General features: G+C 46.7%; 3 protein-coding genes across 11 annotated transcripts in view; 1 reads left to right on the top strand and 2 right to left on the bottom strand.

The window, feature by feature from the left end:
- The window catches only part of LOC119193903 (USP6 N-terminal-like protein), a 9,854-nt gene extending 356 nt beyond the window's left edge, over positions 1-9,498 (bottom strand). The window contains exons 1-15 of one of the 6 annotated variants that reach the window (XM_037447816.2): positions 8,343-8,955; positions 7,050-7,228; positions 5,769-5,842; positions 4,607-4,692; positions 4,485-4,524; positions 4,320-4,400; positions 3,689-3,796; positions 3,269-3,378; positions 3,033-3,081; positions 2,786-2,906; positions 2,577-2,671; positions 2,339-2,446; positions 1,524-1,623; positions 1,207-1,359; positions 1-1,133 (exon numbers count right to left, since the gene is read on the bottom strand). The exon at positions 1-1,133 is cut by the window's left edge and continues 356 nt beyond it. In XM_037447816.2, coding sequence (XP_037303713.2) covers positions 814-1,133; positions 1,207-1,359; positions 1,524-1,623; positions 2,339-2,446; positions 2,577-2,671; positions 2,786-2,906; positions 3,033-3,081; positions 3,269-3,378; positions 3,689-3,796; positions 4,320-4,400; positions 4,485-4,524; positions 4,607-4,692; positions 5,769-5,842; positions 7,050-7,059 — 1,455 coding nt within the window. In that variant the 5' untranslated portion in view covers positions 7,060-7,228; positions 8,343-8,955 and the 3' untranslated portion in view covers positions 1-813. The other 5 variants (XM_037447824.2, XM_037447833.2, XM_062561948.1 and 2 more) reach the window with 5 other exon arrangements.
- Positions 9,499-9,797: 299 nt separating this feature from the next.
- Positions 9,798-16,420, bottom strand: si:ch211-71n6.4 (para-nitrobenzyl esterase). 2 transcript variants are annotated; one of them, XM_037491279.2, is made up of 10 exons: positions 16,332-16,420; positions 14,987-15,260; positions 14,277-14,691; positions 13,952-14,059; positions 13,654-13,850; positions 13,120-13,319; positions 12,953-13,011; positions 12,439-12,606; positions 11,670-11,897; positions 9,798-11,190 (listed from the first exon to the last, which is right to left on the bottom strand). In XM_037491279.2, the coding sequence occupies exons 2-10, from the start codon at positions 15,251-15,253 to the stop codon at positions 11,048-11,050; spliced, it is 1,785 nt and encodes a 594-aa protein (XP_037347176.2). In that variant the 5' UTR covers positions 15,254-15,260; positions 16,332-16,420; the 3' UTR covers positions 9,798-11,047. The 2 variants fall into 2 exon arrangements, with proteins under 2 accessions (XP_037347176.2, XP_037347196.2); XM_037491299.2 differs by lacking the exons at positions 9,798-11,190; positions 11,670-11,897 and adding an exon at positions 11,904-12,120.
- A 22,110-nt stretch (positions 16,421-38,530) lies between these two features.
- large2 (LARGE xylosyl- and glucuronyltransferase 2) lies at positions 38,531-64,031 on the top strand. 3 transcript variants are annotated; one of them, XM_062561945.1, is made up of 16 exons: positions 38,531-38,894; positions 49,827-49,865; positions 55,539-55,745; positions 56,755-57,044; positions 57,123-57,205; positions 57,667-57,790; positions 58,016-58,187; positions 59,476-59,580; positions 59,665-59,777; positions 60,833-60,958; positions 61,846-62,001; positions 62,250-62,413; positions 62,664-62,942; positions 63,051-63,197; positions 63,268-63,463; positions 63,644-64,031. In XM_062561945.1, the coding sequence occupies exons 3-16, from the start codon at positions 55,646-55,648 to the stop codon at positions 63,839-63,841; spliced, it is 2,253 nt and encodes a 750-aa protein (XP_062417929.1). In that variant the 5' UTR covers positions 38,531-38,894; positions 49,827-49,865; positions 55,539-55,645; the 3' UTR covers positions 63,842-64,031. The 3 variants fall into 3 exon arrangements, with proteins under 3 accessions (XP_062417929.1, XP_062417931.1, XP_062417930.1); XM_062561947.1 differs by lacking the exon at positions 49,827-49,865; XM_062561946.1 differs by lacking the exon at positions 38,531-38,894 and having other exon boundaries at positions 48,325-49,865.
- Positions 64,032-70,150: the final 6,119 nt, after the last annotated feature.

Raw genomic sequence — 70,150 nt, 5'->3', positions numbered from 1 at the left:
GAGACATCGTTACCGAAAACAAAAACGGATTCAGCAACATTTTCATCTACAAAAACTACAAAGTTTTACTGTAAACGGTGAGGCATCAACTTCCTTCTCTGCAGTAAAAACACTAATTCAGACCCTTTGTTTAGTTGGACGTGAGGTGTCTTCAGTCTGTCCCTCTTCATCGTCCCTCCTCCTCAAACATGCCACGCTCTTATTGTGAAAGCAGTACATCAGATCAGATTATTACTTTAAGGGATTTGGTTTGGGATCCTTTCCCTTCTAAGTTCATCTGGGCTGATCAACGGACAAATTCAAAGATTAGGAAAAGGTGGACTAGATCCTTCACTGGTTTGTACACTTCCTGTTAATGAGCTCCGTTAAATCGGGTCCAAAACCCTCGTGAAAGGACCACAGATTTCTGAGGTCAGTAAAATAATCTTCACGGCTTCCTGTGGAGAAGAAGAGTCGTTTATGCATCATTTTGTGAGCCGTGCAAATGTTGCAAATGCATTTTGGTAAAAAACATTGGGAGATTTAAGAGATGACATTTTGCCTTAACAAATAAAAGTAAAAAAAGGAATCATGAGGAGACGCTCCCTCCACGATGGAGACAGCGCACTGGTTTGATCCCAGTTTAAGTGAGACCACGTGAGTCCAACCAGGACCTGATGAGACCAGTTGGACACTTTAAATCATAGAAACCAAAATGGGTGTTTGTTATGAAACCAGCAACATATTCTGGATGAATTATTGCTTGTGTCTGATGAACCATACTGAGACAAATACTGGTCATAAACCACCTGACCCCCAATGAGTCCTTCACGATCAGCCGTCCTCGGGTCGCGCCTCCGCGGACGGACTCACGGACGGGCCCGAGGCCGCGGGGGCCGCTTCTCTCCCCGGGGGCCAGTAAGGCGGAGGCCCCGTCTTAGGGGAACCGTCGAAGGTCGCCGGGGTCGGGTCCGGAGACGGCAGCGGGGCCTCGTCCCCCGTGTCGATGTCCTGGGGCTCCTTGGAGGGGCTCTGGTCCGGGGGTGTGGAGATGATGCAGGGGCTCAGTCCGGCTCTGGAGGAGGACCGCCTTCCTTCGGGGGGGGGGGGCAGCTCCTGTCCCAGAGGCTCCCGAGGCAGCTCGTCAGGCTTCCCTGAGAGCAGAGCACCAACACGCTGATATGGCTTCTCGACAATCAGAATGAACGGAGCGGGGTGGGCGGCTACCTGGGGGAGGAAGGTCCAGCTTCAGCTTCCTCAGCTCAGCCATGGAGGCCTGAAGCTGCTCGATGACGACATCGTCGCTGTAGAACAAAGTGTGAGCAATGCGCTCCTGGAGGAACTCTCTGAGGTCCTCTAGAGACATCTTCAACAGCCGCTCTGCACTCGCACAAGTTAAAGCTTTGTTAGCATAGCATAGCATAGCATAGCACGGATCTAATCCTCGGAAAAGCCGAGTCAGCACGTGGAAGTCGTTACATCATAAGAAGCTGGAGGTCGCTCTAGATGTTCAGACTATCTCAGACTGACGGCCACGTTCTTACTCTTGTGCATCTTCAGGATGGTGTACGACATGGCGGTGAGGAGCCTCTCCCCCTCCAGGATGAAGATGTCCCACAGGCGGAGCGTCAGCGTGAACGGCGTCTGCAGGAACACAAACATCGCACCGTTATTCGCTAGCGCCTAGCGCCTCTCCTTCTGGAAAGTCGGGGGGGTTTTGGGTTCTTTCCCCTCGGAGCGCTGACAGCGGCGCGATGCTGCCAGACCGCCGCCACAGGATTGTGGGCTTCACAGCTCCCATAGATCATGTATCACCGGGAGAGTTTTATGCTGAAATCATGTCAAATCTTTAAAAAAAATGGCAAGATGGCAAATTCCAGTGAGTCGTGCTTAAGACGTTGTTGTGATTTGAGGGTTAATTGTCAAGATCCAAAAAACGAGGTTTAGAGTGGAGACAAACAGATGAAGCATAAAAAGAAGACAATTCTCTTCTCTATCACATTAATGGTACGAGGGAGGAAGTGAACTAAAGTGTAACTTTAGATATTCAAATGAGACACAATGTAACCTTTGACCTTAGCAGAAAGCTACAGACACAAACTGACAAAGTAGGAATATCTGAACCAGGATGTGTTTTACTAATCGGGTTAAGAGTCATGGTTTGGGATGATTCAGACTGGGATTAGCGTATGCTAATTTTTAGCATCAGCTGTTCACACATGGCTTCCACATTAACTGGACCCTCCTCACACACTGGTTATGACACAGTGGTTTGGTGTTAGCTACGCTAACCCGTCCGCACCGTTAGCGCCACATAAGGAAGGAAAACGACCAACTGTGACGTCACTGCTTTACTAACTGGAGGTGTGACACAACCAAGGATGAAGATCAGCTTCCTCACTCTGTCAATGAAACACTGGAGGAACCATTTAGTGCAGTAAATCCCTGCAGACATCTGCTCTCTGTCCTAAAGAGACAGAGACACACACACAGAGAGCATCAATCAATCATCTGTTAGCCATTAAACTCTCAGCGAATCAAATCGCCTCTAGTCTCCTGCAGCCGGGATGGGTCTCTGCGGCGAAGACACTTCTCACCAGATGTTTCTTCAGCTTGGGGATGAGTTTGGAGACGATCTGATCGTGATGCAGCTGGAATCGCTGAAGTTTGGGGAAACCGGGAACAAAGAATCCTTCCGGAGAGACAAGAGAGCAGAGAGGCCTCTTAATCCCACTTAATACCAGCGGCCTGAAGCCACCGCTTCGTCCTCGAAGCATGCGGGGGGGGGGGGGGGGCGGCGTCTTACCGTGCATGCCGTGCCTCTTATTGGTCAGCAGCTGCGACAGCGCCCAGAAGGCGTCCTCCTCGTTCATGTACATGAGAAACAGGGCGGCGATCTGACTCATCCCCTGGCAGTAGCTCACCTCCTGCAGGCAAGAAACACAGAGGATGGCATGTCCAGTCCCTGGACCAGCGAAACCAAAGCTCCATGAAGCTGCATCCTCTGACTCCTCTGGTCCCACAGACTGGTGTTTTGGTGTTTTTCTACTTACTGTGTTGTAGACTGAGTACGCAGAGAGAACATTGAACAGAGACTGCTGCCTGTAGAGAAGGGAGGAAGACGAGGAGGTATGAGACTTATTCACATGTTAAACGGAGTATAGTTCAACAAACCAACATTCAAAAAGAGAAGAGATAACAGCAAGAACACAAGAACTAAAGAACAGAGAAGAGCCGAACAAAGAGAAAGAACATAGACCATAGGACACAGAACACAAAAGAGACTTACTTGACTCCAAAGCGATCCATGAACATGACGTGGTTCCTGAAGGTCCGGTTGATGTCCAAGTCGATCTGTTTGATCTCAGTCGAGTAAAGACGGGCCTGATCCTTCATCCTCTGTGCGGGAAAACACAAAGAGAAGGACGGGTCGACTAGGACGGGATTGAGATGAAATGTGTTTGGATCACACACGAAAAGGACCAGGGATGATTCCTGATATCTGCAGCTACAAATATCTAAAAGACTAGGTGAGATTTGATAGATCCAGGTACCAGGTGACTCTCACCGTTACCATGGAAACAGAATACAGATTACTAGCTTCTACTTTTCGTGTTACCATGGTTTAATCCCCGATAATGTGAGTCTGTTCTCAGTAAAAAACAGATTACTTATCGTCCTACAAGCCTCACTTCATGAGAGCACACACCTCGTACTTGCCCTCGTTCTCCCTCTTTGCTCGCTCCACGTCCAGAACCAGAGCCCAGGCCCGGCCTCGCAGCTGCTGCGGGATGCCCTTGTAGACCCGTTTCACCATCTGACAGCAGAGGGGTGGTGTCACATCACAACAGATTGAACTTGGGGGTGATGATGGTGCATGGAGTAGTGTGATGCTCCATGAGCCATGTTGAAGTCCATGAGCAAGACACCTGACCCCTAATGGCTCCCCAGGTAAAATGTAACGCATGGGTTAAAATGCAATGTAAGTTGCTTTGGATAAAAGCGTCAGTTAAATGACATGTGGTGTAACTTTCTTTACTGTTGGCTTAAAGTCACAAAGCTGTTTACCTCCATGAGAACGTTCTGAAAAGAATTTTGCTAATAACATTTCCAAAAGTATTTTTCTCAGGGCAAGTACGGGATGATTACTGTTCAAAAGGCAGGAAGTAGCCTCCGGTTCTCTACTTGTCAAAGCTACATTCCGCCTATTGTCCATCAGGGGGCGACTCCACTGGGTGTATAGAAGTCTATACGCAGGTAGCCCCGCCCCTGATTTATGGGGAAACCAGGACCTGCTTTTCTTGTCATTACCCTGGTTGAAGATGGGTTCTGAGTCTCACCCTGTCACTGTTCTTGTATTTGTCCCACTTCTTGGCCATCTTCAGCCACTTCTCAGCCCTCTCCACCTCCAGCTGCTTCCTCTGGGTGGAGACAGGAGCAGGTCTCAAAACGGTTTGCCAGTCTGGTACGACTTTAGGTGACATCTTCATGACTTCCTCTTTTACCTGTTCCTCGTGTGCAGTCGGGGCCGGTAGTTTGTCCTCACTGGAGACAAACGAAATACAAAAGATGATCAGTGAAGCAAACAGTGGTCTCCAGAGGGAGAAGGAACCACGTAGTGACTTACTGCATGAAGCCGAAGCGGTCCATGACTTTGTAGATGCTGTAGTTTGCATCTTCCCAGGGGTCGATCTCCACCCCGCCCTTCCTTCCCTGCAGACACAAACGGATTTAAATAGTATGCAATATATACACATTTTGTGAGGATTCATGAATCTTAATTTCAATCCGTTAAATCATCTCCTGCTCGTTTATTTAAATTTTGGATATAAAGTCACAGCACCTGATCAGCAGGGCGGAAACTCCTCCGGTTGAGGATGTATCTGTCAATCAGTGTTAGGCCCCGCCCTAAAGCGTCCCCTGCTTTATGATCTGCTTGACTCTAAATGGACCATCATTCACTAAATGAACATCATGCTGCATTGAAGAAGACTTGAAACTAGAGACTGAGACCATAAACTCATGTTTACAATGTTTACTGAGGGAATAAATCAAGAGAGAAGTAGAGTAATTTCCTCATAGACGTCTATGGGAGCAGAGGAGTCGCCTCCTGCTGGTCACTACACAGAAGTAGAGTCATTTCCTCATAGACGTCTATGGGAGCAGAGGAGTCGCCCCCTGCTGGTCACTACACAGAAGTAGAGTCATTTCCTCATAGACGTCTATGGGAGCAGAGGAGTCGCCCCCTGCTGGTCACTACACAGAAGTAGAGTCATTTCCTCATAGACGTCTATGGGACCAGAGGAGTCGCCCCCTGCTGGTCACTACACAGAAGTAGAGTCATTTCCTCATAGACGTCCCTCTGAGGGCTCCACTGGCTGCTTGTCCGGAAAGCAGCCAATCAGAGGGGGGGTGACGTCATTTAAGTGAGAAGGCTAAAAATACCTCCTCAGCAAAAGCAAGCAAAGACTCAGAGAATCACTCAGAGGTGCATATGTGTGTGTGTCTGTGTGTGTGTGTGTGTGTGTGGGGGGGGGGGTGGTCATTTACTAAATGTAGCTTTTATCTGCAGCGTCAAACCGTGGAAAGGTTATATTATTTAATTCATTCAAAACCAAGCTGAATTTAATATTGTGCTGCTGAAATGAAACACCTGGAAACGATTGATGTCACGGCAGCATGTCGTCATCATCTTCTGTCGGTCATGAGCATCTTAATCGTTATAGCTGCTGGTCTAGAACTTTCTAAAAACATCCCAAAATCATTCTGAAGTTGTGATAGCGACTCACCGCAGCATATTTCAAGATGATATCAGCTCGTTCCTCTGCTATTAGAGTCTCAATGTCTTTCTTCATCTCAATATCTGCAGAGAGAGGAGAGGCAGATCTTTACCAGCTGGAGACAAATAACAACAACAACAACGACGATGAAGACTCTGAGAAGGACAGCGGATCGATGTGGCCGACGGTTGGTCGCTGAGAAGCACTTTGCTTGTAATGATTTAATCACACAGAGGAAAGACAAAAGTGGTGTGTGATGCAGTTCCTTAATTTTAATTAGAAACAATTAAAAGGAGCAGTGGTTCGGTTGAGCCACTTCACTGTCCTTCAGGTCAAGCTTCCTTTAGAGTTCTACTAGGCCTTCATGGGAAACTCTAGAGTTGGCTTTGACCTTTCTAGGCTTCCGTAGAAACATGGCGGCTTCCGCCTCCTGCTCCCTAAGTAGATATGAAAGTCTCATTGTAAGCTAAAGAGAATCAGAAACAAATGAAAACGGTTATCAATAATATATTAAAATTTTGCACATTGATCAGGCAACATGCCACAAACTGTCGCTTTAAGATAAGACACAACAGCACTTCCTGTTCACACAAGGCCTTTCAAACCTTCCAGAAGTCATTTACCTGCAGGCGAGGATCAAAGGAACCAAACAGAAGAGTCTGACCTGAGTCTGTGTCCCTGAACGCCTCGTGAGGTCATAACACCCTGCTTTTATCAGAATGGTTTCATGTGTCGGATGGTCCAGACTATCCCAGGTACCAGGATGTGTTACCTTAACTAACTGGATGCTAAAACTCTCCCAAACTTGCACTTGTTGGCAAAGTTCAAACCATTGAAGTTGCTCTTCAAACGGGACTCAAACCTGCGGTTATGATCTGTATTAGTAATAGGACACCACCACCACCACTACACCACCTGTGACCGGAGGTCTCGGAGTCCTCCAATGACCCGTCTGCTCTTCAGTAAGTGATTCCCAAACACACATCAGCAGGAGAATTAAGGGCAGAACGGTTAATTATTTCACAACGTTAATCCAGGCTATTGTTGTTCCCTTTAAAACTACTCCATCCCAACTGGAGGCTTTCTGCCAAATCATCTCCCGAACAAAGCAGTGATAGAACTAATCCTCCTCCTCTACACTTTCCGTACGGATCAACACCCGGGAGCGAATCTGGAGCCCCAGACCACCAGGATTAGGATCCTCTCCAGAGGGGATTGGTGCAATCTGTTATCCCCAAAGAGGAACAAAGAGCCCGCAATGGGTTCTTCTCTGAAGGAGAGCCTCAATACCAGCTTTCATCCAGCCTCGTGAAGACTGTCCTTCGGGAACGCGTCACAGGCACCGAGAACTTGTGACAACTTCTTCTCGGTCCTCAGGTAGAGAGCATCCTGCATCCCATCGTCGCTGTGAAGGTGGGTCGGGTCCGATGAGTAAACCTGATATCTCAGGTTTTTGCCCCGAAGATCCGCTTACATGGAAGATCAAACAGAAAAGATTCATGTAAAAAGACTTCTCTTCTTCGTCATCTTCATTATCAGTGAATTAAATGTCCACAGAATGTTGCTGGAAACATGTCACACGGGTTTTACTCTCAACATCGTCCAGGATTCACAATTAGAATTTATTCAGAATATCCAGATTCAGCAGAGTGAGAAGAACAGTGCAATGTGACCTTAATGTCTGGTTAATGTCAGCGAGGCGAAGCTAAAACAAGTCAGCGCCCGGCACCCTCGTGTCTGAATGTGGGTTAACTGGGGTGAATAATTCAGTGAGGAGGAGGAGGGTGGAGGTCCTGCCTGCTCGGGGACACAGTTACAGCAAAGTGAGGTCAGATATTCACTCGGATGGAGTTGGAGCTGATAGTGAAGATTCTCTTCACCATCAAATCATCCGATGAGAGAAAAATGTTCACTTTGTGGAGACATCTTAAAGGTGAATGAGAGAATATTTTTCTGCTTGGTTCTGGTTCTGCTTGTGGAATCTTTATCGTCAGCCTGAAGTCTCGAGCAATTTAAAAAAACGTTTTGTTAGAGATCCGTTTCTCTCCTGCTGCTATACTACAGAGACGTCAGTGCTTTAGTCCAGAAGACCAACTACACAGAGGCCAGGTCCCAAGGACCAAGATCCGAGTGCAGGGTGAGAGTGAGACAATACCAGGCCTTTGAGGGGTCAAGACCAGGACAAGACCAGGCCTTTGAGGGGTCAAGACCAGGACAAGACCAGGCCTTTGAGGGGTCAAGACTTAGGAAGGAGACGGACTTTGAGGGCTTTGAGGGCTTGAGAGAGAGTCAATACTAAGACCACTCCTTCTCTTCACGAGTCACTAACAATAAAATGAGGACCATGCAAACCACAGACTCCTTAAACTCATAACAACCCTTGTAAAGTTACTCTATATATAATGTGTTTTATGACAATAAGATAAAAGAATCAAAAATAACTCAAACGATGCAAAGGCAGTTCAGTGAAATAAAATGGAAATAGAAACACTGCTTTAATTATTTCATATATATTCTTGTCAATCATTGTGTTACTAAGGGAATACATCAAGAGAGAAGGACTCATTTTCTCATAGACCTTACCTCAGAGGATGCAGCTTGTCTTTGTCCAACACAATAGGACGAAGAAGTACAGCTACATCTGTCGATAATGACGTCCGAGGTTTTAGGAACTCGCTTACAGTCATCACGAAGCCCGGCAGAGACAGAAAGAGCGGATCCAACCAGGACCCCCCCGGGATCAAACCCCCCGAGCTGCTGCTCTGTTCAAGCTGACCGATAATCCAAGTCGTTTTGCCCGACTGAGTCAAGACCAAGACCAGGAAAAAGACCAAGACTGACTCAAGACTTCAAGAATGACTCAAGACCAGGAAACAGACTGAGACCAAGGCAGGGCGAGACTCAGTCAAAACCACGAAGTCCAGACAAGAGCGTGAAGGACCGAGGTGAACATGCAGACGTTGAGGTCCCTCAGAGTTTCAGTGGCATTCATGCTCCACCGTGCCTACGGACCAAGAGGTGAAACACTGCCCCCTATGTGGAGGAGGAGGTAACTGCACGGTACTCGTTGCATCTTACAGTTGTAAACAAAAGGGAAGAAAAGAGAATCTCTTATTCATTCATAAAAATACAAGGAAGTAGCTTTTAATTCTATTTGATCACCACTTGAATGATAAACGACACCTACAGGAGAACTATTGCCTGCACCTTCAATGACTTGAGTCCAGCATCACAGCAGCGGACGTCATTTGGTTCCGTCAGTCAAACCGCATTCAGTCGGTTCTGATCTCCACGATGTGTCGCTTTGTGCCGGTAAACAGTCACGCGCACGCGCACCCTCCGGCGTCACGCGACATGTCCCTGTCTTTATTCCAAAGAGAATGAAGACAAACAGACATAAAGGGGAATAAACGCCGTTACCGGGATTCTCCGGTGCTGCTCCGCGCTCCTCTGGGCATCATACGGGCCACAACAATAGCCCCCCCACCCCCCCGTCAATCCATGCGCTACCATCCGACGGCGCGCGCGCACTCTCCCTCTCCGACACACGCACGTGCGCGATGAGTGCACAAGACGTGCGGCCAGAGGAGCTCCGGGTCCGGGTCCGAGCAGGCGGTGCAGCGTGGCACCAGTCAGCCGAAGAGGGGCTGCACGATCCGGCCTTAAAGACACAGGACCTGCGGGAGGAGCACCGGCCGCCTCCTCCTCCTCCTCCTCCTCTTCCTCCTCTTCCTCCTCCCATCGGCCTTCCTCTGCCTCCATCTGCTGGAGAAACGGACAAACCTGATGGTGCTGGAAGAACTTGAGACTAAAATTGTAAAGAAAAAATATGTTTTTTATGAATGAAAGTAACTGATTGGATTGATTCTGATTGAGGTGTGAACCCCCCCCCCTCCTAGAATCCAGTGAGCAGTGTCTAGTCATGTGACTCTAGTCTAGAGTCACATGACTTGAAGACACTACAGATGGTCAAAGAAATAAAGAGTCGATATCAACATGAAACTTCATCCCTACAGTAAAGAATCAATGCAAATGGACTCACGTGGTGTCGATTTATTGAACGAGTGATATAACGTCGCCACATAAAAACACAACACAACGTAATGCTAAAAGGTGACACACTACAAACTAGGCTATGAGTGCAGTGAAATATTAACATGAGGAAACATGGCTCTGACCCATAAAAAGTCTGTAAATCACCATGTTCTCTATTGCTGTGACTTTCAAAGAATATCCCTCTTCATTGGTAGTCTGCGTGACTCCTGGGGACAAAGAGCTCGGATCAGTGAAACGAGTGGAACAAAGAATATTTGGAGCTGATCTCCACGTTCAAACAGAACAAACAGCCCACTTCCAACCGTTGTCTTACAGGAAAACATGACGTCATTACATTTTTGGCTTTTTCCAAGGAGTGTCGTTCTGAAATATATTGCGTCACACAAAATCAGTGAAATATTCAGCCACGTTGTGTTGTCTTCATGCAACACAACGTGACTCAAAGCTTTCAGATGGAGAAAGACATTTTCCACAATTCAATGAACTTGAACCCGTGAAGTTGCTGCTTGTGAGTTTTTGAAAAGACTGCCGGGTGGGACGGGGGTCTGGCTGCATCACATCACCTCGGGGAAAGAGCAGCAACTTTAACGAGTGAGTGAGTCAGGTGCTCAGGTGGTCTGGTGGGCAAATAGTCAGGTGGTCTGGTGGTCTGGTAGTCAGGTGGTCTGGTGGTTTGGTGGTCTAGTGGTTTGGTGGTCTAGTGGTCTGGTGGTTTGGTAGTCTGGTGGTCTGGTGGTCTGGTGGTTTGGTGGTCAGGTAGTCTGGTGGTCTGGTGGTTTCGTGCACTGGTGGTTTGGTGGTCTGGTAGTCTGGTGGTTTTGTGGTTTGGTGGTCAGGTAGTCTGATGGTCTGGTGATTTGGTGGTCAGATAGTCTGGTGGTCTGGTTGTCTGGTGGTCAGGTAGTCTGGTTGTCTGGTGGTCAGGTAGACTGGTGGTCTGGTTGTCTGGTGGTCAGGTAGTCTGGTGGTCTGGTTGTCAGGTGGTCAGGTAGTCTGGTGGTCTGGTTGTCTGGTGGTCAGGTAGTCTGATGGTCTGGTGATTTGGTGGTCAGATAGTCTGGTGGTCTGGTTGTCTGGTGGTCAGGTAGTCTGGTTGTCTGGTGGTCAGGTAGACTGGTGGTCTGGTTGTCTGGTGGTCAGGTAGTCTGGTGGTCTGGTTGTCAGGTGGTCAGGTAGTCTGGTGGTCTGGTTGTCTGGTGGTCAGGTAGTCTGGTGGTCTGGTTGTCAGGTGGTCAGGTGGTCCAGGCGTACGCAGACATGCCGCTCTCCTTCCACAGCCGACACCGAGCCGACGAGTAGTTCTGGACGGCGGTCAGCCGGTCGGACAGGAGAGCAGTGGCTGCTGGGTATTCTGGCCACTCCTCCTTCATCTTACCTGCAAAAAGAAATAACAAAGCCATAATAAAGACGTTTTCCACAAGATCCACAAGAACCAGTACACACAATGTTCAAAATGTTTTTATAGTCAGTGTGTCATTTAAAATGATTTTGGTCATTCATATTTGTGTTATTTCAATGAAATACTCAACAAACTGTGAAGGGAACACATGTACAGTATTGACCCATTGGAAGAGAGCACTGTCGCTTTAAGAAAAGAACAGGTTCTTTTTGGAGAAATTGAAGTCTGCTGGCTGAGGGAATGTGCTTTTTATAACTACCCAAAACAAACCATGACTTAAAGGGACAGTGCCCCCAAACTACAAACAGGCCCAACCCCCATAAACTTTATGTCCCCCAAAAACGCTTCATGGGGGACATAAAGTTTATGTCCCCCATAAACGCTTCATGGGGGACATTGATGGTTCACAGTTTAGGGGACAATATGTGCGCGTAACACCCAGGAAAAACCTTCACCTGTCCTGGCAAAGTGGACCAGGTGACGCGTGAGGAGGTCCCTGAAGCTCCGGTCCCGATCGGAGGGGGGTCTCCCCAGAACATTCTCCAGCCCGCCAAAGAGCGTCACGGCGTCCAGGCGGTGGAAGGAGAAGCGGCTGGCGAACGGCATCAGGTCGGAGGACTCGTTCACCGGCGCCGAGGGCGTGTGCGTCACCACGTATCGATACACTGGGCTGAGGAGGGCCGCTGGACACAGGGAAGGGTTTTATTTGTCATATCTACAGAAAATAGCTTCATATTAAAACTAACTCTGCATACACCTGTAGAGGAAGAGGTTGGCTTGTGGGTCTCACGAAGCAGCTGAAAGGTACCGACAGGCCAAAAGCACTGGAGCCTTGGTGGTTGCGGATGCTAAAACCCGGATATGAGAGGAGTAGGCGGAGGCCAAGGAGAAGGACATTCGGTTGACCTGTTGGAGGTTCTGGTCAACTATCCAACGGTTTGGCTGACACAGCGTTTTATCACATGGACCAATGGGCTGACTGATGGGTGGACCAGCTCCTTACCATCACAAGACATTTTAATCTTATTTGTATCCCATGCAGCTTTGCAGACTGAAAACAATGCATATCTGTGAATCTATTATTGTTATTAAAAAATAAGGGCGCAGTGTAAGGTCCAAAAAGGTAGTTTGTTGCAGTATGCTACAGGGGCCATGTTTTGGTGTTTTGGTTGATTTTGAACTTGACCTGTATTGCTACCAGTTATTGATGAGTTGTGCTTTTACCTGCGGCCCTTCGGGCCAGCTCGTTGCTGGGACAGGTGGCCCGGATGTCGGACACCATGGTGGTGTAGGCCCTCTCCGGACAGCGGTCCGCGGTGGGGCAGAGGGCGGAGCTCGGATAAAGCTTCAACGCTTCTTTGGGGAGATTCCCGCTGAAAGCCTTAAGTTTATCTGTGAGGAGCATAGAGGTGACAAAACGGTCATATGAACAACATCAATAAGCACTCATCTCCTCCTTTGTAGGCTACATCTCATGACCTTGCTCCATTCGGGCTCCCCATTAGCTAACCTCATAAACCAGCAATAAGGACACAGGTGTTCCACAAGGCTCTATTCCTGGTCCTCTCTTATTTTATATTCACATACATATATTGTAATGAATTTGCTACTACTGGCATGTTTGAGCTTCCTCTTCTTCTAGTCATCACGGTTCTGTTTACAAATAGGTCTTATGTTACAGAGACATTGCTTTGGGTTCAGAGGGTTAACGCTGATGTTGTCACCGGGCAGATCTTACCTGTCACAAACCACTGGTAGTCCCCCCAGGTCCACATGGAGATGTTGGCTGCCGCCGGGCTGCAGAGGGGAACACAGACCTCTCAGAACTGTTTGACCTCCGATTTCGGCTGACGGAGATGGACCCGGAACCAAGACCCAAAAACCAGGAACCAGGTGAGTCCTCACCTGAAGTCGACCTCCTGCTCCGTTGTCCCGACGACAAAGGGAACGTCGCTGTGGCCTCCTTTGTTCTCCCACACTTGGAAGGGTGGAGCGTCCAGCACGTAACCGTCCACCACGGCCACTGGGCCCGCAAAGCGCCCCCTGGTGGGGAGATCAGTCCAGTCTTCTGCGGCCCAGGAAGGGTAGTCCTGCCATGGGATGGCCTGTTGGGGGGGAGGGGGGGGTAGGAGAGTAAATAGATGATGTGATGTGCAGTACATTACCAATAGAGCTCCAGAAGGTTATTAAATATGCAACATTAGGGGGGGGGGGCATTACTACAGTCAGGGATTGAAATATGTCCCAAGAAACCGAGTTTATAAAAAGAAAACAGCTACGAGGAATCACAACATAATAATCAAATGTCTATTTTCATCATAAAGATGAACTATGAATCAAACCATTTATGAAATCCTCAAATATTATGTGAATGGTAATAATCCATTAATATTGAATTTGTTATAGACATTAGACTCTCATTGGTCCCATGACTCCCACCTGTAGGACTTGTTTGACGGACAGGTGCCGGAGGCAGGTCCGGTCCCTGCAGCCCGTCCTCTTCAGGAACACCAGGTTGTCGTCCTCGGCTCGCTCCAGAGACGCGTCGAGGACGGACGAGCCGCTCATGTCCACGGCCGCGTGGAACAGACCCTTCGCCAGCGGCGACGTCATCAGGGTCCAAACCGACGTCCCGCCTTCGGCAGGAGGGAGACGGGTCAGAACTCAGAACGACGGATCAGCCAGAGAGTCTTTCGTTTCTTATAACAGTTACTCATCACAGTGACACACTTCGTACCAGAGCCCTGTCCCAATATGGTGACTCTCTCGGGGTCTCCTCCGAACACGTGGATGTTCCTCTGGACCCACTTCAGAGCAGCGATCTGGTCCATGAAGCCGTAGTTCCCTGTGGGGGGGCGATAATAAGGATGTGACCTTGTTTCCATGGTCCCATGTTCTCAAAGCCGTCTCTCTGCAGCTTCATCAACGCAATTGAACTCTTCTCAAGGAGAGCGAGCAAAAGGAAACATGTTGTCAATATGTCTGTATGTCAACTTGGACGTATTATCTACACGTGAACACATCCACATATTACAAATATATAGACTCACAGCGTGACTCACCTGAGGTGTTCTTTGGAGAACCTTCTCTCAGGATCTCCAGAGCCAGGAAGCCGAAGGCGTTGAGTCGGTAGTTGAGGCTGACGTAGACCACCTCGGTGTCGGCGGCGAGCTCCTCCGTGGGGGAGAATCCCGGCTCCCCCCCACTGAGCGTGTGCAGACGCCCCCCGTGGATCCACAGCACCACAGGCAGCTTGGCGCCGGGCGCCAGCGTGGGGGTCCACACGTTGAGGAAGAGGCAGTCCTCCTGCCCCGTCACCCGGCCGGACGGAGGGCGCACCTGAGGACAAACGGCGCGGAAGCGTCCGGCGTCCATCACGCCAGCCTGGCACGCCGGCTCGGCCGGAGGCGCCCAGCGCAGGTCGCCCACGGGCGCAGCGGCGTAGGGGACGCCCTTAAAGGAGTAGGCTCCATTTCTCTGGGAAGGAAGCATTAAAAAGATTAAAACTAAATCACTAAAGGTGATGAATGAAAACATGAATCTACTACTGACTCAATAAATCATGTGACCCTTTATTAGTTCTTCACAACACGGCACTGATCGATTATGGGGTAATTCAAATGAATTCATCAGAATGAACCATTTAGCGGTTTCATCACATTCCAAACTGAAACTGAACAATGAGTCTTTTATGTTGAGAAAATGAGCCTAATGTCGCGTCTTCTTCATCTCTTTAAGGAGACAGGTGAGCCGCTGGAGTCTCCACACTCACGTGTCTCCCTCGGAACTGGCCGCAGTCCGTGGTCACCTGGGCGACGCCCGGCGGCAGCGTCTGGGCCACGTAGCCCAGGTAGGCGGCGAGCGAGAGCAGGGCGCCCACGGCCAGGCCGATGAGCAGCACGCAGCGCCTGGAGAGCACCAGCAGGGGGCTGATGTAGTGTCTGTGACGGACGTACTGCACCTCCTCCTCCTCCTCTTCCTCCTGCACCAGGTAGCGGTACTCCGCCCTCTGCGGGACCTCGAACGCGTCCTCATTCATCTTCGCTCTGAGGCACAAAGGGGAGGAGACTCAGGTCAGCTGACTTCAGATCGAGATGATAACGCCTTCCATCCCACATGTTTCTCCTCCAGTATTCAGTGACATCATCAAGGTTTCTCTAGTCTCTAATCTCTGATTAACAACCAATCAGTGATCAGATTGAGAGGAGGAGGAGGAGGAGAGTGACTTCAGTTACATTGTGATGTGTTCAGGCTCTGCTCAGTGAAAAGGAGAATCGTATAATGTTATCACAGATAATCTGTAAAATGTAAGGAGTGAATGAATCCAGATGTTATCACATGAATGACGAACATCGATGTAAGAGATGAATTATGATCCATTTATACGTTTTGAGGGTATACAAAATACTGGCTTGAATTATGTTTGAAGACCAGCAGCCCAAAGAAACAAGAAACATCATCATATCTGCTGATTATGGATAATTTGTAATCAATAATAACAACTTTTCAATTTTGTGTCGTTTGAATCCGTTTCACAAATGTTTGATTTGACGTGATGAACTTGTGACGTCATCGAAGCCGTGATGTCGTTGTGACGTTTGTGACAATCTGAAGGAAAAAGCCTCACTTTATTGTGAAGGAGTTTGATATAAGTATCATATATAAGATGTAGTAGTATTATGCAGTAGTATACTGTATTAGTATTATGTTAGTAGTATCATATGATGATTTATATTCTACTAGCAGTATTATGAAGGATAATATATATCGTTTCACATAACGGTTTGTTTCTTGTTTATAACGTCACGTGAAATTGAGCGTCAACACGCACACAAGCACGCACGCACCAAACAGGAAACAACCCGCGTGGTTCAATGATCGGACCGGATGTTGAAAAACGTTTTTCTTATGGAATAAATATGATTAATAAAGATGATTAATATAATCTCAGAGTGTTGGTCGGATTAAAACCATCTGGTGCCACAACGAGGCTGATTTCTGGGAGGAGACTTCCTTCACGCTTCTATTTATAAAATCACAGTTTTCCCGTCGTCCTCTCGCGCCGGTTGTGAACTTCCGGTTACCTGCACGCGGATCAAAGCGCGTTCTTTACTCACCATCCGGTGCGACTGAAGAACTTTATTCCAGACTCCTTGGGACCAGGAGAAACTCTCCCTGAGGAGGAGGCGGAGCCTCACGTCTGCCTACGTGCGGTCGTCACGTGGTGCTGCGCGCCCCGTGCGCGCCCCCGTGCTTCCGTCGTTTGTGTTGTTCTGTGACCTTATTTCATCACTGAATGGGGAATCTTCCCACATTATTTACACATTTCAAAATGACGGTTGAGGGTTTCTGTTTTTTGCAGGTTGTGAAGAGGAAAATAAATAAATAAACATCATGTATTGATTCCAATGCTAAGAGACTTTTGGGGAGACTTTTCAAGTCTGTACACATGCAACATCAGGTCCCTCTCCCAGAATGGACAGACTGCAATGGATGTCATGCATATAGAATCCATCCATTCATCTTCAAACCAATTATCCTGCACACAGGGGGGCTGGAGTGAACTTCCGGTGAGAGACCCTGGATCAGTCACCAGCCAATCGCTGCGCAACACAGAGACAAACAACCATTCACACTCACATCCACAGGTAATTTAGAGTCAGGTCTTTGGGAGGAAGTTGGAGATCCAGAAAGAACCCACACAGACACAGGGAGAACATGCAGACTCCACACAGGAAGGCCACTGGGTGGAGTTGAACCCAGGACCTTCTTGCTGTGAGGTGACGGTGCTGAGCACCTGTGTATAGAATGAACAATGTAAAAGATGTACAATACATTCCTCTAACAGAAATGATGCAAATAATTGCAAGGAGCAGAGCAAGTGTACGTCAGGACCACTGCAGGGGCAACCTCCATCAGATAGAACCACCATCAGATGGAACCTCCATCAGATATAACTACCAACAGATAGAATCTCCATCAGATAGAACCACTATCAGATAGAACCTCCATCAGATAGAACTACCAACAGATAGAATCTCCATCAGATAGAACCTCCATCCACAGAGGTTTCTGTGGGGAGGGAGAGCACAAGAGTTGGTTCATGATGACAGTAATATGAATAAAAAATGATGATGATGATGATGATGATAGCAGCAGCAGGTGTCAGGACCCGGGTCCAGACGGGTAATCTACTACGATCTACGGAGACCTGTGAGGCAAGAAAGCAAAAAACACTCCCGAAAGGAAGCTGAATTAGTGATGATAATGAAACGTGGATGATTGTGGAAGGAGTGAGTGAGAGTGAGAGTGAGAGAGTGAGAGTGAGAGAGTGAGAGTGAGAGAGGGGCTCGTGTGTCCTAAGAAGTCCTCCAGCAGTCTAGACCTATAGCAGCTTAACTAAGGGCTGGTCCAGACTAACCTGAGCCATCTCTAACTATAAGAGGTACCAAAGAGGAGCTTGATAACTGAAGGCTCTGGCCCCCATCCTACCTTCCTCATCCAGTGACCTTCAGGTTCCACATGGTCTTCTTTCTAACAGGACTTTCTGCATGTTTACCTCTACTGGCTCAGCACCTGGTAATGCTGAAGTGGAGACATGTTTCTTCATCAGGGTCAAGGCCCATCTTCTGAGGTGTGGATAGTTGTGTTCCATCAGTCAGTCCCATAACTCTTCATTCATACCAGAGAGAATCTCTTTCTATTCCACCTTGTGACCTATGAAACAAAGCTAAGAGGAGGAGGAGATCACCTGGACTGAGACTCTGACCCATGTGATCCAACATTTAGAGACTCAGAAGGTGAACTGAAGCCAGACTGTAGGAGTTAAATGTGAGAGGCGTTCTTACAGGTACAATGATGCCTCCCACATGTTTAATATAACTTCATGTCACAAGTTACTTACATATTCTCTGTAATAAACATTTAAACCAGCAGGGTTATTTGTACCTGTGAAACATCACTATGAGCACATTTCAATAGTTAAAGATATAAACCATCTCCAGCCTCAAATCAAATATCAAACATCGTGAATAAATAAGTTATTTTCTAAATGACGTCCAGGTGGTAGATTCACTGATGGTCTCCATCATTGTGGAATCAATCTGTGTGATTCCTGTAATCATCAATACTTCAGTCACTCTGGTGATGTGCTGCATGATGCTACACTCTGTTAGGACGCCTCAATGGAAGAATCAACCATTCATGGAACAGCATATTCAAGTTCAATCAGACAAAATAAAATAAAAGGAAGGACAAGTTGCACCAAGATCTGAGATTTGAGACGGGAAGATGGCGTCTGACCACGACACCGTCCACCGTGACGAAGGTCAGCGTGTTTGAAACAGACCGCGTCAACTTTGTAATTAAAAATAATCTCTGTTTCCCGTTGGAACGAACGTCTCTGCGTGGGGAACGCAGGTCGCTGCCAGTCAGCCGTTGCCACGGTTACCGTCCCACGGCGGCCTGATTGTGCCGTCTGTTCCTGGATGGGAACGTCCAGGGAAACACAAACACCAGCTGCTGCTCTGAGTCACACCTTTTTATATCTGTTCACTCTTTGTGTACCATTTGTGTATCATGTGTTGTGTTTCTCTGAGTGTGTGTTAGTAACGACTCCGTCAACGACCCGCCACTCGCTGCATTGCAGCACGTCGACCTTCACAAACTGTGTGTGCTTTGCACTCATTGAGTGACTGACTCTGGGGGGGTTGAGATTTCACTTTTCATTCAAGTCCTCGTCACAAAAAAACTAACTGTCAAAACTCAGCTGAGAGCGTGCACGTGTGCTGGCCCTGGTGACCCTGGTGACCCCGGTGACCCACGCAGCCGAGTCCTCTGTGGAAGCTGAGCCAAAACGATGGAGCAGAAAAGATTTCACTGCCATCGACTCCCGAAAACCTTCATGTCCTCTCTGTTCAGCTGCTGATGAGGACTCAGGTGGGTTCAGGTCCAGTGGGTTCGGGAGGACATGAGAGGAGCAGTGAGGAAGCTCCTGTAGAGCTCCAGGATGGAGAAGTATTTAGCGGTAAGTCGGACAGCGGCTTGGGCCTGAAAGTTTCATTTAGTTTGGCGAACACAGGATGATGCTTCACATTTGGGTTGGAAGCAAAACTTCGTTTAGTCATTCAAATTTGAAAAATGGATCAGGTTGGACAAATGGTCCGTCATTACACGTCATTTAGCTGACACTGACCCATGAGTTACATCTTTCCTGGGGAGCAGTTAGGGGTCAGGTGTCTTGCTCAGGGACACTTGAACATGGCACATGGGGCAGACGGGATTCAAACCACCGACCTTGTGCCTCCCAGCGCACCACACTACTCCATGGGCCACCACCGCCCTGTCCAGCACTCCTCCACTCTGCATGAGGTCCATCTGCATCAGTTACCTTCGAGCCCCCCCTTCGAGCCCAGGTATTTAACCAACTTCATCCCGAGCTCAAACGTTCCTCGTGGCTATCTGACCTTCGCCTCCGTTCTTCTTGACACTTGCTCCTCATTGGCAGAACTCAGCCGCATCCCAAAGTGGCATCAAAGCTCATTCTCTATGACAGAGCTGTTCTGATGGGAGGGGGGGGGGGGGGGGGGCTAATTGGAGCAATGCTATTTTTGGGACAAGGCAGCAAGGATCTTGTGTCAGCTGATGAAAGACTGGTGCCGACGGGGGAGGGGGCCAGACCCTGTTTTGGATCCTGTGAGCTGGGTCAGGACCGGCTTGTGAGTCTCTCTGCTTGGTGACTTTTGCAGATGAAAGTCAACAGTTGTAAAACAAACATTTTAAAGTTTCATATTTAGCCTGAGCAATAATGTGATCAGTCAATTAGCACTTTCTGTACTGAGCACAGAGAGTAACAGCATTTGTTGGTACCATTGACTGTGTTGTTCTCTCAACAATAATCTAAAATAATAACTAGAAAAAAATCGTACTAAATGGTTTAAGAGTATTTCCTGCTGAGGTGGTGGCGGCTGACCATCTCGTCCTGCTAATAAAGCCTTTAGTACAGGCTGCATTCTCTGCAGTGACCAGCAGGGGGCGACTCCTCCTGTAATAACATAAACGTACACAACGTCTCTACATTCTCCAGTCCAGGTAGGATCCAAGATGGTGACCCTCTTAATCACTGCACTCGAATCTTCAAAGCAAACCAATGTGTGACATCAAAGCGACTCCTAAATGTGAGCAGCTTTACGACGCTCCGTCCGATGGGGACAGCTGACGTCACTAAAAGTCTCAGGGGACGATCACAGCAAGATGCGCTATTGTTTTTGTATTATTATGATCATCTTTTATTTAAATGTTGTCCAGCTGTATGGATCTGTATCAATGAGTCATGTGACCCAGTAGAGATGGCTGAGGTGAAGTGATGATGTCATCACATCTGTTGATGACACCAGCAGGTTCTCATCATTGACTTTCATTGTACAGAAGGTAGAAGATGACCTGTCAATCAGCCTGTAGCCCCGCCCCAAAACATCACCTTTTTATTGTCTATCAGAGACATGTCAATCAGTGTGTAGCCCCGCCCTAAAACATCATATTTTTATGGTCTATCAGAGAGCTGTCAATCAGTGTGTAGCCCCGCCCTAAAACATCATATTTTTATGGTCTATCAGAGAGCTGTCAATCAGTGTGTAGCCCCGCCCTAAAACATCATATTTTTATGGTCTATCAGAGAGCTGTCAATCAGTGTGTAGCCCCGCCCTAAAACATCATATTTTTATGGTCTATTAGAGACGTGTCAATCAGTGTGTAGCCCCGCCCTAAAGCATTGCCTTCTTCCTGGTCCGTTTGACTCTAAATGGACCTTCATTCACTAAATGAACATCATGCTGTAACTCATGCAGCTTTCTCTCCCTTTAGAGGACTAGAGGTTGTGTCCTGGTGAAGATATAATATCAGACTGTTTTCTGCAACATACTGAACGCATTCAGTCATTCAACATGAAACAAAGAGTCTTTAATCATTCCGTAACAAATTAGATTAATTCTTTATTCAGGATAATTCATCAAACTTAATGTCTCCTGCATTACATGATCACATTAACCTGGACCACAGCAGTCTTCAATTACCACATTCCGTTGAACGCCCCCACCCCCCCCCCCCCCCCCCCCCCCCGCTGAGTGCTGTTTTATTAATGAAAGGCCCAACGCACAAAGACGGATCATTAACTTTTCATGTATTCCTGGAGATAGAATCCCTCCACAGATCCAAGTCTCCTTTAGGAAACATACGCAGCAAGGAAACAGGAAACGAGTGAACGACGTAGAAATGACGTCATCGAGACGTGTTTTCAGAACGTGGTTCAGCTTTTTAAACACAAAGGTGACAAATAAAAATCCGCTTTTGAGTAGATCTTAAGAGCCTTTGTTTCTTTATAATACATTGGACATCTCTTTGTTTAACGGGCGTTGACAGTAGAATGTGAGGGAGGACTTTACAGCGCTGCTGAGAGTCCTCTGAGGGTTTCTCTCCCTCTCATAAAGTAATAAGGTGTCAGCCGCCAGGGTTTCATCTCGACTGGTGTCAGACCAACAGGAAGCAGCCTTCAGCCCGGGTGACTGTTTGCATCTCCTCGTGTCCCTCGTCCCCTGAACGACATCGTGGGACATCAACGTAACAGCCATCAGAGGAATGTGAAACGCGTCTTCGTCCCCGGACCACTTCAGCGCTTTGTGGACGGATGACTGCAAGTTGCTGCAAATTGCGCTTTAATGTTGGCCTGCGCCTTGTGAGGGAAGTTGATCCACCTGGCTGAGAGGCGGATAATCCCATCCCACACGGCTCGGCTCAGGGTCCCTCTGAAAGGTGTCCAGGAACCCCCACGTGGAGATCACCTGTCCCAGGTAGCGCAGGGCTCCTCGCCAACGCAGCTCTGCACATCGTTCCAGGAGGATCTCCTTATTGCACCATTTGCAATGTCTCCTAGTGCTAAAACACAAGGCGCCGCACATGTCCACGGCCATTTTGCTCTTAAAACATCTGCGTTCGCCACTTGTTTGTGCGTGAGGCCCCAGGGGGACTCGGCCTTATCTGACTTCAGCATCTCCACCCTTCTATCAAATTTTAGGATGTTAAGGATATTTTAGTCCCATCGCCAAGACTTTGCACTATTATTAATTAATTTGTGTTTAATAAATGTTAAATTCTAAAGAGGTCTCTACTTAAATTATTTACATTTCAACACAGCCAAGTTTAATAAAGAAGACTATTATTTTGAATTTGTACTTTAAAATATAATAGATAGAAACTCTGCATGGACACAAACGTGTCATCAAGGTTCTAAATGTCAGCTTTGACCAATCAAAGCCAGCCTGATATTCCAGGTAGGTCACGTGACACGTTTACCTGGTGATTCTTGTCATGGAAAAACCTCGAGCTCCATGTGAACAAATATCTGTGCAACAAAATGGAGTTTAGCTTTGAGGGAGGGTTTCACTGTGAGAACTCAGGAGGCTCAGAGGAGGAGAGTCACTGCCCCTTTAAACGGAGGAAAGAAGTAGGTGACTGTTCTAATTATTCAGCTCAAAGCCTCACGGACACGACGCGTAACGTTTGAATTATTGATCAAGAACGAGGAGTTTGGAAGTCGACACGTGTGTGTGTGACAGCGAGTGTGTACGTGTCCATGTGTTTGGACACGTGTGTGCGTGTGTGTGCCTTCGGGGGGGGGCTGGTGTAACTTAAAGGTCAGCGTGTGAGGGAAACCTGACATTAGGTTCCACTGGTTGTGTAACAGGGGGAGGAACCTTCCTCCAGGACTCAGTGGTTCTCTCTTCATGCTCGTGTGAAAATCTGACCTTTACGTCTCCTTTTTTCTTTTTTGATTGATTGAGCGGTTCTTCTACTTTCACTTCACCTGCTCAGGCTCTCTGGAAAGAGCTCAGCATTCTAACCGATGAGAGCGGACACGAAGCTCCGAGGCTCATGGGAGTGTACAGATCGGCCTGCAGATTTTCTAGTGTCTGCTGGTCTGATGCGTGAAACCGTTTCTTCTTCAACAACATTGGATTCAAATTGTCAAAGAAATGACCTAACATCTATTCCTAAACACTATTCCTAACGTCTATTCCTATACTCCTTTCCTTCATTAGGGCATAGAACAGCTCTTATCATGACACCACTTCCACTTCTTCACTTCACTCAGTGAGGAACCTTCCTGAAGACCACGTTCATCGACTCTTGGTTACACATGATGAGTGTTAGGAGTCATCCTCTGAACACCATCATGGCAACCAACTTATTCTAAAATATACTTTTTGTGTGTTTTTTTATATCAGCAGGTAAATGTGATGAATTTGATATGAAACCACATTAGTCAAACTGAATATAATGACATAATTTCATAGTGAAAGAACAAAGAAAAAGTACCTCAGACATCTTTATGTCCTTCACAAGCAGAAGCTACACAGAGTTCTTCTGGACTTGACAGAATGCACTCTGATGGTTCCTGAGACGCTTTCCTCTGTTGGAGGAACTCACAGGTGGAGCCATCCATCAGCTCCATCACCACAGCGAGTCCAGGAGGACACACGAGGCGAGTGAAGCCATTCTGGTTCTGAGGCTCAGTGACACAACAACAACAACAACCCGGACACATAGCTGCTGGCAACACAACTCCTTTCCTTAAAATAAGGCAATCCAGCTCGTAGTACCTTCTGTGAGCATGATGTGGTCCCGACCTCGACCTCCTCCAGAGACCCGAGAAGAACCGAGAGGAACCGAGAGGAACCGAGTGCTGAATGAAGCTGAAGGTTTCAACTCTGAGTTTGTATTTGAAAATATAGAAAGAACAGCTGGTGTTTTGTTCTTCTGCTTATTACGGATACTTGACTTTACCTCCACATCTAAATCATTGGTGTTTTTTAGCTAAAACCTGCAATGACCTGGATCACTTCCTGTTCTCTCTCGTCTCAAAGTAAGAGTTTTCTTCATTCTGTATTTGTGACTTAAACATTCAAACTGGCTTTTTTTTTTGAACATATTTTGTTAATGACCCAATAATCTGATTGCCATTGGTTGTTTGTGGAGGGAAACAGGGACGCTGACTTCCTGTTGGATTAGTAAACATCAGCCCTGTGTGCTCTATTTACCAAAAATACAAATATCAAAATAAGATCATCCTCCTGGGGACCATGAACGTCGTCATAGCAACGCGGTGTGTGAACCACTTTTTCTTTGACACCTCAGGACTGCTGAATACAAAGAGCTGTGCTGGGGGGGTGGGGGGGGGAATGGATCTTAAAGGTGACGTATTTCGGTCTAATGGCGGTTGGAGGAGACGCTTCCTGCAGGCCGGTCCAGGTGTGACAGTGACACGGTTCAGTGGGACAGCGGACTGAACCAGGTCCATCGGCCTCCGTCCTGAACTTGGTCTGTGCTGCTCGCTCCAGGTTGAGTTGGGATGAGTGGATGAGGCTAAGCTAGCTGCACGGCTAAGCTAGCTGCACGGCTAAGCTAAGAGTACCACACTGTGGTGGTCATCGTATTTGTTTGTTCGTGGTTGCAAAAGAATGTTTGTTCATTTTTTTTACAACTTTAACAAAATAAAAGCACCTGTACTTTTCTTTATTTGGCTTAATGGTTTTCACTTGATATCTTTTCTGGACATAAAAATGAACACCAAACAATGTGATCTTAACCGGCTTGATTTTGTGAGTAAAAGAAGTGTGTTTTTGTGAAGAATATATTTAACCCGATTCAAACCGAGTCTCAGACGAGTCGGACCGGACCATTTGGGCTACCTGGGATAAAGGATTCTACTTCTCATTTGGTTTAGTCTGGTTTATTCTGGTTTTTCATGGTGAACATCGACTGGCCGGTTGAGAGGAGCGAGAGGTCAGAGGTCACACGGCCCTGTGGAAACGGAACGGTGACGTAGGACTTTGACTCTTTCTGCTCCTCACATCTCTCTGTTATTCACTGCCGGTCGAATATGAGTCATTAGTGAGACAAAATAATATTTACTATATTTATTTCTTGAGTAAGTTTAGACCAAGTTTAGATGTATACAGTGTATGAATATTTAAACTAGCTCCACATTCACGTGCACTACTGACACACTGTTGGGTGGAAGTGGTGCACGGCCCTGAAGATATGCCTTACAAGAAGTTTGTTCTTGGTCAGTTCTTCTTCATCTGCAACAGGTGAGCAGAAGAGAAAGATAAATGTGTGTTGTTGCCGTGTGGGGCGCCATGGAGACGCCTCCCTGCTGCTGGAGATCATCACAGCAATCTTCTGTGTGTCCTCATCACGCATTTCTCACCCGTCACCAGATATCGATTTGAAATGTTTTTCATCACAAACTGAGAGATCCATGTCCGTTATTTTTGCCAGCACGGGTGTATCCATGGCAACTGCAGTAGCTATCGTCCTCCAGTGGTAACCACGGAGTCTCTGCTGTTGGTCCTCTGAGCAGAAAATCTAAAGTTTCTCTCTGTCTTTACAAATTGAGGAAATGTGCTCCAAGTGTTCAGAGACAAACAGAAGGAGCCGTGAAGTAAACACAGTGGAGGTTTGGCTGGTTAATGCCTTCCTCCTCCTCCTCCTCCTCCTCACCACAGACTAATGGAGCCTTTCTGTTTGCTGCGGTGTCACAGATCCATTGATTTACTCCTCTGCTAACTCACGTCTCCATGGTGACAGTCACTTTCACCTCATTTGTGCACCTGTGTGACACGGCAGCATGAAAACTAGGGTGCATTTGAGTTAGTTTCCTTCCTGTGTGACCTGCTGCTCTCTCCTCTGGATGGGGGGTCAGGGGGGGGGCTTGTTTTGACTCCCCCGAGCCCCAACGATCCCTCAGTAATGGAAGTCATGGTCTTTATTAGCGCCACTTTGGGGAGAGTCACGAGTAACCATCACCTCCAACACACACACACACACACACACACACACACACAGACACACACAGATACACATAGAGACACAGATACACACACGCAGATACACACACACAGACACACACACACAAGTGTGAAAGAGGGATTTTTCTGCTTTTTGTTTTCAGTGAGAAACTGAACGATTAATACTTTACTTTATTCTCACTCAGTTTGGGAATGTTTGACAAGATGAAAGTAGACAAAAGATAAAACAACAATTCAATAGCTTCCACACATTTGTTCTGCTTGGAAGGAATATTTCAAACAACTCGAGGCTCTTCAGGAGAGTGGGACCTTTTGGGGGGGGGGGGGTCACACATCAACCCTCCCTGATGCAAACGGCCTTTCTAGCTGTGTTTCACCTGCAGTCTCTCAGGCTTTGCTGTTTTCTCAAGGACGATGTCCTTGCTGTGAAAATCCAATACATTGCATATGTTCACGTTGCAGCTTGTTACCATGGTGACGTGGTTCACTTTGCCTCGTTCCATCCTACATGACATGGACCAGACGCAGTAAAAACAGTTCATTTGGGTTCATGAATTCATCTTTTTACCGCAGTAAGAGGTCAGGTTCACTGTCTTTTGCCCCTTGAGGCATTTCCTTGTTTCTCTATGTATATGTGTGTATGTGTATATGTGTATATGTGTATATGTGTATATGTGTATATGTGTACGTTATATGTTATACGCTCTCCAGTGAGAAGAGCTTAAAGTTTAATATCAACATATAGAAAGTGAACTTATACCGGAAAAAAAACTCTATCTGTTTGGACAAAAACCAACATGACCACAAACAAAAATAACAAACTTCAAAATGGCCGACAGACTTCTAATGAGTCTCTTTCACAGTAATGTGTATCCAATGCAAATGCATTACTGTGTGTTACTGTGTGTGTTACTGTGTGCGTTTGTGTTACCTCCATTTGCCTCTGGCTTCCAGAACAACACGTAATCCTCTACTTGATGACTGGATGATGGCATGTCAACTAATCCCAGTGTGTCACCAGAGCAGATCTGAGGTCTGCAGTGGGATGAGGAGGAGGAAGAGGAGGAGGGGGAGGAGGAGGAGGAGGAGCAGCATCAGAATGGAGGTCACATACTCCGCTCAGGAAGTTTGTGATTAACAGACAAAACCCGCTTATACACCAGAGAATGTGTTTCTACTCTCTGGTCATGTGACTTTGTAAACAAGCAGTGTTCGATCAACGGGAGGAGGAGCCAGTGACGTTAGCAGTAACGTTAGCATCACGGCTAACGGAGTGAAATGTGACTTAAGTTATGAATCTGCATCCAGCTGCCTTCTTTAGACCAAGCTCACCTTCAAGCTGCAGGTGAAAGGAACCAGACGAGGAGAGGAGGAGGAGGGAGGAGAGGAAGAGGAGGAGGTGGAGAGGAGGGAGGAGAGGAGGAGGTAGAGATGAGGAGGAGGGAGGAGAGGAGGAGAAAGGAGAAGGAGGTGGTAGAGAGGAGGAGGAAGGAGAGGAGGAGAAGGGAGGAGAGGAAGACGAGGTGGAGAGGAGGGAGGAGAGGAGAAGGTAGAGAGAAGGAGGAGGTAGAGAGAAGGAGGAGGGAGGAGAGGAAGACGAGGTGGAGAGGAGGGAGGAGAGGAGAAGGTAGAGAGAAGGAGGAGGTAGAGAGAAGGAGGAGGGAGGAGAGGAGGAGAAAGGAGAGGAAGAGGAAGACGGGGAGGAAAGGAAGAGGAGGAGGAGGAGAGGAGGGAAGAGAGGAGGAGGTAGAGAGGAGGAGGAGGGAGGAGAGGAGGAGGAGGAGCTCTACGACAGTTGACAGCTGATACACACTTCCTTATGCCCTCTGAAGTGTGTGTGTGTGTGTGTGTGTGTGTGTCAGTATATCACACACACATGGACCACCTGTTGGAGGAACCATCTGGCAGCTCATCAAATATTAAAGACGCTCCGATCATACGAGTGACTACTCGTCACGGGGGGGGGGGGGGGGGGGGGTGACCTTGGAGTGGAGACACAATGAGGGACACACTGACACACAAGCACACACGCTCATTATTAATCCTCACCTTTGTCTCTGTAAAGGTATCAAAGTGTGTCATCAGGAGGTGATGATGTCATCACGACTCTCTGATCTTCTTCCTGAGATCTTCCCTCCCCATGAAGCTCCATCTTTGTGTACTGAGAGCTGCAGATGTTCAGGGTTCTTCAGGAGGAAGAACTGCAGTCATCATGTATAAATCCCAAATAAACCTCCTCACGCCTCACCAATCGCTGCGATCACATGACATCCATCCGGCTTCAGTCCATGAACTTTAAAATGAAATGTGAAGAACTTTAAGACAAAGGCTAGTGATTCAACGTAAAGGCCTTGAAGAACATTAACGTCCAATCACTGGTGACCTCCTGCATTTCATTTCTGTGTAAACAACCCAAAATATTCACCATCACTCGTCAGAATTCATGTTGGAACAAAATGAGAAAAGAAGAACAACAACACCTCCAAAGTGTGAAGAGGAGAAGATGAAGAGGAATACAGCAGAAGGAGGGTCAGGCAAGGTTAATGATGTAGCAAACCTACAGTGTGTCTGTGTGTGTGTCTGTGTGTGTCTGTGTGTGTATGTGTCTGTGTGTCTGAGTGTGTCTGTGTGTGTGTCTGTGTATGTCTGTGTGTGTGTGTGTGTGTGTGTGTGTGTGTCTGTGTGTGTTCACAGTACAGTAACGGTCTCCTCAGGACACTCGTCAAGCTGTCCTAATGCGTCCCATTTGAACTCTGACCCCAATACCCCAACTTTCAGCTTACACACACACACACACACACAAACACACACACCTTGTGTGTGAGGCTCTGGCAGGCAGCACATATGGGCTATTAGCATATGATAACTCGTCTTCACCTTGAATATATCTCTGTATATTTGTGTGCATGTGTGTGTGAGTGTGTGTGTGTGTGTGTGTGTGAGTGTGTGTGTGTGTGTGTGTGTGTGTGAGTGTGAGTGTGTGTGTGTGTGTGTGAGTGTGTGTGTATGTGTGAGTGTGTGTGTATGTGTGTGTGAGTGTGTGTGTGTGTGTGAGTGTGTGTGTGTGTGTGTGTGAGTGTGTGTGTGTGTGTGAGTGTGTGTGTATGTGTTGGTATTTCCGGATTATGAGGACATTTCACCTGTTTACACACTTACTCTATGAGGACATACCGGATGTGTGAGGACAAAGGCCATGTCCTCACAAGTCAAGCACTGCAGCCGCGCTTATCAAGCCGTAAATGACCACCTCCCGCTTTTTCTCGGCATGTCTCCATAACTCGGTTTTACCCGATTTCTAGTGTATGACAGTGTGTGCTCACAGTGTGTTATATCCGACACTACTTTTTTTTTTTCTACTGCGTAGTGTATCAGTGTATCGTCAGTCGATTGGCTACTGCCTAGGGGAGACTCTGATCAATGATTGGCTCTACTTGACGTCAATCAGGCAGACTCTGATCAGTGATTGGCTCTACTTGACGTCAATCAGGGTGATTCTGATCCGTGATTGGCTGTTGAGCCCTCGGCCAAGTTCTCAACTCACAATGAAGAAACAATGGCGGCGATCGTCACTACTCCGCATGAGGGCAGAGTCACCTCTATCAACTCAATTTAACTAAACTGGTAAGTGAATATTTTAACGATGCATTAAATAAACCGTGTCTACAGTGAAAGCTGTAGGTATTTCGGTTGCTATGTCTAACTAACTTGTCTATGTTGTAACGAGCCGTGGATCCGGGTCCAGTTGTGCTAACGTTAGCTAACGTAGCTAACGTTAGCTAACGTTAGTTGCTATCAAGCTTTAAGGTGCTTGATTTAACAGATTTAAATTTAACTCAAATGGCGTTTTATTTTTGATAATTAAACGTTTGCCTCTGAAGAGCGAGGGTCGCTAAATCAGCCCCGCCTGAGCACACCCCCCGCAACCTACCCCCACCCGAGCTGGGGCTGCTGCTCAGACCCTTGAAGATCTGCATGTTGAGTGGGCTAATTCTCACATTTTACTATGTTAAATGAAGGTTTTATTTCTACCAGACCGTAGTGATTGCTGGAGTGTATTAGAAAAACCAAGGCAGAAGGCAAAAAAGTGTTTTTGATTTATTAAAGTTAACTTAGCTAGGCTTAGTTTGGTGAAAGAGAGAAACTCATAAGGTGTAAGTTGTATGAATCTGTTTAATATGGAAATATATTAATGTTAAGCACCTTAAAGGCTACTGCTTCTAATGGTGATCTACTGGAACTCCTTGCATCTGTGTATATTTAGAACTTCATTATCAGAAGTTAGTACTTCCAGTTAAATAATATTTCATTTTCACAAGCTAATTTTCTCTGGTTTGTACAGCAGGATGCAGTACTGTTACTTTAATGTAAGACTGAGGACAAACAAGTGATCCATTTATGAATAGCGCGTGATCTGTGCAGAAGTAATTTTAAAGGGGTAACATTAAGACCAATTGACCTATAAAATCCATCTCTTATGGATATATAAGTTTTGGGCATCCTGCTGCTCCTTCATCAATGCACTATATTCTGTGACCTTAGCAATTATCCAACTTAATGTAATTGTCATAGCTATTCTCACTATCTATATATACTGATTTGTTTATTACTTAATAGTCTATGTTTTCTGAAAACTACTGCAGCAAACATGATGGAGAGAAGGAGGAGAGACTCCTGAACAGGATGCCGTGGACCACATCATTTTGGGCAGAGATAAATCTTTTCTACAAGAAAATATTTAATCCCACAAAATGTAATTTTTATCTGGGCTATTTGTCCTTCAGCATAGACTCTTCGAAAGAGGATGGAACACTGGACGACTGGCAAATGATGACCACATAAACCCCAACTGCAGAGTAAAAGAAAATACTGTCAGAGGAAGGCCACACTTGTGCCTGTTTGCTGTGAAAGAGATATTTCCAGACGAGGAGATAACGTACAACTATGGGGATTATTGTTGGCCATGGCCCTCAATGGTGAGTTTATGTTCCCTTTTATTCCCCAATATGTGTTTTTAGAAGTTAACCAGTCCTTGAAGTCCCAGTAAAACTGAAGTGCAGTGATTTTAGCTTTTGTATTTAGCTGCTCTAAGAGCAAAAGATGGGTTTGGGCACATTTTGCGTCAACCAGCTGCATTTTGTCAATCATATGAGTTAGAAAGTATTCTTCTTTCACACACAAGACGTTACATGTGGCTCATTGGGAGAATACTGTAGGACATGACTGTCTGACATTGACCTCAAGTGTGGAGAAGTATAAAGTTAAACAGAAGCTGATTACATGTTTTTAGAATACTCGTATACGGACATATGCGCACACGTGTTTTAGCGAAGTCGCCCTGTGGGGGAACTTTTTTTTATTCCACACTTTTTCAAGGGGTGGGGGGATTTTTCTCAGTTTGTTATTGTGATCGACGGTTAAAATGTTAAAAAACGTCATAACTGCAAAACCTCAGACATGAAACAAGTCTTCCTCAAACCGCTACAGAAGTTATATGACAACAGTGCATCTTCTCTGTACATTCTCAGGCACCTTGCAAAGAACTGTCCAATCCTGAGCCCAAGCAAGTGGTTCCAGTCTTGGCAGAAAAAGAAATGGTAAGTTTATCTTTGTAAGTTGCGTACTGGTTTTTGTGGATTAGGGTGGGGGGACATATTGGCCTACTTCCTACTAATGACATGTTTTTAGAATAGTCGTCAAAGGAAAGTTCTGTCTTGTCAAGGTGTCTTGTGAGGACAGCAGGTAAATTGTCAAACCTGACTAATCATTTTCCATCGTGTTTTCATCAGTAGTGGCACTTTTGTGTCAGACGATGAGCACAGCATACACCTGCTCTGTGAGGACACCTGCTCTGTGAGGACAAGTTGGTTTTATATTAGCTTAGTGTTTCCCCTAGGTTTACAACTTCAAGGGGGGAGGGGGTGGTCGAGCAGATGGTTAACGGTACGGCTGACCGGGAGTGGGGGGGTGGCGCTGACCGCCTAGTGCAGGGGTGTCAAACTCATTTCAGGTTCTGGCAAGATACTGCCGACTTCGACCGAACGCGGGCCACTGACGATGTGCGAACGGCTGACAGGGGGAGCTTGCGGGCCGACCGACGGTTCGCTGACGGTGGGACGTACGCACTGCACTGGACGGGCGCGAGTTCAACATATGTAACCTAGACAAATAACATCGACAGTTCAATATGATTAAATCTATTGTTTAAATACACGTATTCTGTCACATGCTGGTGGAGATGCGAACACGTTTACGCTGCGTCTCCTTAAACTGTCTCTGCTCACTGAAGCAAAACAATCTGTGAACAATAAATATCAGAGCCAAGAGCAGCGAGTGTAGTCAACTACTGCTGCTAACACATCCCGTCTGACCAGGATTATTTATTTATATCCGTTAATGAACTTTTCTGCTCTTGTTACCCTGGTAACCGCTGTCATTACAGACGGTTGCGTCGATTCTTACTGCAAAAATCTACGTACTTCCGGTTTAGCGGCTACGCTTCGTATTTTCATTTTACGGGAAAAACCACAGAATTAACCGAGTAAAAAGTTGTCAGTTGGTCTTGGGATAGGTGAAAGTTGACACAAGTGGTATGTAATACAGACTGTGAGGCGCACTTTCGCAGGACTGCGAATGCGCAACAACACACAGAGTGCATTGTGGGATTTGTAGTATTATGGTGATGCGTGCCTATATCGGGGGGCCAGCTCCAATAGTAAATAGATTTGATCATGCGGGCCAAAGATAATTCATTCACAGGCCGGATGTGGCCCAGCGGGCCTTGAGTTTGACACATGTGGCCTAGTGGTACGGCTGACGGGTCGGTGACGGCACGGCTGTCACCCAGTTGTATGTGGGGGAAAGAAATCCACACTTTTTCAGGGGTGCGGGGTTTTTTCTCAGTTTGTTGTGACAACGGTTAAGGGTCTCTGTGCGCATTGGGGCGGAACGCCGCCTTGAGCGACGCCAAGCGCAAAGGACAGTTGTAAACGCGACGATGTACAGAACTTCATAACTGCAAAACCTCAGACATGAAACGAGTCTTCCTCAAACCGCTACAGAAGTTATATGACAACAGTGTGCATCTTCTCTGTACATTCTCAGGCACCCTGCAAAGAACTGTCCAATCCTGAGCCCAAGCAAGTGGTTCCAGCCTTGGGAGAAAAAGAAATGGTGAGTTTATCTTTGTAAATTGCGTACTGGTTTTTGTGGAGTAGGGTGGGGGAAGGCCTACCTGACATATCGGCCTACTTCCGGGGATTGCTCAGTGGCTATTGGTTCTCATGGCTATTAATTGTATTATAGCTACTGCACTTTTCTGTTTATCTTCATTCCTTGTCTTACTATATTTACATTTGTGGATCCTCAGTGCCACCATGAATTCACAAGTGCATCTATCTTGGCTTTGTATTGTTGTCAAGACTGCTCAGGACCAGTATCAAGTCTAAAATGGCTTGGTTGGACATGTAAATGTCAGTATCAGTTTCACATAAACACACGTTTTCTTTTTTGCTTAATTGAAATTTGAGCTAAACCATCACCATTTCACAAACACTCACATGCCTTTCCTGGAGTTACCTTCATATTTGTTACCATCTACAGTACAAAGTGATTTAACGTTTAAAACTAAGATAAATGTATACTACCTTTAAATTTTTCTCATTGCAGTGTGCTTTTAGTATGTTCAAGGTCATGGGATGGGGTGAGTGTGCTCATCAAACATGCTTTTCTTTAGATGAATTGGAACCGGAAACGATTGGAGAGGAAGATCCAGACGACAATGACGATGATGGAGATGGTGAAAAGTCTCATCCTGTCCTTGGATTAAGAGGTATGTAATGAATATGTCGTCTTATAGTATCCATTAGTAGTACAGCATATAAGATTGGACTCTGGACCATACACTGTAGCTCCCTTTTGTTACTCTTATTAACACAATCTGACTTTATCACGCTGCTCTTCTTAAAGTCTGAAACCAGGCAATCAATTGCCAGTTAAATGGACCAATCAATAAGCTAAATCTGGTCACCTGAGAACTCCTGAGGGGAAATTTGTGTGTAACCGTAGGTAAGGTTACATAGTAAACATAATATAAAAGTATTCCATATGGAATGAAATATGCAAAACACGAAAAGAGAGAAGAACATATTAAATAAAGAAAAAATGCACATAATACAATTATATACAGAGTATATGTGTGTGTGTATATAGTATATTTAGTGAAATAGGATTCGAATAGAAGTATATACAGTGAAATACAGGCTCCAGTTCAGATACCTTGTTTATTCTATATTCTGTAAATCAGGGGTGCCCAATAGGTTCGATCGCGATTGATCAGTGTGAGTCATCAAGTAAGGTAATGACAGAGAATGTGTGGAATGCTTGACGGTTCCCTCACTTCTGACCGAGGTGTTTTTATTTATTTATATCAATTCGTAAACAACATGCAGCGCTGTTGTTCCTTTTGGTTACCGCTACTACTCGTTCACCCGATTACTACTCTGCTGTAAATTCAGGTTAAATACATCTGTACAGGTTAATAAAGCTTTACTTATTTTCTCTAGGAAAGACAATTCACCTGGAAACCAGAGGTGAGGTCACCAGCTCCAAAGGTAGGACTCATCCCTTACTACTTGTCCCTCAGGGTCGCAGTTACAAAAGTGCAGTATCGGCCCTGCCGCACAACATTTAATCAGATTTAATTTATTTTATTATTGTTTGAGGGTTTGCAAAAAAAAAATACCAAGTAACTGTTGAATGTAGCACTACAGCGATACGGTTTCTACTTAAGCGGACACCAAAAAAAACTCTTCGTAAATGCATTTACTGTAGTGTTTAGGAAAATTTGAAATAGAAGAATGAAAAAGCCACATTGTTCACCACAATTTTTGCCTCTTAATGATAAGTTAGAGCCAGTGTGGTAAAATCTAATGTTTTGGTTGGGCTGAATCTTTCCACATGTCTTGCCATTTTTATGAACAGCTCCGGCTTCACACAAAAATCGCAACATACAGCTTTGTCCAACTAATGTATTTCCAAAACGCATTTTCTGTGCTGTTTTTTCAAAATGCCGATATACATGAAAATCTTACCTATGTATAATTGTCTTTATAATAATATGAACGAGGAAAATGTGTTATATGTAGATGAAGATATGTAAATAAGTCATAGAGAAAAATGGAAGTGTCTGCGGTGATGAAACACTCCAAGGCCCACATTTTGAAGGGACACTTGGCCAAAAAATGGAGTGAGAGCAGTGCTAGAGACTTTGTAAGGAACAGGGGACGCATGTCCACAAAGGGAAATTTAGTTTGAGAGAATATGTCCAAGAAACCTCTTTAAAGCACCTGTTACAGTACAACTTTTGAGAAAAATGTACAGTTCCCTTTTCAGTAAAATGTACTGCAATTGTGACTGCGTCTTTTGAAGCAGTATAGTTTACTGCACTTGTTACTGTGTCTTTTGACGCAATACTTAAGCAGATATATATATATATATTGCCAATATTTAATGTTTGATAATGGTATACATTACAATAAATGTATTTTCACATAAAAGCCGTCTAATTTTGTGGTGGGGAGGGGCCCTGATAAACACACGTATTTGTATATAGCCATCCATCCCCAGGATGGTCCTCATAACCAAGGGTCTGGTCATGTTGATGTATGTGTACTGGTAATGTCCTGTTAAACCAGGATGGTCCTCATAACCAAGGGTCTGGTCGGTGTATGTGTACTGGTAATGTCCTGTTAAACCAGGATGGTCCTCATAACGAAAGGTCTGGTCATGTCGGTGTATGTGTACTGGTAATGTCCTGTTAAACCAGGATGGTCTTCATAACCAAGGGTCTGGTCATGTCGGTGTATGTGTACTGGTAACGTCCTGTTAAACCACGATGGTCCTCATAACCAAGGGTCTGGTCATGTCGGTGTATGTGTACTGGTAACGTCCTGTTAAACCACGATGGTCCTCATAACCAAGGGTCTGGTCATGTTGGTGTATGTGTACTGGTAACGTCCTGTTAAACCACGATGGTCCTCATAACCAAGGGTCTGGTCACGTTTGTGTATGTGTACCGGTAATGTCCTCATAAATAAGGGTGGTCTTTATAAGTCGCCATCATGATAGAATCCGCCCCCATCCCGCCCCGTCCCCACAGTCCTGTAGAATGTCAAGTCTTAAGATCTCCTGACTCTTTCACCAGAAATTAATTCTGAACAGTAGGCTTTGTTTCCTACATCATGAGGACCATTTTGATAGTTCTTAGCACTCTCTGGGACAAAGGGAAAGGTGTGTCCCCATAAACCATGGTTTGAGCAAGTACGGGGAAAATGTCCTGACAAACCACCTTTGCCCGTATAGGTGTGTGTGTGAGAGTGTGTGTGTGTGTGTGAGTGTGTGTGTGTGTAGTAGTAAAAGTACTCAGAGTTCAGTCTGAGCTCAGATGAAGTTTTCCTCTCATTTTTTTCAAGCTCTAAAAACAACTTGTCTGAATAATTTATGATCTGCATATTTTTGCTTCTTCACCTTCTACTTCTTCTTCCTGAGGGAAGTTCATGACCTTCCTCCTCCTTGTCCTCTCTGGAACCGTCTCAACGTCTCCCCAGGTAGCCGCAAACCGGCCATCAGCTGCCATCGGTGGAAGAATAGCATTGTGGGTAACGTGTCCTTATTGACACGTCTAATCTTGTTTGTCCCCAGTGACCTCATCACTCGCTCCTCACCTTTCAGGACTCCTGGGAGGAGGACCAGCACGTTGTCGTCCTCTTCAGAGACACACGGAGACATTTGGTGTTGGGTTACAACGCCACACTAAGTTAATCATGAATCCACTGGGTCAATATGCGGTTCTTTCAAGGTCAAAAATGTCTCAACTGCAAAGTGAACCCTGAACGGTGGTCGTGGATCTTTGGATTATATCGAGATAGAGAACATTAAAGTATTGGATCCATACTAAAACCACACATTTTTATTTGACATTATTAATAATATTACATTATTTTACAGAATGAACGCTATCTGCATATGACACACAGTCTGTAAATGCTGTTAGAGACCTGTCAATCAGCGTTAGGCCCCGCCCTAAAGCATCCCCTCTTCATGGTCTGTTTGAGTCTAAATGGACCATCATTCACTAAATGAACATCATGCTGCATTGAAGAAGACTTGAAACTAGAGACTGAGACCATAAACTCATGTTTACAATGTTTACTGAGGGAATAAATCAAGAGAGAAGTAGAGTCATAAATCTGGTTCAACTTCTGACTTCCTGAATCATGGATTCATTGGACCCTTGAGGTCACATGGTCAGGCGTGGCTCACTCAGACTGCATGTGTGGTTTGTGGTTAACATCTGGGCGAGCACCAACAGAAGGGCTGAAGGCGCTCACTGTTTCAGCGTGGATGCTAATAACCAGAAACAGATTAGTCTCATCCTTAATCTGGTTTTCCGGCTCTGCGTGTTTCCATTCATCGGTTGTTAAAACATCTCAGTCACATCGTCCACCTCCAATCACGTTCTCCTGAAATAAACAAGAAATGCTGCCTGTGTTACGTTTTTAATCCACCCCCTCTGCATTGAACCTGAGAGCAGAGCAAACATGTTTCATCCATTCTCCCATCAGGACCTTATATTCATACTACATTACATTACATCACATGTCATTTAGCTGACGCTTTTATCCAAAGCGACGTACAATAAGTGCATTTCCACATAGATACAAACTCAGAAAACAAGTAACGAGAAAGTACATTTTTCATCAAATAAGCAGTTACAAAACATGTTATAGAAAAGTCGCATTAAGTACAATTTAAGTGCTACAATCTGTTAGTGCTACGGTTTAGTCAAGGTAGAGTCTAAACAGGTGTGTCTTGAGTTTTCTGTGGAAGATGTAGAGGCTCTCTGCGGTCCTGATGTCATCGGAGAGCTCATTCCACCATCTGGGAGCAGGATACTCATTTTATTTAAATTAAAACATGCTCATGTTCAAATTGTAACATGCAATCAATTAGTTATTGAATGAATTACTTCTTTTGTATTAAAATTGTAACATTTTATTCGAATTTAATTGACATTTAATTGTTATTTTATTAACCACCTATTTAATTCGAAACATTGTGTCATATCTTATTATTATTTTGTAAATCAATTGTTTGTAACATCTGTCGTTGTTATTTTATTTAATTACATTTAGGCTACATACGTTTTACTCTCTCTTCTCTTTTATTTATTCCATTACTGCTGTAGTTGTCTCACTGTCATCATAAAGGAACTTTCATGATTTCAAAGGACCTGAAGCTGAGGCTCCGCCTCCGTTACGGGATCTATCGCTGTGATTGGCTCCTAGTGGGAGGGGGGGAGAGGGAGAGAGGCACTGCGCTGCTATTGGTTCATCCCTGTCGGTGGGCGGGGCTTACTCTGTTGGAGGTGGTGGGGGGTGTTCCTGCTGCGCTCAGCCTCATTCTCCTCGATGAGCTCAGTGGAGACGCACACTCATTTTCCTCCGAGAAGACACCGGGCAAACCCCGCTACCTCAGCCCCGGCAGGGTGCACCGTCCCCGGGGGGAACTCCGCGCGCAGCCCCGGTCTCTCCCCTCCGGAGCTCCGCAGCCCGTCTCGCTCCTCCTGCGCCGCACTTCTCTCCTTCTGCTCGGGGAGGCGAGCGCTGTTTGGAGGACAGGGCTGTTAGTCTCGCGCACACGCACGCGTGCACACCTTGTGGATCGGAGGGCTCGTGCACTGGGTGGATTTGTGAATGGTTGTTCTGCACCTCTGTGGATTTAGACGCGGATCGATCCGTGGAGGAAGCCCACGAACAGGTGAGGGACGTTTACCGGGAACCAACTCTGCTTCTCACGGACTGTGCGTGCGTGTGGTCGCATGTGTGTGCGCGTGTGTGTGTGTGTGTGTCCGCTACATGTGACCAACTAGCCGCTGAGCCCCCTCACGCAGGAATACTTGTGTCACATTAGGATTTATGGAATTCCTCCATGAGGCCACGTTTAAGGTCGCGACCTACTTCCTCCTGGAAGCTGCTGTGCTTCCTAAAACAATATAAACGAGCAGGTAGATGTGTAAATATGGAATATAATGACACATGTATCTGATACCGAGTTATTCATTAGGATTTGAAGCCACTTTTAACACCCCGTTTATACTCTGAATAAATCACTGGAAACCAGGAACTAATGGTTGATGAACAAATCAATGTCAGGTCACATTTATTAATTTGAGGACGTGTGGTTTCTTTGGCTCCTGGTAGTCCATGTCTGAATGTGATCCTCAACGTGGTCCATGTCTGAATGTGATCCTCAACGTGGTCCATGTCTAAATGTGATCCTCAACGTGGTCCATGTCTAAATGTGGTCCATGTCTCCTCCAGCACTCAGTCTGTTTGTCTCCAGAACAACCAGAGTCCCCTCTCTCTCATTTTGCTCTGTGTTTGGGCTCCTCCACCCTTGGGAAATGATCCCGATATATGCTTCAGTCTCTTAAGCTCCACCCCGTTGGATGAAACATGGCGGTGTTTTCGTTTCATGGGGCTTTCTTTGACCTCACGTCTCCGACAGTTTGAAGTGATGTCGATACGATGATGTGAAATAGACATTAGAGATGAATTATGAGCCGTTAACTTCTTCATTAAAATGTCTTTCATGAGATTTATTAATCAAGACAGAAAGTAACAGGATGATTTTTAAGGTTTGTGGCGGTTTACTCTTGAAGACGATGTGCTTCACCTTCATCGATTTGGTTCAAATGTGAGCTCTGAAGTGTGTGTGTGTGTGTGTGGTTCATTCTGCAGAGTAACCCATGTGAGTAGGCCTCCCGATCAATGGTCACCTGGATCAGGCCGTGTGACCGTTACCGCGGGCAACGGCTGGTGGAGCTGGTTTATGTTAGGAAGGAGAATGAATCAAAAAGCAGCAGATCTCAGGTCTGTGTGGCATCATTAACATGAATCAGCTGGGAGGTGAAGACGCCGAGAGGCTCGGATGAACTAAGCTTCGGGGGGAAACATGATCATCGTTATGTCTCATATTATGTCTCCGTTTGGGAGGGCGTCTGTGATGCCTTTCTTCACCGTTTGGGCCAAGGTGAAGCGGGCTGTGAAATCATCATCATCTTCTTCATGAAGGAAGTCGGCATCGTGGTTTTAGGATGCAAATGTTAAACAAAAAGCTGAAATATGAATCACTTCCTGTGTTTGAGGAGTTTATGGAAGCTTTTTTGTCCAGGGAAGCGGACACATAAGTTGTGGTGTTCTTTAGTGAGACGTGTGATGTATCTTATGGAGCTTTATTTATTTACAAAATTTTATCAGAAATACAAAGATGCATTTAGCGTAATGAGCAAAAGTCAAGTTGGGCTGTTGGTAAAAAGTAATAAACGAGACCGTAATCTATGATAGTTTAAATCTTTAAAGGAGTTCAATGTATAATTCATCATTTTGATCCCACCATGTTTTAAGAAGTGATTCTCTTCTTGTTTCTTTTCCCTCCGACGACCTCCAGCAGGGTTTTAACTCCGTCTCGCTTTAACAGGCTTCCTGCTCTATTGTCGGCATCACAGCAAAGTGGACCTACCCATTAAAATATGGCTAATCAATATTTCAGAGCTGTATAATATTAATGTTACATGCTGTGCTGAGTGAGCCTTAGTGCACTCTTTAGCTCCGACGGGTTTATTCCACCTCTCTTCACCTCCAACCTTTTAACAGCATTTCACTTTTAGACTTCTTCTCACTCCTCTAATTACAGACTCAAAAGTTCTCTTTACCTCCCACAAACAAGCTCCAGCTCCAAGCCCAGATCCCCGACCTCCTGTCTCCGCTTCGCTTCTAATGTATAAAAACATCAACCTCTTAACTCTTTTGTTCATGACAAAATATCACCCTTTATTTCATATGACCCTGTTTTTAATCTCCAGGCAGCAGACGGATTGATAATAAACAGAATTAGGTGCTATTATCTGCTGATTATGCTCTCCTCCTCCTCCTCCTCCTCCTCCCTGCCTCCCCCTTCGTGCTAATGGTTTCTCCATTAAACCGACCTGATGGCAGTGTGGGTAATTACAGATTTATTTACGGCCGGTGGCCACACAATGAGAGATAAATAACGTGTATGACCAAGCAGAAAGGGTCACGTAGACTCACTGTGACTCCTCCCTGTAATCATCTCCGTAGCCAAAAGGTCCAGCGTCCTCCTGGACAGCCTCCTGTTCATGATGCTCCAACTCCAGGGAACTGACAACTAAATCAAGACAGAGAGAATCCAGTTCACATACCTTCATGTTTTTATCACGCAGCTGTTAACCACCAACAAGCCTCTTGTGTGGAGAGATGTTCCAGGACATCTTCTCCATGTGTGTGTGTGTGTGATGCAGCATGAACATTATGTCATCCTCCCAACTTTAAGCCTGGAACACAGCAAGCCGACGGTCGGTCCTCGTCTGCTTTGTAACGGCCGATTCGGTGCTTGTCGGTCAGTCGACATGCTGATCATTCTGATTGGCTGCCCAGCCAGTGAACCAGTGCACTAGAAGAAAAAAACCGGCAGGCGCAGAACGGACGTGCTACTTGGCCGTCGGGTGTTGAGAATCGGCTTGGTGTGACAGGGCGACTTTGGACCCAGACGCTGCCGGCGTTGGTCGGCGTGAGTCGATTCTGCAGGCTGCTCCCGTCGCCACTAGTTGGTCGGCATCGGCTTGGTGTGTTCCAGGCTTTAGTGTACAAGAAGAATCTCCATTAAAGTTTTGGAGGTCAACTGCACGTCCCAGAAACCTCAGACACAAAACCAAGGCTTTGTCTCTTTGTAGCTGCCGCGTTGCGGTTCTTTGTAGCCGCCGTGTTGCGTCTCTTTGTAGCAGGCGTGTTGCGTATCTTTGTAGCCAGCGTGTTGCGTATCTTTGAGGCCGGCGTGTTGCGTATCTTTGTAGCCGCCGTGTTGCGTCTCTTTGTAGCAGGCGTGTTGCGTATCTTTGTAGCCGCCGTGTTGCGTATCTTTGTAGCCGGCCTGTTGCGTATCTTTGTAGCCGGCCTGTTGCGTATCTTTGTAGCCGACGTGTTGCATCTCTTTGTAGCAGGCGTGTTGCGTATCTTTGTAGCCGGCCTGTTGCGTATCTTTGTAGCCGGCGTGTTGCGTATCTTTGTAGCCGGCGTGTTGCGTATCTTTGTAGCCGGCGTGTTGCGTATCTTTGTAGCCGGCGTGTTGCGTATCTTTGTAGCCGCTGTGTTGCGGTTCTTTTGTAACCGCCGTGTTGCGTATCTTTGTAGCCGCCGTGTTGCGTCTCTTTGTAGCCGCCGTGTTGCGGTTCTTTTGTAGCTTCCGTGTTGCGTCTCTTTGTAGCTGCCGTGTCGTGTCCCTGTTTGCGTGTCAGTAGCTGGTCTCGTCCTGATCGAGACCACAAAGACACCTGCTGGTGTGCTGCTGATAATCCCTCTGGAGCTCTGATTGATGACACGTCTCTTGGTTTCTGACATTTATGCTGAGGATTGAACAATGAGCTCGTTTATGTCCCCTTTTGATTAAAAACGTCCACTGATGGGAGTTTTACTGTCATTTTTTTTCAATGAGTTTGTGTAAAGAGCGTTTTTGTGTGTTTTTAGGACCAGATGGACCTTTGGGAGCACAATTTTTTTTTGGTAATATTCATTTTGTATGTATTTCCATATTTTCTGTCAAACAATAAGAGTTGCTTCATTACAGTCGTGCATTCAGATGTTCATATTTAATGTGTTCATGAGGAAACTCACAGGTCAACATCCAACTCAAAGAAACCACCAACAGGCGATAGGCCTCTGGACGTCTTTTGTTTTAAACAAGCTCCTCTGCGTACCTTCCTGTCATTGCTTCAGATCTTCATGTAGCCTTTCAGTATCTTTCGGGAAAGGTCTCTTGTAGCAGTTCTATGTCTCATTTTAACATCGTTGAACCAGTTTGTCTCGGTCTCTCGGTTGAATCCGAGCAACAGCAGCAGGATGAAGCCTGACCCTCCTCCTCCTCCTCCTGATCCCAAGCCCAGCCGCTGCCTTCAGCTCGGAGCTGCTGGTGGGAGGCCGGCTGTGATTTGACGCCTGTTATAGAGCATCCTGCTGTTCCCGGTTTCTGTGGAGCATGAAAGACTCGCTGTGTCTTTTTTGACTCACTAACGGGTTTGTCTCCTTGTAGAGACACAGAGAAACGTGTGGAATAAGACAGAAAAGGTGCACCAGAAGGAGGATGGAATAATAATGGATGTCTCTTCCTGGATGACATTGCTGCTTCTTGTTGTTTTCATGTGCGTATTGCATTAACTCTGAGGGCTCATGGTCCCTGAATAAACGGCTGCTGAATCGGGACAGAACCTCCAGTCCTTTGGTTGGTCCCTTGGTCGAGCTTCTGGAGTCTATCCTCCTGGGGGGACGAAGAGTTCTTCAAGAACTCAAGTCTTCAAGTCTCAGAACCATGACACAAAAAGCTCAAACTAGAAAACGCTGCAGTGGCGTTATGATGATGTCACAAACCAACACAAAGGGAGGCTGCCCTCGCTCCAAAAGTGACCTTCAATGGATAAACGATAACCGAATACGTCATGAATACTTTCTGGTGGATTAGAAAGAACTAGGGCTATCAATAGATTAAAAAAAATAACTAATCGCACATTTTGGAATTCAGCGCCTGTGTTTGAAGTGCCAACAATGTGCCACATTTAGCAGGACGTTTTCAAACGTATTTTAGGGACACAGTGGTGTCTTCTGCAGACTGTGTGCCGCACAGGGTGACGTTAGATGTTGAGATGGAAGTAGCAAAGCAGCTAGCTTAGCATAGAAGCTAGCTTAGCATGGCAGTTTACTTCCGGTCCCGGAACCGTTAAAATATTTTACTAATCTCATTAACATTAATCGCACACACAACTATACACCATTGCACTTTGTCATTCATTTTTACATCCCTGCTGCTTTTTATTTAATTTATAATATATAGTTCACACTTTACATTTATTTATATATATTTATGTTAATAGCTTGAGAAAGAACCCTTTAAAAACAAGAGGTTCAAAGCATCCCAGAAGACACAAATAAACACAAACGTTGACGTCTAATTAATAAAATATTGTCTGAGCTTTAACAAAACCGATGAACAGCTTCTGCACAAACAGCATGAAGCTGTTTGTGCAGAAGCTGGAGGAGGTGGAGGAGGAGGAGGAGGAGGCACGTCGATGATGCTGAGTCAGGGTGTAGAAGTGAAGGCGGAACAGAGGGAGAACTCAACTTTGATCTGTGGAGTCCCTTCAAAATGACTCCGTCTGCTGCTGTTTAGATCCTTACGATAATAACAAAGCCTCATGAGTTAAAGCTGCATTCTGTGTGGTGACCAACAGGGGGCGACTCCTCTGGTCCCATAGACGTCTATGAGGAAATGTTCATGGTCTCATACGCTGATTGACAGATCTCTGAAAGACCTTCATGCAGGAGATGCTTTAGGGCGGGGCTCACTGGATGAAGTGAAATTCACAGAGCACCTCCTGATGAGGTACTGAAGACCTTCATGTCACCTGCTTTGTTTACCCCTGACCTTCAGAATATTATCCACAAAAAGCCTCCACTTGAGTCCATTTTTAGCTGTGCACTTGAACGCACCGCGGGGATGTACGATAAGATCCACGCTGCTACTCAGAGCAGCGACCGAATCCACAAGTACTCTTCTGCTTTGTTTTTCAAGCTTTGAGTGGAACTCAGGTGTTCATACCTTCCACTCCTACTCACGATACTGTGCGAGTGGGTTTGTGTGTGTGTGTGTGTGTTACCATGTGGTTGTGAGTCGTGACTCTTCTTGGTTGTCTTCGTTGTGCCAGCGAAAGGTGTTGTAACCATTAAGTTAGCGGCGGAGAGAAGTTCATAAATATCGAATAACTCTGCACCCATTTATCCCAGCGCTCCTGAACTCACCACCACTGAGTGAGATGTGGGCGTGGCCTTCAGGAGAGTTTGTTACAGAGGAAGACGTCGCAAACAACCAATCGGAATTTAACCCAACAGGAGGAGAGCTGATAGCGTTAGCCTCCCCGCTAACTTCAACATGAATCCTAATAAATAATACACAACATTCTTTAATGCTTTATTTATTCTACACCAACACGCAAAAGAAGTACATTCATGAATAATAAAACCTTTTGACAGTTTTCAGATGCCAACAACAAAAGTTGTTTTTTAATCATGTAAAATAGTTACATTGGTTGATCCTTTTTTATCTCTAAATCTATTATGAAGTGGTTTTTGCATCTGTAAAGTGAGCTTACTGCTGCTACATGTACTCGGGTGGAGTAATGGAGCCACGTATCAAATGATAACCTCAATGCTCTCCAAAGCACTCTGTTTAATGAGAAAAAGACATTACAAAGGAAAACACCCTTGATGGATTAGAACAGTTAGTTTTCACTGAATGGAGCTTGAACACATCGTAACTGAAGTCGACCTCCATTAGCGTTAGCTTTTAGCTCTTGCTTAGCTAGTAAGGGAATCTGATCAATAAGCACTTTATGTCTGTTGTTGATCAGAAAGCGTTGGTTCAGTTGGTGACTCGTTAAGTTTATTCTTTCTTTCCATGTTTCCTGTTTCTTTCCATGTTTCCTGTTATGTGTCTCCTAAAAAGCTAAATGCTCCCCCCTCCCTCGTTATCCCCACTACACCCCCCCCCCCCTCACAACAAACCCTGAATCCAGAGTCCCTGAACTCCTCTTGCCCCCCCCCCCCCCCCCAACAGGTTCCTCTGCGGTTCCTCTGCTGTACTCAAAGCCACGATTCCACGACCTTCACTTTATATCACTCGACCTTATCTTCCTACAACGAGCAAACAAAGGCCTGAAAATGAAATCAAATCTGAAGCGTATTTACTTATTTAAGATGTTGACAAAAATAAAGTGATTATACTTTCTCCTTTCAAGACGCTAACGCCTGTATCTGGGAGTTACTAGTTTCTCGAGCCCCGTGCATCTTGTAACTATGTGGACCACAGGTTTTATCCAGATGTCAACCTCTGGTTCTTTAAAGTTAAGTAAGAGCTATGAGATATAGCTGCATTCTGTGTAGTGACCAGCAGGGGGCGACTCCTCTGCTCCCATAGACGTCTATGAGGAAATGACTCTACTTCTATGTAGTGACCAGCAGGGGGCGACTCCTCTGCTCCCATAGACGTCTATGAGGAAATGACTCTACTTCTGTGTAGTGACCAGCAGGGGGCGACTCCTCTGCTCCCATAGACGTCTATGAGGAAATGACTCTACTTCTGTGTAGTGACCAGCAGGGGGCGACTCCTCTGCTCCCATAGACGTCTATGAGGAAATGACTCTACTTCTGTGTAGTGACCAGCAGGGGGCGACTCCTCTGCTCCCATAGACGTCTATGAGGAAATTACTCTACTTCTCTCTTGATTTATTCCCTCAGTAAACATTGTAAACATGAGTTTATGGTCTCGGTCTCTAGTTTCAAGTCTTCTTCAATGCAGCATGATGTTCATTTAGTGAATGATGGTCCATTTAGAGTCAAACCTCCATCATGAGGACATTTTGCTCTAGGTGATCAAGAGAACATCTGGACAGAAGCTAGGTAGCCGCTCCTCTCCCCATGTCTCTTAACCCTTTGATCTCCCGTGGTTCTGTCCTCTGCGTCCTCTTTGTGTCCCGCTGCTTTGAAGAGTCTCACATCAAAGTGGTGAAGACCAGACTTCTTAAAGCTGCTGTTTGTGTTGCCGATGAAGTCTGTTGTTTCATTATTTCACACCCAGCTGTTGGCATGGCGATGGACGCTGCACAGTTTGGATGTGACGAATATTCAGATGTTCAGTGTGGAAATGGATTTAATTGGAGCTACATTGTGTAACTTTAAATGAGATATAAGAGTAATAAGATTCATCTACTGAATTGTTGTTCGTCCTTCATGTACTAAGATATGTTATGAATTGTGTCGTGTCTCTCGTGGTGGTGTTTGTCTCTTGTGTTGTGGTTATTCTGCTCCCTTGTTCCGCTCACTGTGAACACAAAGAGGACGGACACAGGGACACTGTCCTCTCAGAGACATGATGACACTTAGATTTCCCAGATATCTGTCATTACTGTCGTTGCTGCTGTGAGGAGGAGAAGAGCCAGATGATGATCTGACATGCATGTGAATGAATGTGACTCCTAGAAGACACAACGAGGGGGGCCGACTATCACCCAGGGTGGGGCTGCCCCCTCCCCCCCCTCCCCTGTCGTTTAATGGCTGCTGTTGTTTCACACTCTGATCCTATCTAGCCTTCAGAGAGCTGTTAGCACACAAACAGCTTAGACCTCCTGCAGCTCACACACACACACACACACACCTCCTCTGGGTGGATCAGGATTGGGGGGGGGGGGGGGGGGGGTGTATCCCTCTCCTGACTCTTCTGGATCGGCGTCACGTTGAGTTTCTGCTGGGCTGCAGAGACGAGCTGCCATCTGGACCCTGTGAAGACAAGCCTCTCTTTTAGTTCAGGTTCTGCTTCCCCCCCCCCCCCCCATTACCCCCCCACCCCAGAGTCTCACTACTCTGTAATGAGCTCCGCCTGCAGACTGTGACGGTTTTTACTCCACCAACAGTCAGTGGGGTGTTTATCTCAGCATCTTTTATCTTTAGCTTTTCTCCTTCAGCTCCTCTCAATCATCTCAATGACTCGTCACAAAGAAATCACATGACCAGAAGTACTTCATCATCACCGACCACGTGACCTGAAGTACTTCATCATCACCGACCACGTGACCAGAAGTACTTCATCATCACCGACCACGTGACCAGAAGTACTTCATCATCACCGACCACGTGACCAGAAGTACTTCATCATCACCGACCACGTGACCAGAAGTACTTCATCATCACCGACCACGTGACCAGAAGTACTTCATCATCACCGACCACGTGACCTGAAGTACTTCATCATCACCGACCACGTGACCAGAAGTACTTCATCATCACCGACCACGTGACCAGAAGTACTTCATCATCACTGACCACGTGACCAGAAGTACTTCATCATCACCGACCACGTGACCAGAAGTACTTCATCATCACCGACCACGTGACCAGAAGTACTTCATCATCACCGACCACGTGACCTGAAGTACTTCATCATCACCGACCACGTGACCAGAAGTACTTCATCATCACTGACCACGTGACCAGAAGTACTTCATCATCACTGACCACGTGACCAGAAGTACTTCATCATCACCGACCACGTGACCAGAAGTACTTCATCATCACCGACCACGTGACCTGAAGTACTTCATCATCACCGACCACGTGACCTGAAGTACTTCATCATCACCGACCACGTGACCTGAAGTACTTCATCATCACCGACCACGTGACCTGAAGTACTTCATCATCACCGACCACGTGACCAGAAGTACTTCATCATCATCATTTATTCCTTTCACATTACTAATAGAAAAATGAAAAAGAAAGAGATGAGCTTTGATTGATTAATTGATTGTTCTTCGTAAACTTCCTGAGGGAAGAGCTGGTCCTGTGCCTTGTAGTTCTGCGGGTCCTAGTGGACTTTGGTGGGTCTTAGTGGGGCCTGGTGGGTTTAGGTGGTCCTGGTGGGCTTTGCTGGGTTCTGGTGGGCGTTAGTAGGTTCTGGTGGTCCTGTTGGGGTTTGGTGGGTTTTGGTGGTCCTAATGTCTCTGGTGGGCTTTGGTGGGTTCTGGTGGTTCTTGATGGGCCTTGATGGGTCCTGGTGGGTTCTGGTGGTCTTGGCGCACAGTGCTTTCAGTGTTTCAGGGCAGGTTGTCTCCAGGGTGTGAAGGGACCCCCTTCAGGAGCCAATGGTCCTCTCTGTAGACCTGATGGTTTGTTGTAGTCTATGGTCCTCTTTCGTGGTCCAGACCCCAGACCGCATGATGGCAGGGTACGTGGACACATCTACTCGCACCAAGAGTTACTCCTGAGCTCATTTTTAAACTCTTTTTAAATCACTATTAGTTTCAAAATAAAGGTCCGTTGGTTCTAGATAACTATGTAAGAGCCGTACTGAAGGACAGAAAGAAACGTGACAAAACATTTAATTCTCACTCTAAACTCATTAAATTATAGTTTAAGTGATTAGCATATTTCCCAGGAGGCTTTGCGTTTAGGAAACCTTTCAGCCTCTCTTTTTGACGCATGCAAGTAGCCGCTAACGTTGCAGTGAAATCCAGAGAGGTTAGCAGGCGTCTGAAAATAGCTCCATGTTATGAAACGCTGTTTGGGGGGAGGGGGGGTGGAATATGAAGGTCTATCGTATTTTTTAAAATCTCTGAAACAGGATTATTGTGTCTGTTTATGAAGCACATTTTAGTTTTCAGATATTCTAGGAATCGAAAGACTCATCAGTTCTTGTTGCACCTCGTTGAGTTGATGGAAATTCATTTTTACGTGATGGCGATGTATTAAAAAACAAAACACTTACATTTAAAAAAACATAACTTTAATAAGTATTTTTTATGTAACGTACATTGTGAACACTTCTTGTGTTGTGTTTCTATACATCGTTGCTGTTAGCATCCTGAGACGAGATGTGTCAGGAGTCAAAGGTCACAAGTCATAAAAAAGTAATTTGAATTTAAAAAATGAACGCGTGAACTCTGTCTGAGACTGCTTGATTGACAGGTGAACAACAAAAAGAGCAGGTTGAAGAATGAATGTGTAGTCATGACAGGGCAGAGCAGTTTGATTGACAGCTCGCTCCTCTGATTTCTGTCTTCATGTCCGTCCTCAGGCTGGATCTCCTTCTCTGGGATTTACACCTGAGGGTCTGGTGAGTAACACACACACACACACACACACACACACACAGAGAGCACTGATTGGACGACTAAACAACGCTGGAGGTCATGTGACTGTTCTTAATGAGCCGGGGATCCCAGCAGGGGGGGGGAGGAAGAGAAGCCGGAATCTTTCAGTTTCCTTGCTGATGAAGTTATTATTATAGATAATATAGATTTGGGGATTTAGAGGAGAAATTCATCCAAATATTGTTTATATAGATATATTCTCTGTGCTCTGATTTATGGTCACATGACAGTTGGTCTCAGATGAATCAATCATGACGTCAGCTCGGAATTTAATGTTTTTTTATCCGAATCTGATAAAACGCTAATGGTTGATTTGTGGATAGATTTAAAATAAGAGATGTGTAGGAACACATGATGTGTTTAAGGACCGTGGGAACGAGGGTAGGAGGTGCACCAGTTAACGCCTCCTAGGTCCTCTCCCTCTGTGGAGCCGTAGGCCTTGACCTCTGACCCCGTAACGAGGAGGCAGGTGTGAAGTCACATGATCTTCTCACACCAGCTCAGAGTAAACATCGGAAGGTGTTGTTGACCTCGGTGTGGTTTCCTCTCCGAGGAGAACTGAAGCTTCAAACCCTTTACTTCTACTAGAGCCTCACTGGAGCTGCTGCCCTTTGGTGCAAAGCCTCATGGGAAATGTGGTTTTATCCTTGTTAAACACACCCTAGTCTTTCCGTGTATTTCCACGTACGTTCCATGTGCTTCGTGAGAGAAAATGTTTCCTTCTTCAGCAGAAGGAAGACGTTCAAAAAAAAGTTTCAGCAACACAAATATATGATTTCACTTTTAAAAAGGCTCAGTAATTTTATTCAACTAAAGGGAAGATTTTGTTGGGACTATTTTCCGCGGCGGATGGATCCCTCTGGCCTCTTGTGAGTAGTTGTGATTGATTTTTAGTGGAGCTTTGATGCAAACAAAATACTCAACAACGAGTATTCCCAACAAATTCTCTTTGTCTAAATGACAAACCAAAGATGTTTGGAACCAAAGTGAAGATACACAGAGCTCTCTAGATGACTTTAACCTTTGGGACAGATGTTCGGACAGAAGGGAGCCAGATGTTGGTGGACTGAAGGGAGCCAGATGTTGGTGGACTGAAGGGAGCCAGATGTTGGTGGACTGATGGGAGCCAGATGTTGGTGGACTGATGGGAGCCAGATGTTGGTGGACTGAAGGGAGCCAGATGTTGGTTGACTGATGGGAGCCAGATGTTGGTTGACTGAAGGGAGCCAGATGTTGGGGGAGTGATGGGAGCCAGATGTTGGTTGACTGATGGGAGCCAGACGTTGGTGGACTGAAGGGAGCCAGATGTTGGTTGACTGATGGGAGCCAGATGTTGTTGGACATCTGGCGGTGAAGAGCTGGAACGTAGCGTCATCGGATCCATCGACTCTGTGAAGCTGCAGAAGAACCTCCACCTGAGCTCATTCTCCACCGATCCTGCTGGGTCGGCACAAGCTTGAAGAGAGGACCTTGGTCCTAGTGCCCCCTCCTTATTTCCTTGCTCCACTGATCTCTGTCCTCAGAGAAGCATCCGTCAGCAGAGCTCCGTCAGCATGAGGCGTGCTCCGCCCGGTGTAGGGGGGGGGGGGGGGGGGGGGGGGGGGGCGTTATGTATTAAACCAGGTGATTCATCTGGAGCAGGTCTCATTCAGGTCGTAGACTTTAAAGGCTTCCGTTGGTTCGTTGATGTACGGAAACTTAAATCCATACATCACGACCCCCAGCTGATCAATGTTCTCCTCAGACCTTCAACACTCCACACTAAGCTCCTCTGTGGTTCCCATCGCATGTAAGGTGACCCCTCCCCCCTCTGCTCCTCACCCCGTGTCGGAACTCGTTCCACCTTAAATAAGGCCTGGAGGGGGAGGGGCAGGGGGGGAGCTGAAATCAGAGCCGGAGCCAGAGGTGGAGGCAATTTTCTTCATGTTTGTGCACCACGAGGTGGAGGAGAAACGGGAGGAGGAATGTGAAGGAGGAGGAAGGTAAGAGAAGTGGGAGGAGGAGCATTAAGAGGCAACAAGAGATTTGGGACATACAAAACGAGCTCTGGAGCTTTATTGTTGTAGCTGAGGTCTAAAAAAGGAGGATCAGGAGAGGAGGAGGAGGAGGAGGAGAAGGAGGAGCTGAGCCTGAACTTGTTTATTACCTCCAGGGCAAAGGTTTCTGCTGCTGCTCACTTTGTGTACCAAAGGAGTTAAAGAATGGTAAAGAATCATAAACATCAACTTCCGCCTGCGTTGCTCGGGCTGCTGGGAAATGAAAAAAAGAAAAGGTTGACCCGGGTCACAAAGCCTCTAATCCCACCTCGGCTTAGTCTGATAAGTCACAAAGAGATACACGAGCTCAGCCCCCCCCTCAGGAACCCAATCCAGAACCACCAGCAGCAGTCTTCTGGGGAAACAAGTCTAAAACATTTAGTTTGCCTTGGAAAGGGTCTTTGTATCTACTGTACCTTAAAGCTATGCTTTTTATGATTAATTAATTATATACGTGTTAAAAATACTGTTAAACCAAAAAACATCAATTCAATCTAATAAACTCACAGCAGACACTTTGACACAATAAGGTCATTCAAGGTCACAATGTTGTAAAATCCCATATTGTCCCTGTATTTAAGAAGAGGACGTTGTCATGGTGACGTCTGCTTTGGTTTTTGAAGGCTCTAGTTGAACGTAACAGCCATCTTGTTTTTTGCAACCAGTGAACAGGAAGTGACCACATACGCCTGAGGAGGAAGTAAAGACTGTGAATGGATTAGAATATTCCAAAAAATAACGTAACCACTATTCCTTAATCTCTGTAGAGATCGTCACATGGTCACTATTTAAATATTGCTGCTTAAAGAAATTGTGGGAGGTGGTTCTTATGCTAAATGAGCTAAGTAAGGAAGCATTGAAGCTCCTGTCTTTAGCATTAGAGAACAGAACAGCTCTTATCATGACACCACTTGCACTACATCCTATGAAGAAAGAGCCTGTGAATCATTGTGTAGCCCCGCCTTAAAGCACCCCCTCTTCATGGTCTGTTTGACTCTACATGGACCATCATTCACTAAATGAACATCATGCTGCATTGAAGAAGACTTGAAACTAGAGACTGAGACCATAAACTCATGTTTACAATGTTTACTGAGGGAATAAATCAAGAGAAGTAGAGTCATTTCCTCATAGACGTCTATGGGAGCAGAGGAGTTGCCCCCTGCTGGTCACTACACAGAAGTAGAGTCATTTCCTCATAGACGTCTATGGGAGCAGAGGAGTCGCCCCCTGCTGGTCACTACACAGAATGCAGTCAGTCACTTGTAATGTCAGAGAGGAAGTGGAGTTGATTACTTCCTATCTCCCTTTTCTAATGCAGGAAGTGCCACCCCCTTCAGCACAGTCTTCTGTGAGATTAGCTCGGCGCTAAAAAGCCTCTCAGCCTGAATGGGGCCCGCGGCCCGGCACCCTGTCGCTCCCGTTGGTGGTCGGTTACGACACAGCGTCTGGCTGAGATCATGATCTTTTGCTCATTGATTTGATTGGGTTTGTGGGGTCACAAGGTTGAACTTTTGATTTGACTTATTATTTGTATTAAGGCTTTTTGTGCAGACCAAAGCGGCGTTGAGACCGTTGTTTTTTCCTCTCTGCTGCACAACTCTTCTTTTATTCTGCTTTTGCAGCTTCTGCACCTTTCTCCTTTATTCCTTATCGGCATCCCTCCTCTTGTCTTCACCTTCTTTGTTCTCTCATTTATCTTTGGGCCTCCTTCTGCATTGTTATCTCTCTTTCCAAGCTTCTCCTCATCTTTCCTCCTCTTTTAGCTCCCGTCTCAGCACCTTTCATTGCTCTTAACGACATGCAGTGCATGCATCAGCCTCGCTAATTAACTTATAAATCATCTCTGAGCTCTCGGAACCTTCAACCCTCCAGCAGAGTGTTTTTCCTCCTCTCACTTCGACCCACGTTCAGCCACTTCTCTAATGCTGTGATGTCATCATCTGCTCTTTTATTTATTCATTCACTTAAGGTCAAATCAGATCATGTGGGTTTCATATAAAAAAAAAAATATATATATATTATATATTACACACACTCACAGGCCACTTGATCAGGTCCACCTTGCTAGTAGAAGGTTGGACCCCTTTCCTCTCCAGAACCTTAATTGTTGGAGTTATACTTTTGGAAACATTCCTCACAGATGTTGGTCCATATTGACATGACAGCATCACCCAGTTGCTGCACATCTGTCGGCTGCCGGTCTATGATGACTCTCCCGTTCCAACACATCCCAAAGGAGCTCTGCTGGGTTGAGATGTGGTGACTGAGAGGCCTGAATAACACGGGTAGATGAAATCCAGCATTCTGATAGAGAGCGAGTCATGGGGTGTATATTATTGAACGATAATGTACAGTACCTGTTTACATTGACCAGAGTGTTCCATATCACTGCACACTCAAAATAACAGTTAACAGTTTTTTGAGCGACCGTTAGTTTTCAGTTTTTATCTCTGTGGCAATCGACGAAAAAAGACCAGAAACACCACAAATGATCGTTTTGGGGCAACCAGATGTCGTGAGCAACGTGAATGTATGAGATGGTGCAAGATCTTGCAAGGAGACGAAATGCTGTTTACATGCATGGGACTATTTTTCTATACTGAAATGAGACAAACAACGTTTGGTGGCTACAACTGTTTTGTACTGAAAGGCAGCTATTTACTTACTTACTATTTATAAATTCACTGGTAACCAAATTATAAAAGCATTAAGGTACTCAAGGCTTTTCATAAAGGGATGGACATGGTCAGCAATAATACTCTGGTAGGCTGCATCATTTAAACTTTGCTCAGTGGGTACTTAGGGGCCCAAAGTGACCCAAGTATGAGCCAGAACAGCAAAGAGTCGTGATCTATCAAGTGTTTTGCTCTCAGTCAGGGAGGAACAAGCAGCTTGATGTTGGGATGGAGGGTTTGACCAGGTCCTGGACCCCATCCATTCACAGCATGCTACGTGAGAACCAGTGCTTTGAACTGGATGAGGCAGCCCCTGGTAGATAGAGAAGAGGAGGGGACCCAGGACGGAGCCCTGAGGAACTCCAGTAGTAAGAGAACAAGGTTCAGACGCCGATACTCTCCAAGTTACCCGGTAGGTGCGTCCATCAAGGTAGGATGAGAGAAGAGAGAGAGCAGAACCTGAGACACCAAGTTCCTGAAGGGAGAAGATGAGGATCTGGTGGTTCACTGTGTCAAATGCTGCAGAAAGGTCCAGAAGGATGAGGACTGAGGAGAGAGAGGCTCTAGCAGCGTGGAGATGCTCTGAGACAGCGAGGAGAGCAGTCTCTGTGGAATGCCCCCCCCCCCCCCCCCCTCCCCCTTGAAGCCTGACTGGTGGGGGTCAAGTTGGATAAAGATGCAGGATCAATAGTTTCGGACAGAAAGGGAAGAAGAGAGACCGGTCTGTAGTTGTTTTCTTCAGAAGGGTTGAGGGGGGGTTTCTTCTGGAGAGGATTAACTAGACCCCCCCCCCCTCTCTTGTGGTTCAAGCGACCTATTTAGTCTCTTTGAAGAACAAATCAGGTCATTGATCCAAGTTGATTGGCATATTCATAAGCTGTGTCTGCAGTGTAACTTGACTCGTGTGTTTTTCTCCCTTCAGAGAAAACGATGCTGCAGGACCCCGACAAGGGACTGAGCTGAACCCCCCTCCCTTCCCTCTACCCCTCCCTCCCCCCCCCCCCCCCGGACCCATCAGCCCCCCCAATCATGAACCTGCTCTGCCGCGGCCGCCTGAAGCTGCTGGTCGCCTCCCTCACGGCCGTGGTGCTGCTCACCTGGCTCTACCTGCTGGCTGGGAACCTGGAGAGTGAGTACAGGAGGGGCACCCAGCTCGCTGGAGGTCCATTGAAGGCCGGAGGCTCGTTAACGCTTATCAAAGCTGGTGGTCTTCAGGACAACTGTCGGTACTGAAGGCCCAGAGCTGTGGTTCTGGGTCAGAGTCCATGAGAGCAGAGAACGTGATCATCACAGAGAGGGTTTCTCTTCTGGCCGCTCGGGTCGGTTTCCCTTCGATCCGACTATTATCTTTAATTATTAAACACAGGGACGACGTCCCACGGAAGTCAGCACTTTCTGTTTGGATCTCAGCCGTAGGGGTCTGTTTCCTGGAAGAGCTTTTATCAGGCGCACACACACACACACACACTTTGAAACCAGAGCAGGAAAATATATCTCCACTCTGAGCAGCAGCACGGCGCTTCAGAAATAACCAGTCCGTCTGTCTCTGTGTCTCTCTCCTGTCTCTCTGTCCCACCACTTCAGATTACTGTTTTGGCGTCCCACTGAGCCTCCTTCCTCCTCCTCTAGTCGCCGTTGCCTCCTTTCGCCCTCAAATTAGGGTGTAAACATTCCCAGCATGCCTCACTTCAGCTGCTGCTCTGCTACAGTCAGAGAAGAAGAAGAGGTAGTGACGGGAAGCTAGGAGAAAGGAGGAGAAGAATCAGTGGGAGAGAGGGACTACTTTCTGGGGCGGCTGAGCATTTTGTTGGTCCCGGCAGATTTAAATCAACTCGATAAAACTCCTCCATTGTGGTTTAAAAATGAGGAGGCACAGTATTTTCTGTTGGTCACACAACAACAACAACAACACAGCACATTCAGGGAAGGATCTCTGTCCTCCAGCGTGACGCCTCGGTGGTGCATTCAGGGGACCAGAGGCTGCGTTGTGAAAGTCAGCTTTCATTCAACTAGTCGCAGCTTTTTGTGACTCAAAGAGCCCAGTTTTGTCCGTCTGATGTCATCATGCTGTAGTGATGAGGGGATGAATAAAGTCATCTAGTCGGTATCAGTGAGCCCGAGTGTTCGATCCCCCGCAGACGGACGCTCCCTCCTGCTGGCCCCCTGCCTGGCCGGGACCCCCCCGGCCCAGATGCTGGAGCGGGCCGTGCTGGAGTCCAGGGTTCGAGAGGTGGAGGAGGAGAACCGGAGGATCCGGCTGCAGCTCAGCCAATCGCAGGGGCCAGCCGGCCAGCCGCCGGATGGTAACTATGGCAACCAGCAGTGGGGGGCCTCGGCGGACACGGGGCCGGAGGACGGGGACAACACGGCGGAGGAGAGGAACAACCACACCGAGTGTCCTCGCTCGCCCTCCGTGCAGAAGTGTGAGGTCAGCAACTTTCTCCGTGCCGTCTCCATGACGACGCCGTGGTATTCGATGATTCACTGTCCTCTCTTGTCTCCTCAGCTCCTCCACGTGGCTTGTGTTTGTGCCGGTCACAACGCCAGCAGAGACGTGGTGACGCTGGTGAAGTCCGTCCTCTTCCACAGGTGAGACCTCGAAATAAAACCTGATTATATTAATTCATTCAGTTTGATGAGGTCCCTCCAAACTTCTTTTCTTTTCTTCTTTGACATAAATATTGTTTTTCACAGACACTCAATTTTTATAAATGTAAGACTTTAATCTCTTGATTTTGTGAATATTACTCTGATCTCCATTTTCACGCTGAAGATCCATCAGTCATATTCGTGATGATTGCTTTGAGCTCTGAGGATTTACACGATTTGTTCCTTTTTATAGATGCTCCTAGAGAATTGACGTCTTTTGACCTCTTTCATTTGATTGGTTTCAGAGTGGATGGAGTTTTGTTTTTAACGTTATTTCAGTTGTGAATGAACGTGTTAGTGCTTCGCTGGTAGCTCAGCTGGTTTAAGGTGGGACCAGACCATGAATTTGCCCACCAGATGAACAGGAGGTAGAAACGTGGCGTTTTCTTTCCTTTCCTCAGGAGGAATCCTCTGCACTTTCACTTCATCACAGACACGGTGGCTCATCGCATCCTGAGCACCTTGTTTCAGTCCTGGATGGTTCCGTCTGTGCAAGTCAGCTTCTACGATGCAGACGAACTCAAGGTACGCCAAACGGGCTTCTACTCGCCGTGCTGTAGACGTGGGACCTGAGGGTGGAGGAGAAGGGGATGGAGGTGGGACCCGAGGGTGGAGGAGAAGGGGATGGAGGTGGGACCCGAGGGTGGAGGAGAAGGGGATGGAGGTGGGACCCGAGGGTGGAGGAGAAGGGGATGGAGGTGGGACCCGAGGGTGGAGGAGAAGTGGGACCTGAGGTGTTTGTGCTCTCAGTCCGAGGTGTCGTGGATCCCTAACAAACACTACTCTGGTATCTACGGCCTGATGAAGCTCACGTTGACCAAAGCTCTGCCAGCCGACCTCTCCAAGGTCATCGTCCTGGACACGGACATCACCTTCGCCACGGACATTGCCGAGCTGTGGGGCATCTTCAGGAAGTTCACTGGTGAGACCTTCGGTCACTGCTAATTTATTATCAAACGTGGGTTTTATTAAGGCCAATAGTGGGGGGGTGATATTTATATTAGGGCTGTCAAATGATTAAAAATTTTAATCAAATTAATCAGAATTTTCAGTGGATTAATCATGATTAATCACCTGAATCCTAACAATTTTTTCTTTCTGAAATGCATAATAAAAATAAATAACAGGACACAGATACATAATTATCATTATTATTATCATAATTATTATTTTTTACATAAATACATGTTATTGATATTTGATTTTTTAATTCATTCCAGAAAATAATCAAATCAATGTTATTTGATAAGTTACAGACTGATTTCCCTGCATGGCTCTAGAAGGGTCTCGAGCCTCTGCAGTTTATCCCACTCTGCTGTGAGTTTGTGCTCCTGCGATGACCAGACATGACCAGACATGTCAACCCTCCCGATGTTTCAAAGCCCCCCCCGAAAATCTCCCGGACCGACCTTTCTCCCGATTTCCACCCGAACAACAATATTGCTGCACCACCCGTCACTGGGCGCGCCGTTTCAGACCGAACAATAATAAAGGTTACACCTTAAAGTCAAGCGCGGCGATTAGAACGACTGGCGCTGCACAGAAATCCGCTACCACCCCCATTTCAGTGTGAAATATCCCCATACCTGGGAGGAATTAGATCGCATTGGCTTCTCTTCCTCCGCATGTTTCAGAACAGTATTACGGGTCTCTCCGATGGTCCTCTACCTCAGCGCTGCTCTTTATTTATTTTTCTTAGCAAAGCTCTGCTGGGCGGAGCTTTTCTTCTTCTCTGTTCGGCTGCGCGAGAACCGGGGGGAGGGGGAGGGGGGGGGGGGGGGGTGCGGGTCTCTGGCGCAAACGACTTGCTGAACCTGACGGCCTGACGTATGCCTGCAGGTGGCAGTAATGTGTTGTATAAGATGAAGTGCATTCCCTAGAGGAAGAGGCACTTTACTGACCTGAATAATTTGTCACACTGCGCATGCGTGAAATGCGTCAAAAAAATTGACGTAATTAACAACAAACAGCTAATTAACGCCGTTAACGCGCTATTTTTGACAGCCCTAATTTATATTCATTCAAGTTACTTCTGACTTTGTTGAATGTATTTTGGTATAAATTAATACATCAAAGCCATTAATGCAACAAATAAGTACATCTTGAAGTAATGAATTAGTTCTTTCATTGTGATATTTTTCTATTCGTATTTCTTACTATAAGTTTAATTCCGTGTAAGTTGTTACTTTATAAAAGGTTGTGATTGACAGACAAGCAGGTGATCGGCCTGGTGGAGAACCAGAGCGACTGGTACCTGGGGAACCTGTGGAAGAACCACAAGCCCTGGCCCGCGCTGGGCCGCGGCTTCAACACAGGTAAGGGCCGCCTCACGCCCCCCCCCCCGTCCCCTGACCCGAGACTCCAGCTGAAGGATCCGTGTGTGCCCCCCCCCCCCCCAGGTGTCATCCTGCTCTACCTGGAGCGGCTGCGGCGGATCGGATGGGAGCAGATGTGGAGGCTGACGGCTGAGAGGGAGCTGATGAGCATGCTCAGTACGTCGCTGGCTGACCAGGTGAGCTTCAACCACCCCCCCCCCCCCCTCAGGCCTTTCAGGGACTGCTGGAGAGTCGGTGAGGGCTTGCTTTGGTATGATTCAGAGATAAACTGTCACCATGACAACGTCACCAAATACAACGTACACTTGAGGGTATTCATTCCATACTTTTTACTCCCTGATTTGAAATTTCACATGACGGTCTGAACTCATTACGTCCCCTCGCCTTCACTGGTCATCCCGTTTAACATTGCAATGCATTGTGGGTAATTCCCCTTGACTTACCAAAAGAGTTCATGGATGTCTCAAAATGTCTGAGAGACTCAAACCCTGATGTGACCCAGCTGAACCATGATGGAGTTAGAGGGAGTCCTTAATGGACCTTTTATGTAAGCCTGCATTAAGGAAGAGGGAATTACCCACAATTCACAGCAGAGATTATATTCTATTACATAACCTTAAAATATATAGTGAATAATATATATATTATGATTTGATTAAAATGTTCTATCTATACAATATATAAACCGTTTTATTGAAGGTGTTTTTGTAAAACGTATAAAACAACTTGAGGTCGTCACGGTAACGTGGGATGACACACCGCTCTCCCATTGGTATTTGCACCATTTCTTGACAGCAATAAATGTTTAATTTAAGGTTTCTAGGTATGAATGAACCGAGCCGGTGGGATTGTGTGCTGATGTGAGTCCTGAAATAAAACCAGGATGTAACAACACAAAATGTGAAGAAACAATAAGACTTATGTCGTCACGGATACATTTCTACACTAGTCTGATAAATCCTTAATAATCAATAAGACCCGTTCACAAGGCTCTGACTTAATAATGAATAAAATGGAGATTATGAGATTAACATCTTTACATTTTGCACAGTCACGCTGTCCGGGTAACCGCTCCGGTTGCCAGGGGAACCGGTGAAGAGACCATGACTCTGCTCTTTCTAATGATGGATGTGACGTGCATGAGTCACAGTCAAGCCCCCCCCCCCCCCCCACTCCCCCACATACCCCCCAGCAGGGCTGCTATCAGAACCGGTCTGTGGTCTTTGTGCAGGACATCTTCAACGCCTTCATCAAGCAGAACCCCGTCCTGGTGCACCAGCTGCCCTGCTTCTGGAACGTCCAGCTGTCGGACCACACGCGCTCCGAGCAGTGCTACACCGAGGTGTCCGACCTCAAGGTACGTCTCACCTTCACGTGTGTACATGTGTGTGTACAATGGAATCGTTCTGTCAGTGGCTTCATCCCCTCGGTTTTACCTCCTTCACCCAGTAAAGAGTTGGAGAGCTTTTTCAAATTGTACTGGTTAATTTAGTTAATGTGTGATAAAGGTGGCTGACAACTGCAGAAAGATCAAAAGTAACAAAGATGACAAAGTGAAATAATGAGGAACACCAGCTGTGTGTCGCCTCATTGCAGCAACACAAAGGCTTGTTTCCTCTGTGGACTCCATCCGGGACACAGAGAGAGGCTCCCTGAGTAGCTGCAGGTACAAAGAAGGAAGTCCTAAAGAGTCTTAAACCCTGCAAAGACACGCCCCCAAAGACACGCCCCCAAAGGCACCCCCCCAAAGACACGCCCCCAAAGGCACGCCCCCAAAACCACCGGTATAAACTTGAACAACGCACTCGGTTTGGCCTTTTAACGGCTTTTTACAGACACTATTTTCTTTCTCAAAAAAGGTTATTCATTGATGTAAAGAGAAATCACACAAACACAACCCCCACCCCCAGTTTACAGTGGTAGCAGGAAATATAGATTAAGGCAAATATTTTTAAATCTCATTGTGCCAATTTAAAAATGACTTTTCGGCATCACCGTCCTTTTATTAACTTTCGTGTTTGTGTATAAAAAAGGATATTTATTAATGAATATTATCAAACTTGTGCGCGTGTGTGTGGGGGGGGGGGGGGGCGCCGCCGTTTAACCAGTTTCACACGTTCTCTGCTGCCTACGATCTAAAGAGGACTCCTGCCCCTTTAATTAAAGCGCTAGCTACGCCGTGCGTGGCATCAGACAGCATCACGGCCCCCGCAGGCACCGAAGTAACCTGGCTGGTGGTTTCAGGTGATCCACTGGAACTCCCCGAAGAAGCTCCGCGTGAAGAACAAGCACGTGGAGTTCTTCAGGAACCTCTACTTGACCTTCCTGGAGTACGACGGGAACCTGCTGAGACGAGAGCTGTTCGGCTGCCCAAGTCAGGCCAACCCAGAGAGCGTGCAGGTGGGAGACGCGCGCACAACACACACACACACACACACACACACACACACACACACACACTAACCGAAGGGAAAGTGGAGTATGCAGATGGTTGTGGTCGCCATCGTAGCACGCACAAATCTGGCTCTTCTTCTTCTAAGAGTCACCATCAAAATACAATAAAATAATAAAAGACACAGGAGTTGACTTCTTTGTAAAGACGCGGACCCCCTCACCCCCCCCCCCCCCCCCCACCATCTGTCCCTCAGCTGCAGGCCGCCCTGGAGGAGCTGGACGAGGACGACCAGTGCTACGACTTCCGGCGGGAGCGTCTCACCGTCCACCGCGTGCACCTCTACTTCCTGCAGTACGAGTACACGGCTGCCGAGGACGGAACCGACGTCACGCTGGTGGCCCAGCTCTCCATGGACAGGTACCCGGGAGTGAAGTTCAGTTCTTAACCCTTTCTCCTCCGGTCTAACAGCTATTTAAGGGATCTTGTGGTGAGATATCTTTGGAATGTAGGAGGTTTCAAGTCCCTCTGACCCCGAAGGACGATTTGAGGGGGTCGGGTTTCTCATCACATGACTCTTGATGATTTTTTACGATCTCCTTGGGACTCAATGGTGAAATGAGTGTGGCGGAGATTCTCCATCACTGTCTATCTCCTTCTCCACCCGCAGGCTGCAGATGCTGGAGGCCATCTGTAAGCACTGGGAGGGCCCCATCAGCCTGGCGCTCTACATGTCCGACGCCGAGGCGCAGCAGTTCCTCCGCTACGCCCAGGCCTCCGAGGTCCTCAAGAACCGCAAGAACGTGGGCTACCACGTGGTCTACAAGGAGGGCCAGTTCTACCCAGTCAACCTGGTGAGGAACGTGGCTCTGAAGAACGCCAACACGCCCTACGTCTTCCTGACTGACGTTGACTTTCTGCCCATGTACGGCCTCTACGATTACCTCAGGTACGACGTTGTGATGTCACACCTGTGCCTCACCACTGTCTAACTAGCGTCTTGTCTCTCACCGGTGTCTCACCTTTCTCTCCCCTGTGTCCTGCTGTCTCCCTGTAGGAGGACCGTGGTCCAGCTGGACATGGCTCACTCAAAGAAGGCTCTGGTGGTCCCGGCCTTCGAGACGCTTCGCTACCGCCTGTCCTTCCCCAAATCCAAAGCCGAGCTGCTCTCCATGCTGGACATGGGGACTCTGTACACCTTCAGGTACCTGAGCGCGACGGATCAAGGCAGGGGGGCGATATCCACATTTACTCTTTTCCACCGGTCTCTTCAGGTATCACGTGTGGCCTAAAGGTCACGCCCCTACCGACTATGCCAAATGGAGAACGGCCACCACGCCCTACCGGGTGGAGTGGGAGGCGGACTTCGAGCCCTACGTGGTGGTGAGGCGGGACTGTCCCGAGTACGACCAGCGCTTCGTGGGCTTCGGCTGGAACAAGGTGTCTCACGTCCTGGAGCTGGATGCACAGGTGAGTCCGGTGGGCGGGGCTTCGCGATGACAGGATTCAGTATGAAGTTATTGATGGTTACATTTCATTCAGCTTCAGTAACCTTTTGGCCATGTGGGCCTCGATATCCCACTGCGAGTCTCTGTTACCGAAGCGATGACATCATGTCTCTCCCCCACCCCCCCTTTGCCCCCACTTCAGGAGTTTGACCTCACGGTCCTCCCCAACGCCTTCATGGTCCACATGCCCCACGCTCCCAGCTTCGACATCTCCAAGTTCCGCTCCAGCTCCGGCTACCGCAACTGCCTGAACACCCTGAAGGACGAGTTCCACCAGGACCTGTCCAGGAAGTACGGCTCAGCCGCCCTCAAGTATCTCACGGCCCAGAGGACCGCGTGAGGACCCGGGTACGAGGAGGGGCGGGGCCAGTGAACCTTCACGGACCCTTCATTTTTGACTTTTCACGGGGAACCTGTGGATTAATCCTCCCGTCTACTGGGAGGACGAGGACAAGGACGAGGACATCTCGAACGCAAGAGGGCGAAGATGCTGCCGGGATTACCAGGGGCGGGACAAGAGGGGCGGGTCAAGAGGGGCGGGTCAAGAGGGGCGGGACAAGAGGGGCGGGACAAGAGGGGCGGGATTACGCGACTAGCTTTATAGGCCAGGGGAAACAAACCACCATATTCTTACAAGCTTGTTCTGACAATCAGGGCTTTTTCTTCCAGGGGGGGGGCGTGCGCGTGTGTGTGCGCGTGTGTGTGTGTGTGCGTGCGTGCTTCATAACATATGTTCTTCTATCAAGGGACATTAATATGCGATATGTTGATTACTGATTAAACTCACACCTGACAGGCAGTTAATATTAAATTTAAAATATAATTGAATAAAAGAATAAGGTAGAAACGCGTCTTATTCACTGGATAAATGTGCCAACTACTGAACCAACAGACGTTTTATGTTTACTAGACAAACTGAAAAGACAAACCTTTTGTCATTTTGACAGATTTCGGAAACAAAACATTTTCAGAAAAGTTAAATTAGTGTATTTGGGATCTATTTGAACTGAATGTTAAGTGAGGATTATTTTACCAAAGACTACAGTAACCGTTACCACAGCGATTACACTGGAGATTTGGAATCTATAAAAGTAATTAACAAACTGAACCCTGACACATTGAGACACATTTCAATACAGATGTGTATTTTTGTTTATGTTGTTTTGTTTGATTAAATCCTCCTTTTGTCATTATTTGATTTTAAATTGACTCTAAAAGAGTCACTTTCTGACATTTAGTGACCAAAAGCATTGCAGATGTTACAGATTCAATGTCCCCAGAGGACGAAGTAGTCGCTGTTTTATTTTTGTTTCTCTTCCATCGATGTTGGGATCTTTAACGTGGGTTTAATCCCGTTGTCTCATAGACGCCTGGCGGCGTTTGTGTCGGGGGGGGGCGGTGTCTATTGATTCTAATGAGGCGTGAGTGGGACGCCCCCCCATCGACTTGTTGTGGTAAATGCTAGTGCCTTTGCTGTATTGTGGAACTGGATATTGATTGTACTGTTGCACCGACAGGGCCTGCGAGAGTCAGGCATTCTATTTATTATTGTGGACTCAAATCAATCATATTTTTCTATGTAAGTGCTTTAAATAAATCGCCCTTTTTCTAATCACTTTGCTGTACTTTTGTTTTTCGCGATGGTTCTTCCAGCATTTCTGGCGCGATACCACAGCTCCTCAGAGGGGTGTGGTATCCAGCCCGAGGAGACCAGGACCTCAGGCCGCTGGATCCAGAGCAGCTCAACATGCTGCCGAGACCTTGTGTCTCTTTTTGAACTTGTAGCCTCCAGTGTGTGAATACACTGCAACAGTTACAATAGGTCCCGACTCTAAATAGAATATTTCATTTCAGGTAATGTAGATTCTTGTATTTTTATTATTGCTCTTTTTAATGGTTAGAATAGTCATGACCCACATCGAGAAGACAGCAGTTTGCAAATCTCCTGACGACTCAGTGAGTGTCATCCACACAAACCTCAGCTCATAGAAGGGAAGGACTCCTCTTCATAGACTTCTCACTGTGGGTCTGACCCCTGCCCTCTGTAGCTCGGTGCTGAACGTCCTCTCAGGCCGACCCAATCAGTCACCTCCAACACAAGAACTCTTCATGTCCAACTGAATCTTTTCCTGAACAACGACCAGTCCAATGAGACCACCACTAGACCAATGAGACCACCACCAGACCAAGGAGACGACCACCAGACCAAGGAGACCACCACCAGACCAAGGAGACCACCACCAGACCAAGGAGACCACCACCAGACCAATGAGACCACCACCAGACCAATGAGACCACCACCAGACCAAGGAGACGACCACCAGACCAAGGAGACGACCACCAGACCAAGGAGACCACCACCAGACCAAGGAGACCACCACCAGACCAAGGAGACGACCACCAGACCAATGAGAACACCACCAGACCAAGGAGACCACCATCAGACCAAGGAGACCACCACCAGACCAAGGAGACCACCACCAGACCAAGGAGACCACCACCAGACCAAGGAGGAGGAAGGTGCAGCACACTCCTCGTCACATTGGTGGGACAGAGGTCAACAGGTGAAAACCTTTGAATTCCTTGACTTGTTGTGATGTATATTTGTCTCTTCAATTTCTTTTCTCTTTTAGTGTGTCATTGTAATCATGTGGGAGGAGGACATAGCAACATTCACGTTTATTGTAGAGACTCACTTTACTGTACACATGACATTACGAATGGTTGGTTCTTTAAACTACGCAGCTGTAAACACTAAATGTAAATGTCCACAGCGTGGTCCTAATGAAGCATGCTTTTTTTAATCTCCTCTTATCCCTGGGACAGTGTCCTTTCTCAACCTCACGAGCCAATGGATGTTGGGCCACCAAAGACGGAGCCCAACGCACGACCCCCCCCCCCCCCACGAATCACAAGAACACTTCCAATCAGCAGCATCACAGATGTGTCAGTCAGGAAGGTCTTCAGGCCTTTGGCACCTTTACCTCAAACCTCAGAACTCCAACATGAATCATACTGATGTGTCACTGCAGCTTCTATATATATATATATACGACTTTATGAAAGTTAGTACTCATGTAGACGATCCTCTGACATCACGACTGCCACATCTGGAACATCAGCGCACACGCAATGAGATAGGAACACAAACTGCGCATTTGTCCCAACCTCATCATCAGCTTGTTTCTTCCTCTGGTGGGCGGAGTCGTAACGAGCCAATCAGGAGGCGGCGGAGGGGGGGGAGCACTTAACGAGGGCGCCAGGGTGAACGCACATTTACTCGGCGGGTTTGTTAGAGAGACGCACTGCAGGGTCTGGTAAATGGAACTGTGTGTGTGTGTGTGTGTGTGTGTGTGTGTGTGTGTGTGTGTGTGTGTGTGTGTGTGTGTGTGTGTGTGTGTGTGTGTGTGTGTGAGAGACACGTGGCCCCAGGTCTCCAATTACAGACCAAATTTCTCATCTGGAACAGAGACCAAAACACCTGCTCCCAGCTGCTGAGGTGCCGGAAGGAAACTGTGTGTCTTTTTTTACTAAATCTTGATTTAAGCGATGCTGCATTATTGGATATTCAAATTCAAACCTGACATCAACATTTCCTTTTTCAATATCACTGCCTTCCTCGTATTCTTTTGCTAACGTTTGCTCAAAAGAGAGAAATCTTCAGAATGTCTTTTGTCTTCCTGCTCCTTTTGCACTCGGCCAATCAAACGCCTTCATTTTCAACATCATTTGCATGAAGCAGCAGCAGCAGAGCGCTAACTCTTGTTAATTTGAGCCCCAGCTACAACCCTGAGTGCTATAAATCAAATTTACATAATACCAATTTGCAGCAGCAAATATGTTCAGGGGGAAACATAATGGCACCTAAATGAATCCTATCATAATGAGTTGCTGTTAATTAACACATCTACAAAGCAGCACAATTCAGTACCAACACTCTTTGTTTATGGTTGGGCAATATTTAACCCCAAATAATTACAATAATAAATTATCGCTTTAGATGAAGAAAAGACAGGTGATTCTCCAACTCACAAATCACAGAGCTTCCTAAAAATATTTATTCATCATCCACAACCAGGATTAATGTATTATAGATGGATGGACAGATGTAGAAGAATAGATAGATATATGTAGATGGATGGGTGGATGGATGAATATACTGTAGATGGATGGACACATGTAGAAGAATAGATAGATGGATGTAGATGGATGGGTGGATGGATGGATATAATGTTCCTGCCACGTCTCCTTGTTTTAGTGAGGTTAAAATCTGCCTCACCCACAAAAAGCAGCTCATGACCCCTGACCTCTGCCTCCAGCTGCATCACTCTGAATGCAGCACAGCAGGCCCATGCACAGCACGCTATGCTGTAGCTCACCTGCACATCGTCATATCGCTGTTGTTTCACACGTTCACTGTTTCTTTCAAAAGGGACTCTGTAGATTTGTTTCATTCGGATTCACCAGATAATACAGAAATGCTCACATTGTGTATTTTTTGTGTAGGGGTACACCCAGAGTGTGGACATACACTCACCGGCCACTTTATTAGGTACACCTGTCCAACTGCTCGTTAACACTTAATTTCTAAGCAGCCAATCACATGGCGGCAACTCGGTGCATTTAGGCATGTAGACATTGTCAAGACAATCTCCTGCAGTTCAAACCGAGCATCAGTATGGGGAAGAAAGGTGATTTGAGTGACTTTGAACGTGGCATGATTGTTGGTGCCAGAAGGGCTGGTCTGAGTATTTCAGAAACTGCTAATCTACTGGGATTTTCACGCACAACCATCTCTAGGGTTTACAGAGAATGGTCCGAAAAAGAAAAAACATCCAGTGAGCGGCAGTTCTGTGGGCGGAAATGCCTTGTTGATGCCAGAGGTCAGAGGAGAATGGCCAGACTGGTTCGAGCTGATAGAAGGGCAACAGTGACTCAAATAACCACCCGTTACAACCAAGGTGGGCATAAGAGCATCTCTGAACGCACAGTACGTCCAACTTTGAGGCAGATGGGCTACAGCAGCAGAAGACCACACCGGGTGCCACTCCTTTCAGCTAAGAACAGGAAACTGAGGCTACAATTTGCACAAGCTCATCGAAATTGGACAATAGAAGATTGGAAAAACGTTGCCTGGTCTGATGAGTCTCGATTTCTGCTGCGACATTCGGATGGTAGGGTCAGAATTTGGCGTCTACAACATGAAAGCATGGATCCATCCTGCCTTGTATCAACGGTTCAGGCTGGTGGTGGTGGTGTCATGGTGTGGGGAATATTTTCTTGGCACTCTTTGGGCCCCTTGGTACCAATTGAGCATCGTTGCAACGCCACAGCCTACCTGAGTATTGTTGCTGACCATGTCCATCCCTTTATGACCACAATGTACCCAACTTCTGATGGCTACTTTCAGCAGGATAAAGCGCCATGTCATAAAGCTGGAATCATCTCAGACTGGTTTCTTGAACATGACAATGAGTTCGCTGTACTCAAATGGCCTCCACAATCACCAGATCTCAATCCAATAGAGCATCTTTGGGATGTGGTGGAACGGGAGATTCGCATCATGGATGTGCAGCCGACAAATCTGCGGCAACTGTGTGATGCCATCATGTCAATATGGACCAAACTCCCTGAGGAATGCTTCCAGCACCTTGTTGAATCTATGCCACGAAGAATTGAGGCAGTTCTGAAGGCAAAAGGGGGTCCAACCCGTTACTAGCATGGGGTACCTAATAAAGTGGCCGGTGAGTGTATTTCTTTATATACAGCCCCTGAGATTACTTTGGGATGTCAATCTCAAGTTCCACACCCAATAGCACCCCTGAACTTGGCCATATGTCCAGCCAATCGTCGAGGGGGCGGGACGAGGGGGAGACAAAGAGCGACGAGGAAGAAGGATGGTGGGGCCCGGGGAGCACACCTGTGATTGGATACGGCAGCTAAACACAGCGCAGAGGTAAACAAGGGATTGCCCTTTACATCTTCTCTATCTAAGACTTTAAAAAACCTTTCACCAAACTTTTACCTCAAAGTCCTCTGAGTCGGGAATCATGAAATCGATGCCTTCTGCTCTGTGAAGGTCACCAATCCATCACAGGGAGACAGTGTGGACATTCCACACGTCTATAGTGGAGGAAACAAGAGACAACTTCTCCATTACAGGAACCTGCACCTGGAATGACTGCCTTTCACCTTGTTTCCTTGTAGAACCCAGGAGCAGCTGTTGGAGGGCAGCGTGTGCAGCTTCAGTCATCTTCAGGGATTCCTGGTATCGGGGCTGAGTGTTGGTGCGATTGTGGTGATGCAGATGAGTGGTGTTTCCTGTGAGGCCTACTGAGGAAGAGGAGTAAGACTTCTAATGGGGGTTCTCTCCATCACGTTGTCTCAGCCTAAAACAGGTAAGAAGAACTCCTCAGTGGCTCATTACCCGCCAGCCGGTGGCAGAAGTCTTCTTCAACAGAATAATAGAAAAGTCAAAACACGTCCAACTGCTTGCTGTCTCTCACCGACTCTGTCTCTCTCCAGGAGGGGGTTCAGCTTCAGGACTATACTAGTCCGGGCAGTTACAGGTAATTGCCCCCCACCCTTCGCCTCAAGGGGCCTCGCCCTGACAATCGTTCATACTGTGAATTCGGTGAACCAACTCGAC

The sequence above is a fragment of the Pungitius pungitius genome, chromosome 4 (assembly GCF_949316345.1).
Source record: "Pungitius pungitius chromosome 4, fPunPun2.1, whole genome shotgun sequence".
Lineage (NCBI taxonomy): Eukaryota > Metazoa > Chordata > Actinopteri > Perciformes > Gasterosteidae > Pungitius > Pungitius pungitius.
This window is presented reverse-complemented; position numbering and strand designations above follow the sequence as displayed.

Excerpts from the sequence above, each read along its gene's own strand:
- large2 (XM_062561947.1), top strand. The coding sequence starts at position 55,646 with ATGAACCTGCTCTGCCGCGGCCGCCTGAAGCTGCTGGTCGCCTCCCTC. Across the intron at positions 59,581-59,664 it reads GGGCCGCGGCTTCAACACAG|GTGTCATCCTGCTCTACCTG; the intron begins GTAAGGGCCGCC and ends CCCCCCCCCCAG. Across the intron at positions 59,778-60,832 it reads GTACGTCGCTGGCTGACCAG|GACATCTTCAACGCCTTCAT; the intron begins GTGAGCTTCAAC and ends GTCTTTGTGCAG.
- si:ch211-71n6.4 (XM_037491279.2), bottom strand. The coding sequence starts at position 15,253 with ATGAATGAGGACGCGTTCGAGGTCCCGCAGAGGGCGGAGTACCGCTAC. Across the intron at positions 13,851-13,951 it reads CATATTGGGACAGGGCTCTG|GCGGGACGTCGGTTTGGACC; the intron begins GTACGAAGTGTG and ends CTCCTGCCGAAG. Across the intron at positions 11,191-11,669 it reads GGTCCACTTTGCCAGGACAG|GTAAGATGAAGGAGGAGTGG; the intron begins GTGAAGGTTTTT and ends TTCTTTTTGCAG.